This window comes from Saimiri boliviensis, chromosome 15, assembly GCF_048565385.1.
Source record: "Saimiri boliviensis isolate mSaiBol1 chromosome 15, mSaiBol1.pri, whole genome shotgun sequence".
In the NCBI taxonomy this organism is placed as follows: Eukaryota; Metazoa; Chordata; class Mammalia; order Primates; family Cebidae; genus Saimiri; species Saimiri boliviensis.
In genome coordinates, this window is record NC_133463.1 from 44,211,184 (window position 1) to 44,283,272 (window position 72,089).

At 38.6% G+C, this 72,089-nt stretch overlaps 1 protein-coding gene and 2 long non-coding RNA genes across 5 annotated transcripts; 1 reads left to right on the plus strand and 2 right to left on the minus strand.

Moving 5' to 3' along the window:
* Positions 1 to 8,243: 8,243 nt before the first annotated feature.
* Positions 8,244 to 28,671, minus strand: LOC104653239 (uncharacterized). Of its 3 annotated transcripts, none has more exons than XR_012514101.1 (4): positions 23,017 to 28,671; positions 19,469 to 22,220; positions 19,216 to 19,360; positions 8,244 to 15,953 (listed from the first exon to the last, which is right to left on the minus strand). It is a non-coding gene; the product is annotated as an uncharacterized LOC104653239 (long non-coding RNA). The 3 variants fall into 3 exon arrangements; XR_012514100.1 differs by having other exon boundaries at positions 8,244 to 14,313; positions 15,877 to 15,953; positions 19,469 to 28,671; XR_746469.3 differs by having other exon boundaries at positions 19,469 to 28,671.
* Positions 28,672 to 35,206: 6,535 nt separating this feature from the next.
* On the minus strand, positions 35,207 to 39,447 carry FABP5 (fatty acid binding protein 5). Its single transcript, XM_003940180.4, has 4 exons — positions 39,283 to 39,447; positions 36,447 to 36,619; positions 36,017 to 36,118; positions 35,207 to 35,473 (listed from the first exon to the last, which is right to left on the minus strand). Exons 1-4 carry the CDS (start codon positions 39,359 to 39,361, stop codon positions 35,420 to 35,422), a joined length of 408 nt encoding a protein of 135 aa, XP_003940229.1. The 5' UTR covers positions 39,362 to 39,447; the 3' UTR covers positions 35,207 to 35,419.
* LOC141581459 (uncharacterized) lies at positions 38,534 to 48,562 on the plus strand. Its single transcript, XR_012514102.1, has 3 exons — positions 38,534 to 38,625; positions 43,947 to 44,030; positions 47,206 to 48,562. It is a non-coding gene; the product is annotated as an uncharacterized LOC141581459 (long non-coding RNA).
* Positions 48,563 to 72,089: the final 23,527 nt, after the last annotated feature.

The window sequence follows — 72,089 nt, forward strand, 5'->3', positions numbered from 1 at the left end:
GTTGAATATTCACTAAAAACTACCTCAGGAAAATAGAATCATCAACAGAGATAAAAGAAAATATGCCAACCAGCAACTCTGGTACTGGGCTGACTGGCCAGATAAGAACAGGCTGACAGCACCTTCAGAAGGCCACAAAATTTGACCAAGAACATAGTGATTAACTGCTCACCTAAGACTAAGCACATTTCACAAGAATCTTTTCATGATCATCCTCCCAGTTTTCCTTAAAAACCCCTGATTGAGAGGGATTTTTCCTTAAAACCCCAATTTTCCTTAAAAACTCCCGATCTCCCCAAGTTGGAGAGCTGGTCTTTGAATGCTGCTAGCTCACTGCCTCCCCTGAGTTGCAGGCTTCTCGAATAAAGCTAACTTTCCTTTCACCAAAGCTTGTCCCTTGAGATTTTGGTTTTCAGGCAACAAGTGACCAGGACCTGAATTTGGTTACAATGCCACCTCTATGCTTGACCTCTTGAAATGCTGCAGCTGAGAGAACCAGCCCAGGTTGATGCCCTGGAGAAAGAGAGACCGGGTGGAGCAGAAAAGAGATCAACCAGCCCTTGGCCAACCCAATCATGAACAGAGGTCACATGAGCAACACTAACCTAGAGCAGCAGCAGAACTGCCCAGCTAAGCTCAGACCAAATGCTGACCCACAGAACTGAGAGGAAATAAAATGATTGTTGTTCAATGGGTGACTGATAGGGTATATAATATTAATGCTACTGGTTGCCATAGGGACTGGAAACCGTGACTGTAACACTAGTCCAGGTCCTGGCATATACCATGTGCTCAATAAATGTTAGATGTATTATTATTTTTCAACTAACTGTGTATTTTAGAAGTTGTGATGGGTTGAAAAATAAATGCGTTTAATTTAATTATAAAACCAATATATAGATGTTGGACTTAACAAGCTAGGATTAGAAATTAAAATTGAGAAAGAAAGCTGGGCGCAGTGGCTCAAGCCTGTAATCCCAGCACTTTGGGAGGCCAAGGCAGGTGGATCACAAGGTCAAGAGATCGAGACCATCCTGGTCAACATGGTGAAACCCCGTCTCTACTAAAAATACAAAAAATTAGCTGGGCATAGTGGCACATGTCTGTAATCCCAGCTACTCAGGAGGCTGAGGCAGGAGAATTGCCTGAACCCAGGAGGGGGAGGTTGCGGTGAGCCGAGATCACGCCATTGCACTTCAGCCTGGGTAACAAGAGCGAAACTCCGTCTCAAAAAAAAAAAAAAAAAAAAAAGAAAGAAAAGAAAGAAAAGAAACTTAACTGAGAAAAATGTGGCTCCTTTAAATTATCAAGTCCAGAGAGGCATTGGAATGTGATTCATGTCCCGCCCTTTTTTGAGCTAAGTAATCATTTCAAAGCTGCCTCCTATGTGGACTCTGAACAGAGTGTCACCACCCACAGCTGTCCATTAACCTAACAATGCCCCATGCTGGAAACCATAACTGACACCTTATAGCTCAATAAAGTATAGCCAATCACTAATCAATGTTATTTCTGTAAAGTCATGAGAATTTCTGGCAGACAGCTTTTGTAATTGCTCCCCTCTGGATTCATCCTTTTTTTTCTTTAAAAACTCAAGCCTGTCTTTTGTTCTCCAGAGCACCTCCTCGAGTTTCCTGGGCTGCAGTTGTCAACTCTGGCCCAAATAAACTCTCTATATTAATTTTACGTCAGTTTCCTACTTTAGGTTGATAAAGTTTACACGGAAGTCTTGGATTACCTATTAATAATTAGGTTCTTTATAGAAAAGCAATGAATTAAATGTTAGAGAAATGATTTGCCATCACCTTGTCCAGTCTTGATGGCAAATAATTCACTGAGGTCAAGCAATGCTTGATATTGTTTTTAGAGTTTCTCAGAAGAAAATATTCCAAGATTTTCCTTTGTGACCTTTTCCTCTATAAAGGGTGAGTTCTCCTTTATGCTTAGACAAACTCTCCACTAATGAAATTTATCTGGTTGTTTGTTTAACTGAAAGAGCGGAGCTCACTTCCACATTCTTATTTCTAGTGTGCAAACACTTGAGGTTATTTCTATGTTAATAATACAAAGACTCTGGTCATGTGAAGAAAGAGTTTAGAGGCATTTGTGGTGAGTTGGGACTTCCTACGGTGACTTATCTCAGGACAAGTCACTCTCAGGGACAACTCTGTGATGGAGGCAAATAAGATATCTTCTGTTCTGTTTGTCTGTTTGCTTTTTATCTTATGGTTAACCCTATTTTATATGTAAGAAAATTGACATTCAAAGAAATTGAATAATGTTTCTAAAATAACAGAGTATAGTATAAAGTTGGTGCTCTAATCCTCCACAGGATTGTAAAGTGGGTGTTCTATCAATTGAGTGACTATAAATTGAGTGTTCTCTTTACTATTGCATGTTAATCATGACATACTGAAAGCAGAGATATTCACTTAATTCATGCAATCTTTGTAGGGCAATATACCCTCATGGGGAAAAAATTATATCTAGGGGGGTGATCAAAAATGCAGATATTACAATGGTTTATTGGGCCATTGAACTTAAACAGAAGTACGAAATACCTGTGGTATTAAAACATCTTATGAGGAAAGAGTGACAAGGAAGAAACTGTCTAACATGGCTCTTGCATGGGACAAAAAATAGAACAATGAAAAGAAGATTGAAAAACTCTGACTGCATAGTTTTCTTTTCTGTTTTTAAATAAAAATCTGTGTGTCCGTGCCCTTCTCCCTTGAAGAGTCCTTATTCCATTTCTTAGAATTTCCATTTTTTTCCCAGATTAAGGAAAAGTAAGTGAGAATCAGTTATGTGAAGGACAAATGAAGTGACAGATTCCAGACTCTGACCTGGTGTGGAGAGAGAAGTTCTGGAAGAGTAACCCTGAGTGAGGTGCCAAGGAAGCCAAGACACTTTCTTTGGTCCCAGATATGTCAAGACTATTTCTCATATTGCAGCAGGTGCTTTGCCACCCACCCCCATTTCTTCTGTCTTTTCCCTACTATTCTTTCAGATAATTCCTTTGTTTTATTATAATACAAGGTATTAAATATCACTGACTTAAAACTCCCAGAAAAGGCTACTGGGCTCATTTAGAACCAAGCAGAATGTAACTCAATATTTGCATTTTTTTCTTCCTTTGTAAAATAATCCTGACAACTTCCTCTTTATTCAAAAGTCACAGATGGGTCTCAGAAGCCATGTGCTATGGTTTAAATATCCCTCCAAAACTCATGTTCAAATTTCCTTGCTATTGTGATGGTGTTAATAGGTGGGCTCTTTAAGAGGTGATTAGGTCATGAAGGCTCTTGTCCTCCAAAATAAATTAATGCCATTATTGTGGGAGTTGCTTAGTTATCAAGGGAATGGAAACCTGGCAAAAAGCTAAGTTCAGCCTCATTTTCTCTCTGTCTTGCATGCTCTCACCCTCTCATCACCATGTGATGGTTTCTGCCATGTTATAACACAGCAAGAAGGCACTCACCATATGTGGCCCCTCAATCTTCAACTTTCCAACCTCCAGAACCATGAACCAAACAAATCTCTTTTATTTATAAAATACCACCCAGTCTGTGGTATTCTGTTATAGGAGCAGAAAAAGCTAAGACTCCATGGGACTCTGGAAGGGATAGAGACATTCTCACACCTGTCAAGAGAGGAAAAGGAACCAATAGTGGTTGTAGCACACAGAAAACTTTTCTGTTGAGACACTGACTGGGAAGCAGCACAGGAAAAGCAGATGGCACAAGGTCCAAGTGGGAGTCGTGTGACCCAGAAATATTGCCCCACTGCCCAGGGCTCCAAATGTATGGGTAGACAGTGTGCGACCTCCAGGCTTGTTGGGAACTTAGTCTGCTTGCTGTCTAATGCAATATCTGATTTTCTGTTTCTGATTTAAATGCAAACATTCAAATATTTTATACTTAAAATTAAACAGCAATTTTCATTGAGGTTTTCAAAATTTGCAATTACCTATGAAATTTTGGACAGCCTGGGTCCCTGAAGGACTTCCCAGGCATTATCCTACCTATATTATGCCAGGGAGGAAGTGATGTAAATAAAGGCATCCGGGGTTGTGAACTCCTGTCCCCCAGGAAATCTGTGATCCATCAGATAAAACTCCAGCCACTGTGTTTAACTATTTTCTCTATGAAATAAAAATTAGGCTGTTTTTCAAGACATTAACAGGTAGAGTAACTTGCAGCTGTAAAAATATGGAACCAGCCCAAATGCTCATCAATTTGCTGTTTAAGTAAAAAATATTTGAATGTTTGCATTTAAATCAGAAATAGAGAATCAGATATTGCATATGATATATATATGATATAGTATGTATATTATATATACAGAATATATAGTATATAGTGTATATAGTATATATTATTTATAATACACTAATATAAAATATATATATTATATATATACATATATATGCAACTAATATAAATCATTTTAAATCCACTGTTAAGCAAAGAAGAAAGTAGGCATCATCTTGAAAATGCAAAAATGAAGCAGGGGCACAAATCCAGAGTTGAGCCTTTGCTGATATACACTGCCTAACTAATTTTAGTCTTTCTTATAAACTAACTATATTCCCTCCTTTAAGTAATGTGAGAGGACGTTCAGATATTCTATAGTTTTTGAATGAGCATGTATATATATATATATACATATGTATATATATATATATGCACACACATACACACACACACACACACACACACACACACTACAGCAGCACCGATACACTATATCATATATCTATCATATATATAGTATATATGGTATATATAGTACATATATAGTATGGTGGTGATTATTATTTAGTGGTGATTTCTGAGATTTTGGTGCATGCGTTACCCAAGCACTGTGCACTGTGACCAATGTGTAGTCTTTTATCCCTTGCCACACCCCACCCTTTCCGCCATGTCCCCAAAGTTCAATGCATCATTTTTACACCTTTGCATTCTCACAGCTTAGTTTCCTCATATGAATGAGAACAAACAATGATTTTTTTTCCATTCCTGAGTTATTTCATTTAGAATAATATTCTCCAATTCCATTGAGGTTGCTGCAAATGCCATTATTTCATTCCTTTTAGTATTCCATGGCATATACATACATACATTTTCTTTAACCACTTGCTGATTGATGAGCATTTGAGCTGGTTCCATATTTTTGCAGATGCAAGTTGTGCTGCTATAAACATCTATATACAAGTATATTTTTCTTATAATAATTTATTTTCCTCTGGGTAGATACTTGGTAGTGGGATTGCTGAATCAAATGGTAGAATGTACTTTTAGTTCTCTAAGGGATCGCCACACTGTCTTCCATAGTGGTTGTACTAGTTTACATTCCAACAAACAGTGTAAAAATGTTCCCTTTTCACTGGATCCATGCCAATATCTGTTTTTCTTTTTTAGTTATGACTATTCTTGCAGGAGTGAGGTAGTATCTAATTATGATTTCGATTTGCATTTCCCCAATAATCAGTGATGATGAGCATTTTTCCATATGCATGTTGGCCATTTGTTTATCTTCTTTTGAGAATTGTATATTCATGTCCTTGGCCCAATTTTGATGGATTTTGTTTTGTTTTGTTTTGTTTTGTTTTGTTTTGCTGATTTGTTTGAGTTCTTCATAGATTCTGGAATTAGTTCTTTGTCAGATGTATAGACTGTTAAGATTTTCTCCCAATCTGTGGGTTGTCTGCTAATTCTGCTGATAATCTCTTTCCCTGTACAGTTTTTAGTTTCATTTAGTCCCATCGATTTTTGCTGCTGTTGTATTTGCTTTTGAGTTCTTGGTCATGAAGTCTTCGCCTAAGCCAACATCTAAAAAGGCTTTCTGATGTTCTAGAATCTTTATATTTTCAGGTCTTAAAGTTTTACATCTTTGATAAGTTGATTTTTATATAAGGTAAGAGATGAGGACCTAGTTCCACTTTTCTATATGTGGCTTTCTTTTTTTTTTTTTTTTTTTTTTTTGAGGTGGAGTTTTGCCTGTTGCCCAGGCAGTAGTGCAGTGGTGCGATCTTGGATCACTGCAATCTCTGCTTCCTGAATTCAAGTAATTCTCCTGCCTCAGCTTCCCAAGTGGCTGGGACTACAGGTGAGCACCACCACACCCAGCTAAGTTTTTGGTATTTTTAGTAAAGATGTGGTTTCACCATGTTGGCCAGGATGGTCTTGTTCTCCTGACCTTGTGATCCACCGACCTCGGCCTCCCAAAGTGCTGGGATTACAGGGGTGAGCCACCGCGCCCGGCCTACATTTCTAATTGTGTCAGCACCATTGGTGGAACAGGGTGTCCTTTCCCCACTTTATGTTTTTGTTTGCTTTGTTTAAAATCAGTTGACTGTAAATATTTGGCTTTATTTCTGGATTCTCTATTCTGTTCCGTTGGTATATGTGTCTATTTTTATACCAGTTTCATGCTGTTTTGGTGGCTATAGTATAGTCAGGTAATGTGATGTCTCCAGATTTTTCCTTTTTGTTTAGTCTTGCTTTGACTATGCAATCTCTTTTTAGTTCCATATGGATTTTAGAATTCTTTTTCTAGTTCTGTGAAGAATGATGGTGGCATTTTGGTGGGAATTGCATTGAGTTTGTAGATGACTTTCGGCAGTGTGGTCACTTTCACAATATTGTTTCCACCCATCCATCACCAAGGCATGTGTTTTTATTTGTTTGTGTCATCTACGATGTCTTTCAGCAGTGTTTGTAGTTTTCCTTGTAGAGGTCTTTCACCTCCTTGGGTAGGTATATTCCTAGGTATTTTATTTTATTGTTTTGCAGCTATCATGAAGAGGGTTGAGTTATTGATTTGATTTTCAACTCAGTCGCTGTTGGTGCATAGCAGAGCTACTGATTTGTGTACATTAACTTTGTATCCTGAAACTTTGCCGAATTCATTTACCAGTTCCAGGAGTTTTTTGAATGAGGCTTTAGGGTTTTCTAAGTATGCAATCATATCATCAGCAAACAGTGAAAATTTGACTTCCTCTTTACCAATTTGAATGCCCTTTATTTCTTTCTCTTGCCTGATTCCTCTGGCTAGGACTTTCAGTACTATGCTGAATAGAAGTGGTGAAAGTGGGCATCCTTGTCTTGTTCCAGTTCTCAAGAGGAATGCCTTCAACTTTTCCCCATTTAGTATAATGTTGGCTGTATAAGTTTGTCATAGATAGCTTTTATTACACTGAGGTATGTCCCTTCTATGCTGATTTTGCTGAGGGTTTTAATCATAAAGTGATGCTGGATTTCGTCGAATGTTTTTCCTGCATCTATTGAGACGATCATGTGGTTTTTGTCTTTAATTCTCTTTATGTAAGGCATCACATTTATTGACTTGCATGTGTTAAACCATCCCTGCATCCCTAGTATGAAACCCACTTGATCATGGTGAGTTATCTTTTTGATATGCTGTTGGATTCAGTTCAGTAGTATTTTGTTGAAGATTTTTGCTTCTATGCTCATCAGGAATATTGGTCTGTAGTTTTCTTTTTTTGTTATGTCCTTTCCTGGTTTTGCTATTGCAGTGATATTGGCTCCATAGAATAATTTAGGGGAGGGTTCCCTCTTTTTCTATCATTTAGAATAGTTTCAGTAAGATTGGTACCAATTCTTCTTTAAATGTCTAATAGAATTCAGCTGTGAATCCATCTAGTCCTTAACTTTTTCTGTTGGTGGCAATTTTTTAAATTACTGCTTCAGTCTTGCTACTTGTTATTGGTCTGTTCATAGTCTCTGTTCTTCCTGGTTTAATCTAGGAGGGTTGAATAATTCCAGAAATCTATCTATCTCTAGGTTTTCTGGTTTACATGTGTAAAGGTGTTCATGGTAGCCTTGAATAATATTTTGAATATTTTGTATGTCCATAATATTGGTTCTAATATCTCTCATTTTGGTTCTAAATGAGCTTATTTGGATCTTCTCTCTTTGTTTCTTGGTTAATCTCACTAATGGTCTATCAATATTATTTAACTTTTAGAAGAATCAGCTTTTGTTTCATTTACATTTTGTATTTTTTTGTTTCAATTTCATTTAGTTCTGCTATGATTTTAGTTATTTCTTTTCTTCTGCTGGCTTTGGGTTTGGTTTGTATTTGTTTCTTCAATTCCATGAGATGTGATATTACATTGTCTTTTTGCACTCTTTCAGACTTCTTGATGCAGGCATTTAATGCTATGAACTTTCCTCTTTGCACCATTTTTGCTCTATCACAGAGGTTTTGCAGCTTGCGTCACTATTATTGTTCAAATAATTTTTTTAATTTCCATCTTGATTTCATTGTTGACCCAGTGATCATTAAGGAATAGGTTATTTAATTTCCATGTATCTGCATGATTTTGAGGGTTCCCTTTGGGGTTGATTTCCAGTTTTATTCCACTGTGGTCTGAGAGAGTACTTGATATAATTTTGATTTTCTTAAATTTACTGAGGCTGGTTTTGTAGCCTATCACATGCTCTATATTGGATAATGTTCCATGTGCTGATGAATAGAATGTGAATTCTGTAGTTGTTGGGTAGAATGTTCTGTAAATATCTGTTAAGTCCATTTGTTGTAGGGTATAGTTTAAGTCCATTGTCTCTTTGAAACTTTCTGTCTTGATGGCCAGTCTAGTGCTGTCAGTTGAGTATTAAAGACCCCCACTATTATTGTGTTGCTTTCTATCTCATTTCTTAGATCTAATAGTAATTGTTTTATAAATTTAGGAGCTTCAGTGTTACGTACATATATATTTAGAACTGTAATATTTTCCTATTGGACTAGTCCTTTTATCACTAATATAATGTCCCTTTTTGTCTTTTTTAACTGCTGTTGCTTTAAAGTTTGCTTTGTCTGATATAAGAATAGCTACCCCTGCTCACTTTTGGTGTTCATTTGCATGGAATATCTCTTTCCACCCCTTTATCTTAAGTTTATGTGAGTCCATATGTGTTAGGCGAGTCTCCTGGAGACAGCAGAAACTTGGTGGGTGAATTCTTATCCATTCTGCCATTCTGTATCTTTTAAGTGGAGCATTGAGGCCATTTACACTAGATGTTAGTATTGAGATGTGAGGTACTATTCTAGTCATTGTGCTATTTGTTGCTTGAATACCTTGGGTTTTTTTTTTTTTTTTCATTATGTTATTGTTACATAGGTCATGTGAGATGCATGCTTTAAGGATGTTCAATTTTGATGTATTTCAAGGATTTGTTGCAAGAGTTAGAGCTCTTTTTAGCAGTCTTGTAGTGCTGGCTTGGTAGTGGCAAAGTCTCTCAGCATTAGTTTGTCTGGAAAAGACTGTATTTTTCCTTCATTCATGAAGCTTAGTTTCACTGAACACAACTCTTGTCTGATCATCGTTTTGTTTAAGGAGGCTAGAAATAAGACCTCCATCCCTTCTAGCTTGTAGTATTTCTGCTGAGAAATTTGCTGTTAATCTGATAGGTTTTCCTTTATAGGTTTGCTGATGCTTTTGCCTCACAAATCTTAAGATTGTTTCCTTCATCTTGACTTTAGGTAACCTGATGACTATGTGCCTAGGTGATGATCTTTTTGTGATGAATTTCCTCAATGTTCTTTAAGCTTCTTATATTTGAATGTCTAGATCTCTGGCAAGGTCAAGGAAGTTTTCCTCAATTATTCCCTCAAATATGTTTTCCAAACTTTTAGAGTTATTCTTAGGTTTGGATGTTTAACATAGCCCTAAACTTCTTGGAGGCTTTGTTCATTTCTTAATCATCTTTATTCTTTGTCTTTGATGGATTGGGTTAATTCAAAAGCCTTGTCTTTGAGCTCTGAAGTTCTTTCTTACTCAGTTCTATTGCTGAGACTTTCCAGTGCATTTTGCTTTCCTCCGAGTGTGTGATTTCCAGACATTGTGATTGCTTTTTATTTATGCTATTTCACAGAATTTTCCTTTCATATTCTATATCATGTTTTTTATTTATTTAAGTTGGACTTCACCTTTTTCTGATGCCTTCTTGATTAGCTTAATAATCAGCTTTCTGAATTTTTTATGTTAATTCAGTGTTAATTCTTTATGTTAATCCAAGTTTCTCTTCAAAGAATCAGTATGTCAGTATGTTCAGTTCCCTTATTCTTTGTTATCCATTTTAAACTAACTTCCTAGTCCTCCTCATCTCTTTGCCCATAGTTTCAGTAAACAAGCTTCCTGTCAGTTGTTCACATCTGTTCCCATGGTTACCTGCACTTATTCCTTTCCCCGAAACTGCAGGTCCCCCTTGCACATCTCCTCCTAGCCCACATATTTAGAGTCCTTACTCATCCTGGTCACCTGCTCTGAGCTGAGTCACCCCAGTCACCTGCTCTGACCTGAATCACCTTTAGTCACCTGTTTCATAACCATCTTTCACATCAAAACTCCTCACCCCACCACTCTGGCTCATACCCGTGCTCTCTTTAAAATAGTCAATCAGAATTAGCTTAGGCCATATGGTCTAACCCTAGCCAATAGGGGAATGACACAGCAGTAGGGGCTACCTACGTCAGGGATAAGACCCACTTCCCCTCCCTTGTTCAGGTATGCTCTCGCCATTGCTCCATCTGCAAGACACACTGTTCTATAGAAGTTGACTTGCTGAGAAAATTTATGTTCAAGTGCTATTTCTTTTTCAACACCAAGAATTTATTTCTAACATTTATCTGGCAATTCAAAGATTTCATCTTGGTTTGGATCTGTTACTAGAGAGCTAGTATGATCTTTTGGGAGTTTTAAGGAATGTTGCTTTTTCATATTCCCAGAATTCTTTTCTGGTTCCTTCTCATTTGGATAGACTATTGCAGAGGGCAGATTTGGGATTCAGAGGCTCCTGTTAAGATTCTTTTGTCCTACAGAGTGCTCCCTTGAAGTGGTGTTCTCCCCCTTCTCCTGGGAATGGGGCTTCCTGGTAGCCAAACTGTAGTGATGGCTTTTGCCCTTCTGTGTCTAGCTACTCAGTGGAGCTACCAGGCTCTGGGCTGGTACTGGAGAGTGTCTGCAAAGAGTCCTGTGATGTGATCCATCTTCAAGTCTTTTGGCCATTCATACCAACACCTGCTCTGGTGGAGGTAGCAGGGGAATGAAGTGGACTCTGTGAGGGTCCTTGGTTGTGTTTTTGTTTAGCGTGTGGCTTTGTGTCAACTGGACTCCAGCCAGGAGGTGGTGCTTTCAAGAGCACATCAGCTGTGGTCCTATAGGGAGGATGCAAACTTGCCCTAGGGACACCTGGTTAAGTATTCAGGTTTCTCAGATGGTGGGCAGGGCCATAGAGCCCTCAAGACATTATGATTTTTGTCTTTGGCTACCAGGGAGGTAAAGAAAGACCACGAGGTGGGAGCAGGGATAGGCATGTCTGAACTCAGCCTCTTCTTGGGTGTGTCTTGCTGCAGCTGCTGTCGGGGTAGGGATGTAGTTCCCAGGCCAAAGGAGGAATAGTCTTAGAGGGATTATGGCTGCCTTTGCTAAGTCATTCAGGTCATGAGAGAAGTGGGACAAAGTCAGTAGTCACAGGCCTCACCACATTCCCACACAGCCCACTGTCCTAAAGGCTGATCTCACTCCCACTATGCCCCACAACAGCACCTAGTCTATTTCCAGGCACCCAGTGACCAGGGCTGAGAACTTCAACCAGACCATGAGCCTTCCTGTTGAGAAAGCAAGCAGACTCACAGTTTTTCAGCATCTCAGGGAGCCTGCAGCAGTGATCCAGTTCCTTCAAAGAAACTGTGGATTCTCTCAGCTTTCCTGGTACATTCCTGTGGTAGTTCTTGGAGCAAAAGTTCACAATGTGAGTCTCCACATGCTGCTCTGTCCATCTTAACGAGAATTGCAAGCTAGTCCTGCCTTCTATCTGCCTTCTTAATCTGTCCATCCTTAATTTTTTTCATGGCATTAAAATTTTCTTTGAGCCTAGGAATGGACATAAAATAACCTGGGAAAGGTACTTCATGAATCAAACCCAGAAATATGAGAAGAATTTAATTGGGTGATAAAGGAAGAGGATGGCATTCTAGCAGAAAAGAAGAGCAAGCACAAATTATATAAGTAAACAAAAGTGTGAAACATTTAGAGAATAGCAATTTCTTTATTTTTCTTTCTATATTTTAAATAATGAAAGAGAAGAGTAATCAGAAATCAGTTGAAGGAGCAGGTGGCAATCAGATCTTGACAAGCCTTGGACCAAAAAACATCCATGAAAATCTGGGTTCTCATTACCACATTCATTATATTATCTTTAGGACAGAAAGTACACGTATTTTTCTTGAATACTAGCTAGTATTTATAACATATGTATCTCTTCAACCTAATTGATGGAGTTAGGAATTGAGTTGGTTCAAAGTCACTAGCTTCCAAATTAACCTGAAATGGAAGGTGGTCAATGTCCTTTGGAGTCACTTGGTATAAAACTCTGCCTAGTAAGAAAGAGTTCTTTGAATGGGATGGTGACAAAGTAGTCAAAATGAATCATCTCTCTTGGGATATATAAGCAGAAAGTACTCACAGGGAAACAAATTGCTGAAGCTGTAGCTAGATCCAAAGTAGTATTAAAATATTATTATAATTCTCCATGAGATTTATGGAATACCTAATTATTGAAGTACCAGGATGTAAGGCAAATTTGTAACAATACTATGAAACAGTAGCCCAGGTTACTTTGTTTGATCTTGATTTTCCATTACCAGTGGTAATCTGGATGTACAACTTTCATGCAACCTTAGAAACAAACACACTCAGCCTTTTATGGCATAGTAAAGTGTCAGTATTTTATCTTGAATGTACTAGCTACACCTACCACCAGGTAACAAACCATACTATCAACTTCCAGCAACTATGACCACTGTATTTTTAGTCCAGGCATATTTGATGCTTAGTGAATAGCCTTGGACTCTATGACATTGAACAATTTTACATTAAGTAAAAGAAAATAAATGAGTTAGAGGAAATCAAGTAAAAAGACTGTTTTATAACACAATTGAAGGTAATATTTTTTTTAAAAAAATAGTTCCTCTGTTGACAGGACATTGAGAATTGTAACATTCTGTGGATAAACTTGGTAGAGGTTAGATCTTTAATATTGCAACTATGAATCTTTCTGTTTTCCAGAAAGTAGTCATAGAGGCAAAGGAATGTTGTTAAGATACTGCCAATAAGTAAAATAAAAATCAAATAGAAGGGTTGCATATTGCAAGACATGCAGTAGTTGATTTAACAAGCAAGTATCTTATGTCATTTTGGCAATCAAGATTTCTCAACCTGTTTTTCACAAGATGCTACTTGGTATTTTACAACAAAAGTTTCTGATCAACTATACTCAGAACATGCTAGTTTAAACACAGTTGATTCAGTTTCTTAATTTCAGGATTTTTCAGCCTACGATATGCTAAGTAGTATTATGAATGTCTAAGAAAATGTGTTAAGCATACAACCTTATCTCTCTAACTTATTTAACTTTGCCTTTTTTTTGGTGTAACATTTCAAACACCATTCGAAATCACCAGTTTATATAATTTCCATACGCTATAGTTATGAACAAAGACTTAGTTTTTAATGCAGTCTTTCAAATTTGTATAAGAAAATTTAGCCTTTGTCAATCATGCCTCAATAAAACCAGAAAAAAAATACAATAAAAATGTTTCTAATTATCTTTAAAAAACAAAAGGGAGAGAAAACTTCGCCAAAGGAATTATTCAGTATTATAATTAGGTGAAAATTTTTTTTTTTTTTTGAGACGGAGTTTTGCTCTTGTTACTCAGGCTGGAGTGCAATGGCACGATCTCGGCTCACCACAACCTCCGCCTCCTGGGTTCAAGCAATTCTCCTGCCTCAGCCTCCCGAGTAGCTGGGATTACAGGCACACGCCACCATGCCCAGCTAATTTTTGTATTTTTAGTAGAGACGGGGTTTCACCATGTTGACCAGGATGGTCTCGATCTCTTGACCTCGTGATCCACCCGTCTCGGTCTCCCGAAGTGCTGGGATTATAGGCGTGAGCCACCGCACCTGGCCTAGGTGAAAATTCTTACACAGAAGACATTCTCTGCACCTGGATTTATCAAGGAAAGTTCAGTCAGAATGAAGAAAAGTGCCTGATTTGGATCTTAAAGGGAAAGAAAATTTCACCAAAGGAATTATCTAGTATCATAATTAGGTAAAATTCTTATTCGAAAGGCATTCTCTGCACCTGGATTTATTGAGGAAACTTCAGTCAAAATGAAGATATGAGCCCTCTTAGGACCTTACAGGATCTGCATGATTCCATCCTCCCTTTGGGAATTGGATGAGCACCAGAGGACAGGGACTCCCAGGCCTTTTCATAGCTGCTGCTCCCAACAAATAAAGGATATAAACAAACAAAATTAAAATTAATTATTTTATGATATAGCTATTCTAAAAATACAATATTTGCACTGCTTTTACATCTAACTGAGTAAGCTAACTTCCTTTACATCATGGTGAGAACAATAATAATAATAATTTTTTTCACTTAGGAGATCAATTAACTATATCTTTTCATCAAATACGGTCAACTCCTTTTAAAAAAAAATTTAGTGAAAATGTGTGTGGATCTGACTGACTTTCAATACAAAGAAAAGCAAACAGGAAGTTATCCCATCATTCTGAATTAAAACGCAATCTGCAAAATCTGTTAAAAATTGTTTCTTATCATTGTGCCTAATTTTTTTAACATTAGCTCACCACTGAGGAGGCTTACTGAGCTAAGATTTTGCTTATAATATTAAGCACAGTCTAGGGAATATTATGATCTACATTTTCCTTAAAATTCTAGAGTAGATACATGAATCTATTCCAAAGTATATATATGAGTCTATCTCAATAGAAACATGACAGAGAAGATGCAAGATGCCTAGAAGTAAGGAGATGTGTGTCCGCGGTCTAATTTTGCTACCAACCTTGGACAAGGAAGAAACCACTCCAGGCATTATTTCCTTCACAAAAATGGAAAGGTTAGAATTGATCATTTTTAAGGATCCTTCTAACTCTAGCTCTAAAAATCCATGATTTGAAAATAACGTTTTTAATGTGTCAGCCCTTTCAGCTGAAATACAAATAAGTAGAATAACACTGGGTTCTGATGTCTCACATGTTTCCCTATTACAAAGTAACACAATGTAAGGGATTTTTCAAGGCACTCTTGTCACAGGAACAAAATCTGCAAGTTCAAAGCTACAGAGTTACAACAAAGATTTTCATTTTGTTTTTCCTTGATTTTATGACTTCTCCTACACTCTCTATTCTGAGTTGGAATCACATGTCAATGTGATCTAGTAACATGAGCCCAAGCAATACAAGATTTTATATGGAAAGTCAAGATATTCAGGGGCACATCTTAAAGCTTATTTTTACACCTTCAAGGCATTTGTGTGAATACTTACGACACCTAGTGGTGAAAAACTGGGAAATGGGATAGTCAAGGAAGAGGAAGTGGCAATGGTCTGAAGGAGGAAAGATTGTGGATAGGGAAAAACTGCTTTTTAGCATGAAACTTATCCATAAAGGTGTCTAGCTCTGTGAGCCCTTATTTAAGAAAAAACAATTCGAAGGAAACAGAATATTTAAGGCTTAAAATGATCCTTAAAAAGCCAAAGACTCTAAAGAATCTGGAAATATGCCATCTACAGTACCCATACCCAACCTCTCCACGGATGGAGAGGTGGGTTGGGGAAAGGGGTTGGTTTTGGGATAAAACTGTTCCACCTCAGATCATCAGGCATTAGGGCATTAGATTCTCATAAGGAGCACGTGACCTACATCCCTTGCATGCACAGTTCACAGTAGGGCTCCTATTCCTATGAGACTCTAATGTAGCCAATGATCTGATGTGAGACGGTGCTCAGCCAATAATGCTCAATTGCCCTCCTCACCTCCTGCTATGCGGCCGGGTTCCTAGCAGGCCACTGCCAGGCACTGGTCCACTGCCTGGGGTTGGGGAACTTCTGATCTACAGGGAAGGAAGAAGAACTTCATCCATGTATATTCTTTCCATTCAGAAGTAAGGAAAACAATCATTCAAGAACTTCTGTAATCTACCACAGCTCAATCCAAGTCTGCATGGATCCACATTGATTCTCAGAACAGCTGAGACAAGAGTACCATATCTTTTGCAATAACTTTTCATTTCCCACACACTAACATAATCTTAGAAAACATCTTCAGTAAAGACTGAGAATGTTTTCTGTAGTGATATTACAACAACTAGGAAGACACTGAAACTGAAGCATTAAGAAAATGCTTAATCTTTTGTAATCAAACAAATTTGCAGAATTTCCAAAGAGTTGTAGAACATTTAAAATAAAAACAGTAAGTTACCTCATCTCTTTGAAAACAGTGAGAATCAGAAAGCTACTAAAATGAAGAGAGAAGATACATATAGATCAAATGGAGTTGAAAATAAACTCTGTGTGTGTGTGTGTGTGTGTGTGTGTGTGTGTGTGTGTACAAAAATAATGGAGAGTAGTGATAAGCCATGTTAACAGGAAGAGTCCTGTTAATAAAATTCTTAGAACTGATTACAAGTGCTCATTCCTTTAGGTTCCTGCCTCAGCTGTTTGGCATTTCTCAATGAAGTCCATTCTAGAAATATTTTCATTGCAGGTCTATCGACTCTACTGTGTACTTCCCTCCAGTACTGAATATTCCATTATTGCTTAGACCATTCCTATCTGAAGTATACTCCAGAACTTCTGCAACTCTTATCAGCATTGCTCTTATAAGCTGTAGAGATGGTGGTAGATGGAGCTATCTAAGTTACCTCCCTTTGAAATGTAAAATAAAAATAAAATTCAAAGGCCCCCTCACCGGCCATCTGAATGGACTCTCTCCTTGTCCATGGCACCTGAAAGACTGGTTCTGGCCATGAAGAAAAAAGGGGTCGGAAATGCCTTTTTATGCCCTTCTTCCTTTTGAAATTCAGAGAAAGCTGGCCAGCATTTGACATCAACACAGATCTTAAGTCTGTTAAGAAATATTTACAGTCTATTTTCTCTGAAGTCTGCTATCTGGAGGCTTATCTGCATGGCAAAACTTTAGACCTCACAACTTCTTATCCTAACTGCAACATCCCTTTCTATTGATAATAACTCTTTCAATCAATTGCCAGTCAGAAAAATTTTTAATCTACTTACGACCTGGAAGCCCTCTGCCCTTCTATGAGTTGCCCTGACTTTCTGGACTGAACCAATATATATCTTAAGTATGTCTCATGTCTTCCTAAAATGTATAAAACCAAGCTACACCCTGACCACCTGGGGCACATGTTCTCAGGGTCTCCTGAAGGCTGTCACAGGCCCTGGTCACTCATATTTGGCTCAGAATAAATCTCTTCAAGTATTTTACAGAGTTTGAGCCTTTTCATAAAAAGCAAGTTCTGAACATTCTGGCATACATGCCTTGCCCAAGATAGATGATTCCATTAGTGTGTTAACATGGCCATTAATTTCCACAATTAAATTTGTTTGAAATTACTCAAAAATTATGTATTAATTTGGATTGCCTGTAATACCACTCTCCTTTCTTTTCTTTTTTTTTTTTTTTTTTTTTTTTTTGAGGAGTCTTGCTCTGTCACCCAGGCTGGAGTGCAGTGGCATGGTCTCAGCTCACTGCAACCTCCGCCTCCCAGGTTCAAGTGATTCTCCTGCCTCAGCCTCCTGAGTAGCTGACACTACAGGTGCGTGCCACCACACCTGGCCAAATTTTGCATTTTTAGTAGAGATGGAGTTTCACCATCTTAGCCAGGATGGTCTCAATCTCTTGACCTCCTGAGCCACCTGCCTTGGCCTCCCAAAGTGCTGGGATTACAGGCATGAGCCACTGTGCCTGGCCTCCCCTTCCTTATTATAAATAGCCAAATGCTGGGAGACTCCAGAATCCATTCGAGACACTGAGAATTGTCTGAGCATTGAACTGGCTCAGTGGATACATAACACATTATCTATAACTTTGAGGCTGAAAGAGTTTAAATTAGAGTTAGCTGCTGTGCAAATAGAAAAAGAAGAAGAGGAAAAGAAATCAAGTTATCCTCAAAAAAAAAAAAAAAAAGAAAAAAAAAGAAAAAAAGAAAAAGAAATCAAGTTCTCAGAATCCAAATGACTAGAAAAAAAGTTTTTAGGAACCAAGAAAGGCAAAAATATGTTTTACGCATTAAAGCTTTTTTTGAGATCTTTCATACAGCCAGTGGTGTTCTGGAATTCAAGAGAATGGGACCTAACAGAGGCTCTACCATAAACCATTTGTGTATCGTTGAGCAAGTCACACAAATTTTCTAGGTCTTCCTTTCTTCATCTTATAAAATGAAGATGTAGCCATACCAAAGAGCAAAATCATGTCCAACACGGATTTAGATGCAGGCTATTATCCAAAGCCAGTTAACACAGAAACAGAAAACTAAATACAGGATGTTCTCATTTATAAGTGGGAGCTAAACACTGGGTACACAGGAAACAAAGATAAGAGCATCAAACATGGGATTCCAAGACAGGGGAAGGAAGGAGGTGGCAAGATTGAAAAATTATCTATCTGGCACAATGTTCAGCACTTGGGCGATGGGATCATTAGAAGCCCAAACCTCAGCATCAGGCAGTATATCTATGTAATAAACCTGCACATGTACCCTCTGAATATAAAATAATGCCTTTAAAAAGCAAAGTATTATATAACTGTAAAGGTATAATAATAAAGTAAAACTGAAATTTCCATTAATTAAGAATTAAATACTTTTTTATTAAAAATAAAATAAAATGAAGATAGTTTATTAGATATCTGAGGTCCCCTTGAGCTTCAGAATTTGATTTTAATAGTTTATTGTATCTACTTTTTCTTGTTTTACTTTCCGTACTAATTATGCTTCTCCAGTTCTGAGTTCTATACCTTTTGAGATTTGAACAAGAGAATAAGAAAATAAATATGGTATCTGTTTTCTCACTGCTATGGAACACAGAAAATAGGAAAATATACCAGAGAATTAGTAAAGAAAGTTAAAGAAAAAAAAATCATGAACTTGATTTAGGCAGTGACATATAACATTAGTTTTATGTGATATGTACAATAATTATTTCATTACATATTTAAACATTATTGGTTTAAAAGTTAAGATTAATAATTTTCTATTTCAAAGGCTGTAGAGAGTAGGCTTAAGGAGTCAAGAATTCGCAAAATTGAAAATTGTTTTTAAAAAATTCTACACATTTCAGGAAAGAGTAAAATACCTGAAACAGGACTGAACCCTCTATAAGGTTCCTTGCAGTCCTGAAAAATCTAAGATCTTCTATTTATATCTTCCAGACTTCTTTAAAAAATGACTCTTCCAAGTCCCTCCACTCTGGGCTTGGGGTTTATTTGATTCCAAGACTCCTGTTTGGCAATGGTGAGAAAGAAGAGAGTAGATGAATAAAGATGGGGAAGGTGAAGAGATTTAGAACCAAAGATGATTTTCAATGTTTTTACCATCCTTGAATTTACCTGGTGAGGATCATGAAGTATCAGGAGCCTAGAAAGAGAAAGAAATAAGAAACAGGAGTGTAAGCAAACTAGTGTTACCAGGTACATGCAGGGAAAAAAAAAATCGATGCTTTATTTTTTTGCTTGCTTTTAGAAGAAATGCCGGGTTTTGCATTTCTAGCCACTCATTCACTCAAGAATCCCTTACCTGGTACTTAAGTGCGATCTGCAAGTGGGTGGTGTGAGTTTGTGTATTTACAGCAGCACCTTTCGGGAAGTGCTAAGGAAAATCCTGTGATTGAGAAGTTTCTTCTACGGTACTTGAGGAGCACAGATTGTTTTGGATTCCAGTTATTTAACTTATAAATTAAACTGTGAGAGCATACATACCTTGCACACAATTCAGAAAATACCTGCTACTGTATGCCAGTGGACATTTCAACGTAAGAATGTTAAATAAAATAAAAAAGCTCTGGGGCCGAATCTTGTAGTGTTTTTTTCCCAATTAATAAATTACCTATCGAACGACATTGAAAATCCACATGCTTATCTAACATTTCAAAGCAATTTCTTAAGTAATAAAAATGTTTTTAAAGAGAATGAAAAGATTAATTCTGCAGGGGGAACATAGGATATACAGCAGTTAAAGAACCATGATCTTCCCTTTTTAATTCAATTATTTACTACATTAGCCTGCCTTTGTTGAAACTTGTTTCAGGGCCTAGTTTGATATACTTGACTAGCAGAGAATCATGGAGATTTTAAAAATCTGAACCACATGCATCACCTGTGTCCTATACTGTAATGTATAAATTCTGTTCAGAATGATTCTTGTGTTTGTTTAGATAACATCTCTGTTTCCATGTCGGTCTAATACATTGTAAACTTACTGAGGGCAGGAACCATGTCCAACCTAACTAGAGTTGCCTGAAATAAATATCAGTCTAGAACAATACTTTTATGCAAAGCAAACCCATCCCTCCCCACCGCACCCTGTCTCCCTCATCATCTTCTCAGCCAGTAAGAAATTGCCTCTGCCTGACTCTGTGCTGAACTACATGCTCATGTTAACCTCCCATAACCACCAAACCAATCATGTATCATGACCCTGAACAAACTGGGCCCTTTGTTGTATTTGTAATGAATCTCCCCTTCTAGAGATGCTATTAGCAAAACAGTCTTCCAGGAACTTGCCTGATATTGGTTCCACCTTCTCTGAGGCTGCTTTTCCACAAAGCAGTACTGCTGATGGATAGGCCCTTCTGCTTGTCACAGAAGCAGTCCGTTTAGAATACATTCTTGTCTTTGAGAATTTTGGCAGCAGGTACTCCACTGTTGAGCACTTACTTTTAGAAAATGCAGTGACACCAGCCGGGCATGGTGGTTCATGCCTGTAATCTGAGCACACTGAAAAGCTGAGGTAGGCAGATCACGAGGTCAGGAGATGGAGACCATCCTGGCTTACATGGTGAAACCCTGTCTCTACTAAAAATATAAAAAAATTAGCCGGGCATGGTGGCAGGTGCCTGTAGTCCCAGCTACTTGGGAGGCTGAGGCAGGAGAATAGCTTGAACCCAGGAGGCAGAGGTTGCAGTGAGCCAAGATCACGCCACTGCACTCCAGCCTGGGTAACAGCGTGAGACTCCATCTCAAAAAAAAAAAGAAAAAGAAAATGCACTGACTCCCAGATTAAATTAGGTAGAGTGTATGAATTCCCACCCCTATTGTGAGTGATATTTTTATTGGTAAATGTTTATTAGTTTCCTGGGGGAATAGAGTTCATTGTAAAGGATAGGGTATAAACATGTATCCTTATCCACTAAAATAATTCCCGTATACGTACTCATGAGGGGCAGAATAATTTCAAACATCACATAGCAACCATTGAACTCTTGCTCTGCCTTATCATTGAGTGACCTACATCTCTCCTCAGTGCCATTAGCAGCACTTAGCTGCTCAGTTCTTGATCCCCATTTGTACTTAGACTTTAGAGTCTCTTTAAATTGAATAAAACAACATAGCCTGAACTTTGGTTATCTCTAAGAGCAAAAGACTGAAAACAATCCACATGACTATTAATTAAGCCTTTCCCAGGTAAATCTGCAATTTTTTAAAACAAAGCAGCACCACATGTTCTGAGAAGGACCTACCCTAGATGAGTTGTTAAACTAATACAGCAAGGTACAGAGTTGCATATATAATTATGCCTGCATTTACAGAGAATATTGCTAGAAAGATAAATAAGAAAAAGGTTACCATGATTGCCTCTAAAAAGGAGACTTGAGTGGCTGGGCACAGGAGTAGCAGGAAGGCTGACAATTTTACTATACAACTTTCTGTATTTTGTAATATAACATTGAAGTTATTTACAGAATCAAAATGATTTATTAATTTTTTAATAAATAAACCAGAATGAGTATTGGAATTAGACAAACTTGGATTAGTGTCCTGACTAGGGTTGCCAGATATAAGATGCGGGACATCCTGTATTTTTTATTTTATTTTTATTGCCGGATAAAATGCAGGAGCTCTGTATTTTTATTTGCTCAATACAGCAAACCTAGGTCCTGACCTCATCATTTACTTTGTAACCCTAAACAAGGGAGTCAGGTCAGATTCCGCTGAAACAGAAGAAAGGCAAGGAAGCCACGTAAGGAGGAGATCGCAGACTCAACCCGTCTCGTGAGTGAACTTGAGTGTGAGTTCAGCCTCAGAGTCGTCCCATCTTCAGCAAAACAGCTGGGTTTCATATTCCCACACTGCAGCAGGCAGCCTTGGCAAAGAAAGGAGAAGAACACAAACTCTCAGTCCCCTTCAGCCTTCTGCATGGGTAGGAAAAACAGCTCTCGTAGTCCAAGGACAGATTTCCCACGAGGAGCCTTAGCTGCTGGCAGCTGAAAGTACACCGAAGTGCGGTGGGGATAAAAGAATCTATAAAAACATATTCAAAGGGATAAGCAGGTCACTGGGAGTCATGGTGAGCAGGGTCATGCCTGTTCCTGCCTCTGGTTCCTGAGCCTGTATATCGCTCCCATTGGATTCCCATTTGTACTTAGACTCTGGAGTCTCTATAAATTGAATAAAAACATAGCCTGAATTTTGGTTATCTGTAAGAGCAAAAGACTGAAAAAAGAACACTGTTTTTTTTTTTTTTTTTTTTTTTTTTTTTTTTTTTGAGATGGAATCTTGCTCTGTTGCCCAGGCTGACATGGAGTGGCATGATCTTGGCTCACTGCAACCTCCATCTCCCAAGTTCAAGCGATTCCCCTGCCTCTGAAGTAGCTGGGACTACAGGTGCCCACCACCATGCCAGGCTAATTTTTTTTCTTTTTTTGGGGGGGGTGGATTTTTAGTAGAGATGGGGTTGCACCTTGTTGGCCAGGCTGACTTAGAGCTCCTGACCTCAAATGATCCACCCACCTCAGCTTTCTCCCAAAGTGCTGGGATTACAGGCGTGAGCCAGCCTGCCTGGCCACCATGACTATTAATTAAGCCTTTGCCAACTAAATCTGCAATTTTTAAAAGCAAAGCAGCACCATACGTAATAGCTCCTATTTCATGCTACTTACCACATCCTGAAGTACAGTACCCCAATCTTGGCTTTGCCTTCAATAGACTGTTACATGCTTCATTAGGCTAGGATCTTCTTAATGTGGTGGCTTGTGGTAGGAATGGCAACTTTCCTCATCATGGACTCTTTGCCACATTTCATTCGCCATAGAATGGGTCTCAAGGTGATGTTATATCAGCAGATGAGACACTCTGTGGGCCCTCAGACAGCAGTGTTGGCTGGAGACCTACATAAGAAGGGAAAGCTCCTTTGCAGAATATGTCATTCTGATCAAGTTGAATTGAGCCCTGGATTCCTTTGAGGAAGGACTGGAGGGATCCCTGCTACATACACTTCCTGTGGTGTGTTGCAGAGAGTTCTGTCTACCTATTGCTACAGAACAAATCACCCCAAAACATGGCTTAAACAACAGTCATTTTATTATGTCCCAAGATTTTGGAGGGTCAGGAATTTCCAGGGCTCAGCAGAGCTGTTCTGACTGTACCCCAGAAGCAGAGCCAGAGGCCAGAATTTTCATGCAAGTGATTTGTTAAAGGAAGTGTTAGGGAAAGATCTGTAAAGGCATGAGAGAGGGGAAGTAGGAATGGGAAGAGGAGGAAACTGAGGCAGGATATGATCTCAGATGAAGTTCTGCAGAGGGCGGACTTTAGCCTGATCCGGGGGGCCACTCTGGAGGGTGAGTTATATCTCAGAGCTGTCCTCATCTGATGCGAGGAACCTGAGTTCTCACACTCCTACACTCGACAGCCATTGGTTGTTTGCCACCCTGGGCCTCGGGTTGCAATTGGAGGGTAAACTCCAAGGCATACCTGACTCTCTACGTGTGAAGCTCCAGAGCTCCCTTCAAATTGCTGTTCAGTCTCTGTTTTTGCTTTGTAAAACGGAAATAATATTTGTATCTGCCTCATATTTTGGCTTTTATTATTATATTTAACTGGCACATAATTATACATATTTATGAGGTACAGTCTATTATTTTGATATTTGTATGCAGTGTGAATTATGAAATCAGGGTAATTGACATACGAAAATTGAAAATCTTCTCTTCTAGCTATTTGAAAATATATAATAAATTATTAATTATAGTCACTCTACAGGCCATAGAACACCAGAACTATCCTCCTATCTAGCTCTAATTTTGTATCCATTAACTAACATTTCCCTAATCCTGCTTCCCACGACCCTACCTGGCCTCTAATAACCACTATTCTAACTCTATGCTTCTAAGAGTTCAACCTTTTTAGCTCTGAAATATGAGTGATGACATGTGTTATTTGTCTCTCTGTTGCCTGCCTTATTTCACTTAATATAGTGTCCTCCAAACTCATCCATGTTGAGGGATGTATATATCTATTCAGTAATTTATCCAGTTTCAATTGGAATTTTTTTGGTGTTGAGTTTGTATGTATCTCATCTTTTAGAATTTAACGGAATTATTCATGTAAAGTTTTTACCTCACTATCTGGTACTACTGTAAGAACAGTATTTCAAATCCTTATTTGGAGCAGAAATTATTCAAAATATACTATTGGTTTTATGTGCAATATTTTCTCTAAATTCAGCTCAACAAATGCTTTATCATAGGCAGGTAACTCTCTTTAGTTACAAAAAGCAAACATGAGTATCAGGAACAATGGCTAAATATACCAAAACATGGTGTTGAACACCATAAATATGTATAATTCTGTCATTTAAAACGAAGAAAAAATGTAAAGAAAATATGAATTATTTTCATGTTTAATACATTTCCAGGCATTCAGAACACTACAAGATACATAGGCCTCCAAAAAATATTTCCTGAATTGATGTATTAATGAATGTTGTTCTTAATTGCAAAAAAAGATGGATAATTATAAATCTACAATCCAATCTCTTATCCACCAATCCAAAAACACACAAAGCTCCAAGAACTGATTTGTTTTTCCTTTTTTTTTTTTTTTTTTTTTTTGAGACAGAGTTTCGCTCTTGTTACCCAGGCTGGAGTGCAATGGCACGATCTCGGCTCACCGCGACCTCCGCCTCCTGGCTTCAGGCAATTCTCCTGCCTCAGCCTCCTGAGTAGCTGGGATTACAGGCACGCGCCACCATGCCCAGCTAATTTTTTGTGTTTTCTAGTAGAGATGGGGTTTCACCATGTTGACCAGGATGGTCTCAATCTCTTGACCTCGTGATCCATCCGCCTCGGCCTCCCAAAGTGCTGGGATTAGAGGCGTGAGCCATCGCGCCCGGCCTGTTTTTCTTTTATAATTCAGTTGGTGGTAAAACCTCATGGGATTTGAACTCATTTGGCAGCACAGCCTAAAGTGAACTGATGGGCTAGCTATGTACAGTCTTTCTTCACCTCACTTAGTGTGAGTAGTCACACGTTTCACTACAGATGTATTAATATGTTTGATTAAATGACATTGTCCCAGGCCTGTCTAGCAAAATTATATAATGTATGGATTAATATGTGGATATAATACAGGCACTATATTAATGTTCTAAAATGCAAAACTAATTCTGAATTCCAAATTGTACCTGGCTCAAGGGATTGGGAGATGAGTGTCTGCCCTTTACTGTGGCTCTATCTGGCCCTAAACCCTCTGTTGACTTCCCACTAGACTTGGATGAAATCTCTACTCTTTCCCTGACTCAAGGGCCCTGCAAAACACAACCAATATCTACCATTTCCAGTCCAGTCCTTCCCTTTCTCAGGTGTTCTGCCTGGCTCCACATCAAGGTATGTCCACCTCCAGCCATTTGCACTTGTCAATCATGCTAGAGATGCTTTTCCTTGTTCCTCCTCCCCTAGAGGCTCCTTTTCTGCCTTCAGGTTTCAACTTAAATTTCTTCCCCCAAGAGAGGCCTTCCCTAACCTACCCACTATTGGTTCCTGCTATTAGTCTTTATCAGGCACCCTGTTTAGTCCAGGGTGCAATTAAATTCATCTATTATTATTATGTCAATTTTTGTTTATTGTTTGTCTCTCCCTCTAGACTCTAAGCTCTATGAAGGCAAGAGCTTTTACTTTATTCAGTTATGTAGACCCAGCCCTTAGCACTCTATAACTGGCACATTGTAGGAGCTCCACTGTCGGGGACTGGTCCGGGACAGTACATCTGCCGGGGGTCTCTTGACCCGCAAGAGGGTCCCAATGCCTGGAAGAGAGCATGTGCTTGAAGAAATAAAGAGAGACAGAGAAAGCAGGGGTCTGGAGGGCTGAATAGGCCGTGCCTAAACAGCGAATTTTATTTTTCAAAGGCCAGGAATAAATACACTTTCTTTGCTCTGGTTTACGTCATTGCAAGAGGAAATGCAAATCTATACCTTACATGGCCTATAAAATAGAGAAGTCAGAGACACAATCAGTGGTTGCAAGAGGAAATGCAAATCTATACCTCACATGGCCTATACAATAGAGAAGTCAGATACACAATCAGTGGCTGTAAAAAGTAACAGAATTTCCTGTGATCACAAAGCTTGTTTACATCCAGACATTATTCCTCATGGTTGCAGGTATTTCTGGTTTGATCTTGTTTTAGAACTGAGATGTGAAAAGGTTTTCTGGTTTTGCTCATCAGAATATCTTTTAACCAGATTCTCCTTTGTCTGCTCCTGACTCAACTTATCTTAACTCCCCCATTCAGGAGTCTCTGAGTCAGGATCAAAGCCATCCCATGTGGTGGCATTTGCTTTGCAAATATCCCCACAGTTAAACCATAATCTAAGGTACAAGGTAGTCATGCAAGTAAAGAAAAGGTTAAAGCTATACTTAAAGAAAGAGTCATAAAGATTAAAAGCAGAAACTGGTTGCTGGTAGGGAGTCACTCGGTCTAGCAGCACCGCATAGTTTTAGCCCAAACGATATCGTGGTTGATATTAGAAACCGACCATCCATCTTTCAGTTCCTTTTTCTCGATAGCTCGACTGCCTCCAGTAGGAAACTGTGTTTGGGATCAAACTCACCATATAGTGAGACCCACGCCTTTTGGGGTCTCACACGGGAATGTTCCCCACACTCTACATACATTTGCTGAATTGAATGAATGAATCAATCAATCAAGACATCCATCTCAGACATGCTGGCCTTGGGGTAGGATTTAAAGAAACTTATCAGCTAACTGATCAACAATAATACAATAAAAGACAACTGACTTATTATATGTGATATATAAGTTGTATATCAATTTGTTCTGAGAATAAATAAAGGGTTTGTCTTAAGTCCTAAAAGAATCACTGGAGGTATACAGGCTCTGGGTTAATGAAAAAAGAGACATGATAGAGATAATGCAACTCTCCTCTTGGTAAATTAATGACAGCTTTATAAAATTATCTCTTGAACTTATTGCCCTCATTCACCTTATGTTGCCTCATTCTGGTGTGGTGCCTTATTTCTTATATGTGTCTTTATGCTCTATATACATGGAATTCAAACAGCACCACTTCCCCATCAACTGTCCAAACATAGAAAATTGACAAGGATTTCAATTTTCTGGGATTCTGGAATGACTGCCTATTTCCAGAATAAAACATTTCAGTTCTCATAAATCCTTCCTTCAGCATGAAGTAAATAATCTTCACAGAAAATCAGAAAGTTCTGAGATAACCTCAACTCTGTCATGGTGATTTCTGCAATGTTTCTGGGTGTGGTATGCGTCTGGCAAAATGATACACTCTATAAGTCAGCCTCCAGAACTGGCCATTTTCCAAAAATCTGCCACTTCCAGAAAGGGTGGCATTTCCCCCCCATGTTTCTGCCCTGTATAACTAAGGGAGGAAGCTGAGTTTAGTGGTTAGTGCAATAGACTGAGTCAGCAAGTTTAGTTTCTATATTTAGTGATATGATTTGCTGAAAACCTTTGTCAAACCAACGCTGTCTAAACGATGAAAGGAGTCTTTGTTCTCTTATACTTAACTTTTCCAAGCTTCTGTTTGAATACTATCTTCATTGATACTGTCCTGAAACTCTGAAACATCTCTCTGGGATTTTTCTTCCTTGTATTATTTTAGAGAATCAATAAACCAAGCAGTAACAAAGCAAGAAACAAACTAAGCCAAATACCAGGCCCTCAGTGGCCTACACACACAGGTACATGCACAGGTATAGCACAGGTTATACATGACCTGGCAGGGCCATGCACTCAGGTGGGAACAAGAATGAAGGCCTCTGGAGTTGTGCCCAAACAAGCACCAGGGCCTTGCGTGAAGTTCAGCAATGAGAAAGAGCAAAACTCCATTATGGTAAAAACAATAGATTCGACCTTTAACTTCTCCTTTAGAATTAACTTTGGAACAAATATCTCTCCTTCCCCAACTTTCAGATATTTAATGTAAAAAGGGGGAAAAAATGTGTTCTCTGTTAAAGTGCATGTTGGGGGCAAAATATTTGGTGAGGTAAAATTTCTCTCACCCAGGTGCCTACTACATTCTGCAACTTTGTGAAGCCAGCTTTGTCTGCAGCCAGGCATTACTTGGCTTACATCACATCACAGGCTGAGTGTGTAGGGGATCTAATCACAGGGTAAATATTTTAATAATATTTTAAATAATTCTATTCCATCAATGGAAAAGAATGTTTATCAAACCACTGTTAATAACTCCAAGGCTTTTTCAAAAGCTTAAACATTTATCAAGAGGAAATTAATAAAATAAATAATAGAGTTGAAGTAAAGTTAAATTTTATGCAGTTAAAAAAAGACATGAATCTATACTTAAATCAATTTTAAAAGACAATGGCAAGAGAATACTGTGTTATATAATTCCATGTATAAAATGTTTTTGGTGTTTATGCATATAAATGTATGAAGAATTATTTGAATGCATCATAACAAAATATTAATATCAAGTTTCTATAAAATTGAGACTTCCAAGGATTTTTTTCTTTTTTATGCTTTTCTGAAACATTTTCTAATATAAATTTATTATTAAAAATACAAACAAAGCTATTGGCATTTAAATGTTTTTGCATTTTTGTTATAGAGAGATAAGCAAATAAATAAAAAATTAAATATCACCTCAAACCCAAGAGATAGACACTGTTAATGTTCTTCTATATTTAATTACACATATGTGCCCATTAGTGCACAAATTGTACAATATGTGCATAATATTTTATATCCAGATTTTTCACTTTACAGTGAATTACAAGCCTTTTTTCCAAGCTATTATTTATCTTTTTGTGGTTTTAATTCCAGTTAGTATTTTATTGTATGGATATATCATGATTATTTAACCAGTCTTATATTTCTAGTAAGTTATACACTTGTCAATCATCTGCTAACGTAAAAGCACTTGGAGGAAAATCTTTACAACACAATTTTCAACATTCAGAGAACTTTCTCTAACACAGTAGAGGATGCAGTCAGCCCATCTACCATCAGACAAACGCCCAATTGTTTCATATGCTGCCAAAAGCCCAGCTCAGCCTCTCAGCCACGTCTCCTAGATCTGTAATTAATACTCCAGGGTAAAACTCGCCTATCAGTTGTGCTTGCTTCTCTGGATTCCCAGAAATAAGCCACATAATTCCTCATAATTTTGTCAGTTCATTGTCACTTTAAGGCAATTTAAAAAACTATTTTGTTCAACATTTTCAGTGTCTTCGGTAAGTAATTCCAAATATCAGTATCTCATCGCAAAAGTGAAAATAGAACATCTTTTTTAAAACAGTCATCTGTCACTTCCTCCTTGACACCCTCTGTAGTTTCGCTGGGTCCTTAGATAAACCCAGATCCCTCACTAGCAGCTACAAGGTCTTAAATACTTTGCTTCTCACCTAAATCTCAGACCACATCTTGCTCCACGTTGCTTCTTACAAGGAGCTTTTGTCACTCTGCGGTTCTGTCGTTCCCCACCTCAGGGCTTCTGCAGTGGCTGGTCCCTCTGCCTAGACCACCATCGCTGCAGATGTTCACTTGCCTACCTTCTCTCGTTACTCAGGTCTCAGTTCAAAAATCACTACCTTCTCGAAGACGCTTTCCCTGACCATCCCATATAAAGTATTATGTTGGTGCAAACATAATTGCAGTTTTTACAATTAAAAACTGCAAAAAACTGCATTTACTTTTGCACCAACATAACAGATTCTGCCCCACCTGCTCCTTATCACTCTACTTGGTTTTATATTTTTCTAGCTGCACTTATCACTCTGCCATTTGTTTGAATTATGTATGTTTAACCATGCTATGGTTTGACTGTGTCCCCCAAAGTTCATGTGTTGGAAATGTAATTCCTAATGCAACACTGATGGGAGGTGGGGTCTAATAAGAGGTAATTAGGTCACAGTGGCTCTGCCTTCATGAATGGATTGATGTCATTATCTCTGGAATGGGTGGTTATCACAAGAGTGGGCTTGTTGTAAAAGTGACTTCAGCCCCCTCTTGCTCTCTTACTCTCTCTTGTCTTTCCACCCTCCACTTTGGGATGATGCATCAAGAAGGCCCTCACCAGATCCAGGTCCCTCAATTTTTGACTTCCCAGCTTTAAGAACTGTAAGAGATACATTTCTGTTCTTTATAAATTACCCAGTCTTAGGTATTCTGTCGCAGCAGTACAGGACAGACTAAGACACATCATCTCACACTAGAAAGTCACTTCCATCAGAAAGAATCTTTGCCCTACTCTATCTTGTTCACCATGCCATGTGTTGCCAGCACCTTTAAAAAAACGGCCCCTTAAGAATTATTCTCTTTTCAGACATTTTCTAAGTGTGCAGTATGGGAGAAGTCGGTATGATGGAAGGAGGCATTGGGAGGAAGAAAGAGACTGAATCCTAAGCAAATGTTAACATATGATCTGGTGGCAGAGCCTGGCAGACCAGATATCGTAAGACTCCAGTTATTTTCCAGTTGCTGTGTGACCAGCTGCAAGTCATACCACTTTGCCTTTCACAACATTTCAAAATATGTGTCACCCAGCTTTCCAAACCAGTTCACCAGCTTCATCAGCCCTTCCTACCAGCCCACATGACCCACCAAACAGCAGTGAATTCTAAGAGGGTACTATTAGAAAAGGAGAAGAGTGAAGTCATGAAACCCAGGAAAGCACTATAATTATTCTCATGAACTCAAAAGTGAATTTAAAATGGAACGGCATTCAGAATCATTGGTTTATAAGCAGCAAGAATTGAGTAATAGTCTAAGTTGACTTGGCAGCATTGAAATCTAGGTGCCAAAAAGATGGTTCTCAACCTTTTCATGGTCATAGCACAATTTCAAATACCAGAATTTTGAGGAAACAGTTGAAGAGACTGAGACTCAAGAAATCATTGATTATGCTAGCAATAGATGCATCATAATCACTACTACCATAGTAGCAATTCACTACAACCATTCATCTTCAGGCACGTGGACTTCACTTGTAGAGAACAGTTGATGCCCTCTTTGAGCTCAAGGACTTAATCCAAAAGTTGTCATCTTTCTCCTGTGTCTTTTTCTTTAGCGAGGGGTTGACTTGTGTTAAACATCTTTCTTATAGCAAATCAGATTAATCTGTACCGTGTTGCACAAACACCTCAGGTCCAGTTCTGCTCAACAGATATTGCCTGTTAGCAGAGTGTTGGGCTGCAGCAAAATAAATTGTATACACTGATCAAAACTTACCCCAGTAGTAGTGCACTTTTTTTTTTTTTTTGCCTATTTTTTGGTAGGCCGGAGTGTCATTACATACCAGTTTGGAAGCAAGGCTGGATTCCTTACTTCCTATTTCAAACATCCTTATCCCACAGTCATCAAGCACACCACTTCTGGGGTAAGAGACCTGATTAAAGTTGAATGACTTGTATAAAGGTAAGAATATGGTTTTAATCAATAAAGTTGATGGAAGCAATTATCATAACAGGTCTTAAATAATATAAAAATGTGTAAAATAGATGTCAAGAATCCATTAATTTATTAAAAATTTGTTCATGTAACAAATATTTATGGAGCATCTTTTGTATGTCAAGTTCTCCCTGAATTGTGTGCTAGGGAGACAGAGAATGCAGTTAGAAACAAAGTCCCTTCTTCGTAAGACTTACTTCCTATTGGGGAGACAGATAATAGCCAAAAAATTAAGAAATAAAACAATTAAATGGATCGTCAGAATTGATGTTACAGGTGAGGACTATGAGGAAAAATAAAGCCGCTTAGGGGAACTGGGACTGTTGGGGAGGAGTGGCAGCTCTGATACATCATGTGGTCTGGGAATGATTCACTGCTAGGGCGACCTTGAAGGAAGAGAGTCTAAGGAAGGGAGAAAGTGTGGGCTGCAGCCTGCGTGGGGAAGAGTGCTTCAGGCTGAGGAAACAGGTGCAAAAGCCCTGAGGCAAGAGCACATTTGCATCAACATTGGCAGAGGTCTGAGGAAATGTTTGAGCGGACAGCTGCAGGAGATGAAATCAGGATGGGGCGCTGGGAAGGTGGAAGGCACAGGCAAATCAGATAGAAACTCTGCCAAGGATTTTAGCTTCTACTCCTAGTGAAATGAGAGGCCAGTGGAGGGTTCTCAACAGAGGAATGACATGTTCTAACCTGTGTTTTAAATGATAGCTTTGGGAGGATAAAGATGCAAAACGGCCCAGAAGGGGAGAGATGATGGTGATACCTGAATGAGGTAGTATCTGTGAAAGAGGGAGAAACAATTCAATTCTAAACACATTCTGATGGCAAAACAAATAATTTGCTAACGGATTGGATATAAGATGGGAAAGAAAGAATCAAAGATTAGACATTTAGCCTGAACATTGGAAAAGTGACATTCCCATGAATTGAGAGGGAGAATACCGCAAGAGGAACACGTTTGAGATTTTAAAACGTAAGAATTTCAATTTTGGAAACATCCCATGCTGTCCAAATTAATAGTCATTAACTACATGTGAGTACTTAAATTTATATTTTAGTTAATAAAAATTAAATTAAAATTCAGTTCCTCAGTTGCACTCACACATTTCAAGTGCTCAATACTCACTTATGGCTGGTGGCTCCCTTAGTGGAGAGCGCAGATATTAAAGAGCATTTCCATGTCACATAAGTTATATTGGGCAGTGCTTGTGGGACATTAAGCCCTTCCTGTATTATGGGTCCTGTGCTAAGCATTTCACATGCATTACCAAATTTAATATTTAAAACAACTCTATGATTCAGGTAATGTATCTTTTTACAAAGAGGGTAACTAGTCTTCAGCAAAGTTCAATAACTTACCCTAAGTCATACAATTAATAGAGTCAGAATTGGATCCCAGGACTGTCTGCCTGCACACCCCAAGTACTTAAATTGTCACACTACATTTTAGAAAGACTAAACTAGTTTGAAATGAGACATGCATTCATAGGGTATTGTCTAGTAGGTTACTGGCAACAAAACATTGAAGCATAAATCGGATCTGATAGATCTGTAATAAAAGTGAACCTCCCTGAGGTCCTGTGTGTTGTAGAACTAAAAATAATGCATTCCAGCATGCCATTAGTTAAGAGGCAATAGAAATTAATCTTCAATGGCACTGGTTTTAGGTCTTTTGATGATAGGTTAATCCCTAAAGAATTGCTTAGCAGAAGGAAGAGCTTTAATGACAATAGATACCATGAGGTTGAGATACACTTGTTCTACCCAGTGGTTCTTAACTAGGTATGGAGCCATGCCCTTAAATGACACCTGGAAATGGACTAAGTGTTTAGGGTAGACTGGTGGGTGCCATGGACATTTTATGGCCATGATCTTAGGATGGGATGCTAAAGGTCCTATGATGCTTGCCACAGCCCAATCCAAATGTCAATAGCTCCCCCATGTAAGGAACATGAGCTCAATGTCCCTCAGGTGATATTCCAGCCCATAATCTGAAACAGTATAGGTATGAGAACATGGCAGCTAACATGGCACAGATTGTAGAATCAGCTAAACTTGTGCTCCAATCTGCTCTCTGACTTGCAGTAGTTGCATGGCTTAGGACATTACCTAAACTCTGGGCCTTAGTTTCTTGATCTACACAACGTGGAAAAACCATAGTGAATGTACATCATCTAGGATGGCTCTGAGAATTAACAAAACACTTTAAAGTGTGTGGCCCAGTGTTTGGTTCCAGGAGAATGTCAATAAATGTACATGATTATGAGAAGCAGAAAATGTGGATGAAAGAAGAACCCTACATACTGAAATAAGCAAGATTGAAATTCACATAGAAAGGAAGTCCCAAACAACATTGTCCATTAAAAAATATCACACAAAAATGAAAATACATGCAATTTTTACATTTTCCCTAGCTGCATTAACAAAGTAAATGAGCAATATTAACTACTAATCTGTATTTATTTTAATATGCAATCAATACCAAAAAGTCATTAATAAGGCATTTTACTTTTTGTACCAAGCCTTTGAAATTCCATATAGACATATCAATTCAGACTAGCCACACTTCAAAGGTTCAACAGCCATATGTGACTCATGGCTACATATTGGACAGCACAGGACTAGAGTATCAGTGAGTTGAACACTTCCACTGACTGCTAGCTACAGGTAAGTCTTAAGAAAAAATGCTTACCAGTTAGCATTTCTGCACATAGAGCGTGGTTTCAGAAGTCTCAATAAGCTGCAAAGAGGCAGTGTTGTAGAATGACTGAACACATTGAGCAGACTTGATGAGATATAGGTCATCAATACAACTCTTAACTACCTCCTGTCCTTGAACTAGTTAGCTAATCAAAAACCTGTTTTCTTGTTTGCAGAATGGACATAATCATACCAGCTCTTTGACAGTTGCCCTAAAGATCATTTATGCAAAGCTTTAGCTCAGGGCCAACAGCCTCCTTCTTCAAATGTGAACTATGGATATTTGTGTTGAGGATAGAGAAATAGAACAGAGATTCACTAGAATCCTAGTTATTCCATACATAGCATATTATCTATATTTATATATAAAAACACAAAAAGTATTTTAATAAATGGTGGTTAATTAAACCTTTACTCTAATTTGAATCATAAAGATTATATAATAGCTACCTTTTAATGAGAATGGTCTCTGCCAGAAATTCAAGATTCTTGAGTTCGTACAAAGTTCAAACAGTATACAGCAAGCTTAAATGATTGATATAGTATTTCCTGTAAGAGTAGCTATCTATATAAATTGCTAGTGTCATCTCAATATAGCATCCTCAAGACTACCCCAGCATTTACTCAATAATTATTAAAACTCATCACTAATTTCCTGTAAGGTTTAAAGAATGCGTACAACATGTATTAGCATAAACACATTTATTTATTAACCAATGGGATGATCCTAATTAATCCAACACACTTTGAAGTAGCTCCATGGAAAATGTTTGTGATAAAGATAACTGAACACAGTAATGAGAAAAAAGAAAGAAAGAAAGAATAGTATGAAGATTTGCTCATTGAACTGAGCTTGTTCATTCTCATAGTCAATTCCTGTCCAAAGTGATGATAGAATTTTTATTCTACTTTTTCATAGATCCGAGTACAGGTGACATTGTTCATGATACAGTCCTAGGCGAAGGAAAGATATTAAAAAGTTAGGTTAGTCTTACATTCCAGAGCAGTGGTGGTATTAAAACATTAGAATCAGAGTCCTATGAAATCATGTAATCTACTTCATAGATGGAGATTCAGGATTGATGGGTTTGAGAGGTGTTAGAAGCTGTTGTTTTGCTAATAACATGCATGTTTTACTGAAAACTAACATATTGAATATATCTTTATTCTTTTGGTCATGGCAAATATTCCTTATTTTAAAGATATAGAAAAATGTGTGCCTAAGAGAGCAGTTTGGTGGCTTGCCAGGATTTCACTGTGGTGTGGCAGCAAAGCAAGAACTCCTCCCTCCCCCGCTCCAGCCAAATCCTCTATGTCATGTCACTTCTCTGTCCCCACTAGGGCTTTCTTAATAATCAGTGTTCTAGTATTTAACTTGTTATTTTGCCTTATTTTCTTCCCAAACTTAGTTCTGTTAATGATCAATGACATAAAACAGTTACATGAACTATGAATGCACACAAGAAGCCGACTAAGACACAACTGCGTAACACTTACCACCACTAATTTCCCATCTTTCAATTTTCTTGTGATTGTGCTTTCCTTCCCATCCCACTCCTGATGCTGAACCAAGGCACCATCTGTAAAGTTGCAGACAGTCTGCAAAAATGAAGTAAACTTTTTAATTTTCCAAGTACAAGAGTTTCTGTGACTCATAACCTCTTTAATCAACATTTTTTTTTTTCACCTTCTGCTTTCTGAGCCTACGTCATTAACCTGTATTGATTTTACTCACAACAGTTTGTGGTTTTCAATCTAGTAGCTAATAAAAGATGCTAATTCTATGAAGTTGATACTTTTACTAATTTGATAAAACTCAATTCATAAAATAACTTTTTCATTAAGTTCTTGCCTATAAACAGTAAAAATGTTAATATAGCCTATCATTCTAGAAGCTTCTGTGATTTTATAACATGTCACGACTGACCTGAGTTTTTCTGCCATCAGCTGTGGTTTCTTCAAATTTCTCTCCCAGGATACAAGAAAACTGTGTTGTTTTCAACGTGCTCTCAGTTTTTATGGTGAGGTTTTTGCCATCACAAGTGATGATACAGTCTGGCTTGGCCATTGCGCCCATTTTTCTCAAAGCTATTCCCACTCCTGTAGAATGTTAAGTCATGTTAAATAATGGGAAGACATCATTTACATGATAAAAGCAGTAATTCCATTGCAATCACTTTGTACAGCATATTTTCACTTATTTGCTTATTGATAACTATTGTAAACACATATCCCATGCTATGAGCCAGCACTTTACATAGATTAAATTCAGGTAAGCCTTATAACAGCCCTAAGAGGCAGATGTTATTGTCCCCATTTTATTGATAAGAAAGTGAGGCACTGAAGTAACTTAACCTGAGACTGCTCAACTAGGAAGTGACAGAGCTGGGAACCAAGAGCACTGACACCCTGGCTCCAAATCTGACCTCTTGGCCACCATGCTATGCCGGTTTTCAGAAAGTTAGCAAAGAAATGCAGACTTCCAAAATTTATTTACTCAAAGCAGTTGATAGAAGGTGGAGATAAAGCATTCAAAACTGCAAATTCAGGAGTTTGCTCAGTCTTTTTCTTTTTACTGGATTCTGCCAACCATTACATTCTATGACTCCAGCACATAGTCTGTCTGGCATATCAATGCTCTCAATAAATATTTGATTAATAGACTACACAAAATAGAAATTGATTCTGAGATATTCAATAGCACAATCTTTTAAAAGTCAGCAGCATAATCATGATGCTAACAAATGGAAAACAAAATCTTACCCTTGAATATAAAAAATATTTCATGGCTGTATAAGTCAATATAGTAATTGATTTATGCGTTTACAAAATATCATATTAAATTATATATTAATTTATGATCTATCTATTTCCCCTGAGAGTTAACATGTATAAGGAGACTTAGATCCAGGCCAAATCACTGTTTCATAAGTAAGGAGACTACAACCTATGCAGCATGATTGTCTTGATGAAGAACACTCAGCCAGGCTTTAAAATTCCCCTTGGAACCTTCTCTTTTGCCAGCTCAGGGCTGGTGCCTTATGCTGTTAATTGAGTCATTATATACTTTCACTTTGGACAAATAAATGGCTCTGCTCTTTTTACATGGTGACTGCTCCCTAATGAACTGAGTCTTGACAACCTTCAAGACTCCAGAATCCTAGAAACAAGCCCTTCAAACCTAAACATAACTTGCTTTCTACTGGCAGAGAAAAGTGTTCTCTGGCCTTAAACTTGTGCACATACCCATACACTGTATTTATTGGACAGGTGCAGTAAATCACTTTTTCCAGAGTCATCTTGATGTAGGTTTACAAGGAAAAAGAAAAATACTGCCTTCTTACTTTGCTGATAGTATCGTAAATACACTCATATTCATCATAAACCAGCCTTAACACCACATTGTCTTGGATGAAGGGTACTGAAGGAGTGATTCTGAAGTGCCACAGCGACTGGTTATCAATAGAAGGTCACAGTAGTTATTTCACCAGCGAGCAACCAGGTTCACATTTGTCGATACCGGCTTCTGAAGCACCGTCCTAAGTCCCAGCCGTCCCTTAGCGCTGGCAGCTCCCTTCCACAGAGGATCCAGGCTATGCTAACTCCATCTCACTTCCTAGAGGCCTGTGACAAAGGTCCATTTTTGTTTGCAATCTATCCAATGTCTCAACCAGCACGCAATCTCTGTCAGTGGCATAGAAAAGTGCAGTAATTTATAATGAAGCACTGTTTTGAGTGAGAGAAATGAATCTCCCTACTGAGATTCCTTCTCCCAGGGAACGCTTCAAGAAGTCATCTGCCTTCTGCAGGGCCACACCCATCTTGCAGGCAGTTAGCTCCAGGAAGGCTAGGTAGTTACTGTTACAGTTTTCCAGCAAAGCCCCACTGCCTCCTTGTCCCTCACCCTCAAGAGGCAGAGGTCAGGCTGGCAACACAAGGCCACCCCCAGGCACAGTCGGCCTCATTCCGCTCCTCCCACAGGCCACCCGCCCACTGCGACGCCCCGGCCCGGCAGTGCCAGCAGCAGGTCGGCACCGCCAGCGCCACGCCTCTCGGGGGGCCCCGGTGTTCCACGGGGTGTCAACCCAAAGGGTTCGGTTCAACTGGTGAGAGCGAGCAGAGGAGTTGGGGGAGATGGGGCGGACAGAGCTGAAGCTGTAGAGCCGCTCAGAGGCACTAAGGGATTTCTGTGGGAAACCGCGCGCTAGCATCCATGCAGCACCCATGAAGAAAAGGGAGGGGGACCTGCACGCCCTAGAGAAACAAAAGATACGACAGGGTGGGAGAGGGGAGTGGGTGCTGCCAAGATGGAGTAAACGGGAGAGACAGGATGGTGGCAGGAAGGGGAAGGATGCGTGAAGGGGGGGAAGGGGAAACAGAAGGTCGCCTGGAGGGGGTTGAAAAAAGTGCAGCGTGGGGTGACAGGGGCGCGCGCTAAAGGACAGGAGGCAATGCGGAGTGGTTGCCGTCTGGGCGAGGGGAAAGCAGCAGAAGAGAGGTGGGTGGAGCACGAGGTGGACCGTCTCCGGAATCTCGCGGCCCGCGGGCGGGCGGGAGGCGCGCACGCTCCCGGCTCCTCGCCGCCTGCCCGCGTGGTGCTGCGCGCGCTGCACCCAAGGGCGGCGTGGTGGGGAAGATAGGAGGGGTTGGGGGTAGGTCGCCGAGCATCTCCTGCCCCGGAATCCTGACATGCTGACGGGGACCTAGGGACAGACGGCCACACACACGCCACGTTGCAGGCGCTGCCGGGCCAGGCGCCTCACCTAGTTCCTTCATGTATTCATCAAAGCCTTTGCTGTCCACCAGGCGCCATCTTCCTTCCAGCTGCTGAACTGTGGCCATGGTGGGCGCGGGCTGGCGGGCGAAGCTAGCAGAGCGGGGTCGGCGCGGGTAGCGTGCAGTGCGGCTCCCGGCGCCGGCAGCTGCTTTATCAGGGCTGCCGGCGCAGGCGGCGCCACGCGGCCAGTGGGAGGCGGGCCTCGCCCGGCCCCCGCCCCGCCCCCCGCGGGCCCCCCGGGCCTCCCCCGGGTCTGGAGGTGCGAACCTGCTGCTCTCGCCAGGGGACGTCAAGGCCTCGCTGGCGCCTCCTGCAAGCAGGGGCTCGCCCGGCGCGCCCCACGACTCTTGGACGCCGGCGCCTGCAGGTTTCGGCGCCTCGGCAGGCCCAGGAAGCCAGAGGGGGCACCTGGAGGCCCGGCTCCGCCTCTCCTGCGCCCCTCGGTTTGACAGCCTATCCACCGCCGTTTTTCCTTTCAGAATACCCAGACCAATCGATTAGCCCTCGCCGGGCTGGGACTACAGGAAGTGATTGATGGCTGTTGGGTTTATTGATTGATTAACTACGGTGCCTCCCTGACCTACTCCTTGTCAGCGGGCAAACCCACATTCCCCACCCTCCCGAGAGAACCCGCTCTCCCCATCCGCTGATCTCCCTGGCCTAATAGTGGGCATATCCCTGAGTTGAGCTAGAGGATTTTATGAGAAGGTGCCTGCTGGGATGGGGGATGTCTCGGGAAGTGCGGTTTCTAAACTAAAAGTCTGTAGGAAGTGTCAACTTCAGTGATTGTCATTGCCATTCAATAATGTTTTATTAGTTTATATTCCCTTCGTAATGCACCCTTATCGGTTTCTTCTCAGACGCCAGTGGATTTTCTCTTTCTCTTGAACTATAGTAATACCCTACACATGTGCGTAGAACATAATACGTTTCAAAGTGTACTTTTGACAATTTATTACTTGGTGCTTCCAAATAAATTGGTCCCAGTTGGAGGTGAGCTGGACTGTGATGAGGAAGTTGCTACACAGGCTGGCCGTTTTGATTGAGATAATGTGCATTTACTGAGTAGCTACTAAGTGCTAGTTGTGGTTCCTGGGCACTTTATAGATATTGACCTCCACTAAATTTTTGCTACGGGTGTTACCCCAATTTCTCAAAAGATAAAATAGGGCAAAGAAAGTTCTCACAGTGGTAGAACCAGAATCCCCATTCAGGTCCGACTCACTGAAGACCTTATGAAATCGGACCACACCTGACTGCCTCGGGCTCAGGGTAGCTGTGATGGAGCTCTGACTAGAAACCACAGTTACCTGTCCCTGCCCTAAGTTTAGGATCACCCCAGTCTTCCTTGTGGTACCATTTTAACAATCAGTTGTTTTCCCAGTAAGGGTCTGCATGTTCCGCTCAAAGTAATCCATTTTCAGAGAACTGAATCTTCTCTAAGTACACAGCCAGATGATCAAAAAAGGAAAAAATTAATCACTGAGGTTGGAGAATATGTTTATTTAAATCTAGTGTCTCCCTTAAATTGTATAACTAGTTTTTTGACCCTCACTCCTTCTGGCTTGCCTTGCTACAGACATGCTTTGCATATCCAGCTTCTAGCCACATCTTCCCTAAGAAAATTTCATTTGGAATCAGTTCCAAAGGAAAATCTTAAGAGATAGAGTATGGATCTGCATGTTGTCAGTTGTCTGCAGCAGCAAAAATTCCCAGATGAGAATAAAGTCAGGGAGTCTTGCAGCTTAAGGCACACCCTAAATATTAAATTCTACTGCTCAGAAAACGTTCGTGTTCAGAGGGAAGTTGAGTGCATCATTTGCTCAGTGATGGAAAACCCTGGCTCCCAAGCACTTAAGGCAGCTCCTAGGGAGGGAGCTCTTGTGTGTTTGAACTTGAGCTCATGTGTCATTTCAACATGTTTTATCCATTTCTGTATAGAATATAGTAATAATAGTCAGGATGTAGCACTCTGATACTAATTTTTAAATTATCATAATCAAACATGTTACAGAAATATTAAAAAGAGAATGGCACTGGAGTACTCAATACTTAGGTACTTAAGAAACAGCCTTTAACCTCAGAGCCTTACCTAAAACTTAGATTGTTTTTTTTTTTTTTAACACAGTCTTCCAGGTGGTGAGTGGAAATAATCCTTTTGTGTTAAAAGGCACGGACAAAACAAAGATAATATGGCCAAAATAATAACTGTTACTGTGACTTGCGGAACAAAGAAGGGCATGGGGATTGCTGTGCTCTTCAGAGAAACACATTTAATGTTTTGTTTTCAGATGCCTCATCTGATGAGTATACAGATGTATGATTGGAGGAGATTATTCCTAATGCCCCTTAAGCTCTACTACTCAGATTCTCTTTCCTTCTCAAGAATAATGGTAATAGATTTTAGGCTCTGAAAAAGCAGTAAGTACTCCCTTCACCTGCAAAGTAAAAGCCTACTTACCTTGCACCCATTATGAGGCATAAAACCAAAAATGTTGTGAAAACAAATTTCATTGAAGTCTCATGTAACTTTAAGGGGATGGTTGAGTATTTTCTTGTTGGAAAGAAGGAGGAGAATGATCACTTGATCGTGATTAATTGCGATATAGGAAACAAGAAACAACAGTTTTATCCTAACCTGTCCTTACAAACATTAGTAACTGTGCTGGTCATTATTTTTAGTAACACATAGGTAATACAGGTGTTATATCATGTCTTCCCTCATATTGGAAGATAATAACACATTCTTCATGACTGAAGAATCAAGAATTACTAGCAACTCATCCAGTGGCTTAGAAAACTACCTTTTTAAAGACAGATGCAATTTTACTTAATATCTCTGAATCTTAGTTTTATCATCTATGAAGTTAAGGAGATGAGCATTAAAACTAAATGACTTTTTGGGGTCCCTTTCAGTTTATGAAGTACTCCTGCAGTAGTAGTTGATGGCCTTGAAAAGATATACTCAAAATTACTCTATTTCCACCTAGTGGTGAAAACGTAGTATTTCTCTGAGGCGTTACTTGATAAATGTGAGTAGTTTGTCAGCTTCTCATTCTGTAATCACACACAGCTTTGGAGTGTATTGTGTCATTTTTATGTAAAGACAACTTCCCCGTTAAAGTTTATGTACATACCTGCGCCTTCCACAAAGTTGATTATTGTATATTAAGCCTTCCTAAGGGCAGTAAGTGTTGGTGGCTTAGCAACAGGCAGTTGGCAAAGAAAGAAGCACACCATTAAATTACTACAGAGAATACTCAAAGTAATCCATTTTCAGAGAACTGAGTCTTCTCTAAGTACACAGCCAGATGATCAAAAAAGGAAAAAATTAATCACTGAGGTTGGAGAATATGTTTATTTAAACCTAGTATCTCCCTTAAATTTTATAACTAGTTTTTTGACCCTCACTCCTTCTGGCTTGCCTTGCTATAGACATGCTTTGCATATCCAGCTTCTAGCCACATCTTCCCTAAGAAAGTTTCATTTGGAATCAGTTCCAAAGGAAAATCTTAAGGGATAGAGTATGGATCTGCATGTTGTCAGTTGTCTGTAGCAGCAAAAATTCCTAGATGAGAATAAAGTCAGGGAGTCTTGCAGCTTAAGGCACACCCTAAATATTAAATTCTAAATCCTTCAATACATCCAGCCAAAACAAGAAATTGAAAATAGCTGCTGTCCATCAATGGGAGTTTTCTTTTTCTTTTCTTTTCTTTTCTTTTTTTTTCTTTTTGATTTGGTTTTCATAATAAGATAGTTTTTAATTAAAGCACTTGTAAAGATGGAGTTATATTTTGAACTTTCTCCTTTTACTTAAAGTAGTTAGATTCTTACACAACATGACTGCCATGGCTAACCATTAAAAATTTTCAGTTGCTTAAATGATTCATCATAAACTTGTGCTTGCTGAGTTAACTGGACTAGAGGATAGCTGGAGAGAAAATGAGGCATTGCAAAATTTACAGTAATAAAAGGTGAATGGTTTCAAAATAAGGCAGAGGACATAATGGCTCTCTTTATAATAGAAGCTTTTTTATAATAATAAAAGCAATCCATTTCCCTTGCTTATATAGAACTTCCTACTTTCCAGACGTGTATTTTTGTATATTACATTTGTCATTAGCTCATGGCAACAGATATACATAGTTTGGGCTAACACTTTTATACCTCATATGGGCAGTATTCAAAGGTTTAAAAGCACAACTCTAAAGGGCACAGCTTGAAATGGAGCAGCCATTTCAATAGCTAGCCACCCCAATAAACACAAAATCTTAGTAAAAACACTATGTTTACCAGGCAATACAACTTCAAAATAAATTCCTTAGCAATCCCAACCTCTTCAAGCCCACTTCTAATCACATTACTACTCCTAAGCCTCCTTATTTACAAAGTCTTAGGCTGTCCAAGCCCAAACACACAGACACATTCATAATGAGCATCTCTAAAAACCTCCAAATGATATGTTCCCACTGAAAGAGATCAAATTCTTTTCTTGTAGATTACCTTTTCTATTTTTCATTCCTACCTCCATGAAATATTCCATAATTTACTGTTTTTTTCCCTAGATTCTCACATCATTTGATCCTTTTCTTTTTTGATATTCATCTGTAAGAATGAATGGTTTTTCCGATAAGTTCGTGTCCTTTATAGGGAGATGGATGAACCTGGAAACCATCATACTCAGCAAACTGACACAAGAACAGAAAATCAAACACCGCATGTTCTCACTCATAGGTGAGTATTGAACAATGAAAACACATGGACACAGGGAAGGGAGCATCACATACTGAGGTCTGTTGGGGGGAAATAAGGGAGGGACAGTGGGGGGTGGGGAGTTGGGGAGAGATAGCATGGGGAGAAATGCCAGATATAGGTGATGGGGAGGAAGGCAGCAAATCACAATGCCATGTGTGTACCTATGCAACAATCTTGCATTTTCTTCACATGTACCCCAAAAGCTAAAATGTAATTTTAAAAAAAGAATGGTTTTTCAAGTCAAATCTAAAAAACCATGGATTTGCTTGCTTCTCAGTGAGTCAGGCCCATTGCTTCCATTTTTCTGGATTAGCTTTGAGGAAAATCATCAGCATTTAATAAGCTGCCTAAATCCAACTGAAGGTGCTTTCTTGATCCTGTCTCTGGTCCTCCTACTTTGGTGGTGGGAAGAGCTACCCTGTAACCCCCCAGGGTCATACACAGAGCTATAACACTAGCATAGGGCTGATTCCATGCACTTCTCTGAAGGACCCAGGCAGCAGGATGGGTACATTTTGTTCACCCACCCATAGACACCATAGGACACTTTTTGTTCACCTGTTCACTTCTGCATTGACCAAACTTAAAGATATAAATTCAACAGTATGTAGGGGAAGATATATTTAATTCTCCCATGCATTACCTCTGCCATCTTGCCCACCATATGCCTGAATTCCTTCTTTCTACTGCAATGGTTTCTCCTCTAAGTAATCCACTATTAATTACAAGAAACCAATTTAAATTTCCAGTAAACCATATTCTGTTTTCTACATTGGCTAAATATTGTAATTTTTTTTTAGAGAGAAAGAAAAAAAGAATAATAATAAAAAAAAGAAAAAAGAAGAGGGAGAAAGAGGAAGAGGAAGAGGGAGAGAGAATGGGGGTATTGCTTTATTGCCCAGGCTAGAATGCAGTCTAAATATGGGTATTCCTATAATTGTGCTTAATAATGGAGACATGAAAAAAATGAGGGAAGAAAATAACAAACAAGGAGCCAACCAATATTTCATTTAAACTTGTAAGTTGATATGATGTGGTACTGATAAGAGTGTATATTTTGTGTATTTAAAGTGGAGAGTTCTATAAATGTTAATTAAGTTTGCTTGTTCCAGATCTGAATTCAAGTCCTGGATAATGTTGTTAATTTTCTATCTCATTGATCTGTCTAATATTAATGTTGAAGTCTCCCGCTATTATTGTGTGGGAGTCTAAGTCTCTTTATAAGTCTTGTATATCTGGGTATTCCTGTATTGGGTGCATATATATTTAGGATCTTTAGCTCTTCTTGTTGTTGCATTGATCCTTTTATTATTATATAATGTCTTTCTTTGTTTCCTTTGATCTTTGTTGCTTTAAAGACTGTTTTATCAGAGGAAAAATTTGTAACTTCTGCTTTTGGTTTATTTATTTATTTTTGCTCTCCGTTTGGTTGGTAAATCTTTCTCCATCCCTTTGTTTTGAGTCTTTGCGTATCCTTGCATGTGAGATGGGTCTGGATGCAGCATACCGATGGATTTTAGGCCCAATAGTTGATGTAAATTCTTCATTATATTGATGCTCTTTACTTTTTGGTATTTTTTTTTTTAGAAAGGCTGATACTGTTTGTTCCTTTCTATGTGTAGTGGTTCTTTCAGAAGCTCTTGTAAAGCCGGCCTGGTGGTGATGAAATCTCTGAGTACTTGCTTGTTCACAAAAAAAATTTATTTTTTTCTTCACTTATGAAGCTTAGTTTGGCTGGATGTGAAATTCTTGGTTGAAAGTTCTTTTCTTTAAAGATGTTGAATATTGGCCCCCACTCTCTTCTGGCTTGTAGGGTTTCTGCTGAGAGATCTGCTGTAAGTCTGATAGGCTTCCCTTTGTGGGTAACCTGACCTTTCTCACTGGCTGCCCTTAGTATTTTTTCCTTCATTTCAACCCTGGTGAATCTGATGGTTATGTGCCTTGGGGTTGCTCTTCTTGAGGAATATCTTTGTGGTGTTTTCTGTATTACCTGGAGTTGAATATTGTCCTGCCTTACTAGGTTGGGAAAATTTTCCTGAATAATATCCTGAAGCGTATTTTCCAGCTTGGATTCATTCTCTTCGTCACGTTCAGGTACACCTATCAAGCGTAGATTAGGTCTTTTCACATAGTCCCATATGTCTTGTAGACTTTGCTCGTTCCTTTTTATCCTTTTTTCTCTAATCTTGTCTTCTCATTTTATTTCATTAAGTTTGTCTTCGACCTCTGATATCCTTTCTTCTGCTTGATCAATTCGGCTGTTAAAACTTGGGCATACTTCACGAAGTTCTCGTATTGTGTTTTTCAGCTCCATCAGTTCACTTATATTCCTCTCTAAATTGTGTATTCTTGTTAACATTTCATCAAACCTTTTTTTCAAAATTCTTAGTTTCTTTGGATTGGGTTAGAACAAGTTTTTTAATTCACAGAAGTTTCTTATTATCCACCTTTTGAAGCCTGCTTCTGTAATTGGGACACACTCGTTCTCCATCAAGCCTTGTTCTCTTGCTGATGAGGAACTGCAATCCCCTGCTGAGGGAGAGGCGTTCTGATCTTGTGTATTCTCAGCCTTTTTTGGCTGTTTTCTTCCCTTCATTGTAGATTTATCTATCTGTGGTCTTTATAATTACCGTCCTTGTAATTGGGTTTCTGAGTGAACGTCCAACTTATTGATTCTCAGCGCCAAAATCTGAGCAACCCACTGCGCCAACTAAATCAGCAGTGTTAAGATTGATGGTGCTTTTCTGACTCTGCACCAAGAACCGAAGCTCCGAGGCGCCGGCAAAACCACCTCGCAGGTCACAAGAGTCACGCTGGTGACCTGTGGGGCTCCTCCGCTGGGAGTCTCCTGGTGCGTAAGCAACAAGAATTCATCTGAAAGTGTGGCGTCCTCTCGTTCTCTGCGCTTTCACTGGGAGCTACAATCTCGAGCTGCTAGTGATCAGCCATCTTGGATCTCTCTCCCCTACATTGGCTAAATATTGTAATTTTATGCAGGAACTGGGAGGCTAAGGAGTTGTTATCATTGAGAAAGGCAACTGTGATCTTACTTCCGGTCTATTTTGAAAGGTGGGATAAAAACTCTTTGTGCCACAAATGTCAAATCTTGTCTCCTATCTTACGATCTTGAAATAAACAGTTAATTTTTACTCAGACATCCTACTGAACTGCCAAATACTGAGCACCAAGCTGGATTTCCCTGTCAACACTCAAGACTAGAAAGAGGAGATCCCAAAACTACCATGGCCTCAGGATTCTAAATGTGGGTCTGAAATCCCTATTTCTTACTTTGAATTAAAAGCTTGCCTAAGATACAAACATCTATTATCCTAGATTGGATATTTTTCTTTATATATCAACCAATTCAATTTCACACTTTTATTGACTTAGTCAATAAATCAGTAAAATTGACTTCAAAAATTGAAATGACTTTTTAATTCTCCTGTTCTCTTCCCACCCTGCCCTTTCTTCTTCACACTCTATATCAGGTTTACCCTGCTGAAAGAGGAATAAGCCTGACTCATCTTTGAAACACTTGCTTTATCTCATAATTTCCAAACACTGGGCCTAATGTATATGTGCCTGGATCTGAAGACAACAAAATGCCTAGAGGATCTGCTCTGTGGGTGGGACATGGCAGCTAGAGCTGTGGAGATCAGGCTTGAATTCCAGGGGATGGTACTATCATGATTCTGATGAGTTCTTCTGATCTGGATTTGGATCCTGGCAAGAGAAAGTGGACAGAATTCAGCCATCAAGAAGAGGGAACAAGATCTAGGCTGATGGCCAAATCCTAAAATAACACAAAAATAATCATGTGCCCTGTAGCCTTACCTACTGCTCTCTGTCCAACACATCAGATAGCATTAATTCTAGCTTCACCATCAGAGCAGAAATGGAGCTGCTAATAATCTTTTTGCCCTGGTAGGTTATCAGAACTAAACACACTATTTTTTGCAAAGTGCAAGATAGGATGATCATATACTGGTTTGATTGTGGAAAGTCAGGGCAATGCTTGTTGTCCTAGTATGATTCTGAACAATGCCCTCCTTCCTTCCAACCATTTCAAATAGGATAAAGAGTCGTGATATTTAATTCTCACGTATCAGGCAGCTCCAAAGTCTAAATTTCAACATGGTACTGCAGTATCATCTATTGTAGGACCTGAAGGTGGCTTACAGGAGAAAAAAAATGTGGTAGGGCCACGTTCAGCCTTTCCCTACTCAGGTATCATACAAATATGTCATGCAGGGACAGCTTCACTTGCTCACAGAAGAATGGCCAGCAGAGCTGTTCACACCAGACAGATTCCTTTGTCTCAAATCAGCCCATATTTTTAGAACTCCTAATAATTATGTGGATAGAATCTAGTTCTTACCTTCAAGAAGTTTGCTATCTATGTCTCTACAAGCTAAAGAACTACATCTGTTGTGGGTTTTTTTTTTTAATTTAACAAACACTTATCAAAAATTGATTCTGTTTTAGTTCATCACATATTGAAAATTTTTGAAAATTAAAGGTCTTTGAAATATCAGAAAAACAGAAGCCCTCATGTTCCCCATATTTCATTCATTTTTTTCTTAAATAAAAAATTATTTTACTTAATAAACAAATAAAAAGTTTTCAGGTCACCACTGGTTAATTTAAAGTCTACATTTGTTGTTTTCCATTTATACAATAAAGTTTTTATTTTGTTCTTTTTAATTTTCATTTTATTGACAAATAATAATTGTACATATTTATGGGGTATAATGTGATGTCATGATATAGGTATAAAAATAAAATACTTAGAAGTACATTTAACCAAAGATATAAAAAAAAATCTGTATACTGAAAATAATAAAACATTGATAAAAGAAATTTAAAATAGCTAATAAATGGAAAGATATCAAAACAGCAAGCAAATAAATGGAAAGATATCCTGTATTCTTGCATTGGAAGAACTAATATTGTTAAAATGTCCATATCACCCAAAGTGATCTACAGATTCAATGCAATTCCTATCAAAATTCCAATGTTGTTCTTCACAGAAATGGAAAAAACAATTCTAAAATTCATATAGAACCACAAAGGACCCCAATTGGCCAAGAATAACAAATAGCAAAAGGAACAAAGCTGGAGGCATCACATTACCTGATTTCAAAATGTACTACAAAGCTATAGTAATTAAAAGAGCATGGTACTGGCATAAAAAGAGACACATCAACCAATGGGATAGAATAGAGAACCCAGGGAAAAATCCAAACATTTACAGACAATTTAATTTTTTACAAAGTTTCCAGGAACACACAATGAGGAAAGAACAGTCTCTTTAATAAATGGTATTGAGGAAACTGGATATGAACATGCATAAGAATGAAATTAGGCCCTTAACTGTTACCATCTAAAAAAAATCACCTCAAAATGGATTAAATACTTAAATGTAAAACATGAAACTACTAGGATAAAACATAGAGGGAAAGCTCCATGACATTGGTCAAGGCGATTGTTTTATCATATAATATTCAGTGAGTTTGAAAAAAAAAAAAAAAAAAAGCCAATCTTTAAAAAACAAAACAAAACAGGTCACCTCTTTGCAGAAACCAGGTGACTGTATCAAATAGACATATCTTGTTTAAAATTAATGTGCCAAATGCCAAAAAGTTAACTGAGGTAAACTTTACTCAAATAAAAAGATCTTGTCTGAAAAATACTGGGTTAGAGATCATGAAGCAACTCATGTCACTATTTAGCGCTGTATTGGCTTTAGAGTTGGTTTATTGCTATGAACCTGGGAGTAAATGGACACCATGCTGTGCCTGAGGTTGTGATACATACTGAGATATACACTTGCATAATAAAATTTGCCAGCGTACAAGTCAAAACTGGAATTATCTACCACCCAGCTAGTTCAGTAAGGACCAGAAAATCCTGCTGTGTTCCCTTTCTTAGAATTTCTGAGAATTGAGAGAAGAGTCTCAGAAGCAAAGCTGAATGATTTCTGCTACACATCCTCTGATGCCATTGTCTTTCAATAGAAACTGTATGTGGTTCCTGGGGAGAAGAATATGGTTCTATATGACAAGTTTTACTGTATTTGTTGCATGTTATAAAATATTATCACTTCTGCAGCTATATTATCAGGACATCATATAAGTATCAAGACAGAATAGGACCAGCTTCTATAAACAGGAAAGAATGCCATTTACTTGTGTTCCTTTGAAAGTATTTAGCCTATGAAAGTTATTTTATGTTACGTACTATGTGGAGAAAAAAGCTTTTTTCTCAAATTAAATATCTTTACATTTTATTGCATTTTTGCATTTGGGTTGACATAATCATTTCTCAGGTATATGCACAGAAACAAAATTTTGACCCCAATATGGAACAGCAAATCAAAACTGCCTCATACTCCATTGGAAAGTATGTGGTGATATAAGTCATAACTAGAAACAAAATTAAAATTGCGTTAAGAGTTCAACAGGCCGAGGCGGGTGGATCACGAGGTCGAGAGATAGAGACCATCCTGGTCAACATGGTGAAACCCCATCTCTACTAAAAGTACAAAAAATTAGCTGGGCATGGTGGCACGTGCCTGTAATCCCAGCTACTCAGGAGGCTGAGGCAGGAGAATTGCCTGAACCCAGGAAGCGGAGGTTGCGGTGCGGTGAGCCGAGATCGCGCCATTGCACTCCAGCCTGGGTAACAAGAGCGAAAACTCCGTCTCAAAAAAAGAATAATAAATAAGAGAGTTCAACAAACCATTTATTTGTCATTTTCCAATAAAAGTGAACAGTGACAGTAAATCTTGTACACACACACAAAATGTATCAGGTTTCCTTTTGCTTCCTGCTTTACTGAGCAGGTGGCAGCAACCTCTGGTTTTGCAAGGCAAGGCTCTATTTCTTTAGCACACTGATTTTTCACAATCCAAAACTCAGTGCTCTGAGAGAAACTAATCTGAGTCACTAATCCACATGAACTAGTAAAACTTGATCTTTGCTGCACACACCCAAAACACATAGTTTTTAATTGCATATTGTCAGTAATTCTTTGTCAGACATGATCTCAGAACAATGAGTTGTCACTTGAGCAGACACATTAATAATTCTTCAAAGTCATATAGTTTCATTACTGAAAACAGATTAGTGGCTTGGAATTAGAACTAAAGGAGAATCAAAATTCTCGAGTTTAGTGGAATTCTAGATGTCTTCTAATTCAGCTAAAACTCAGTCAAGATTCCTTTGACAAAAGACTTTCAGAGTAAGTAAAAATAGAATTGCAAATTATAGGTTTATCAAGAATACCAAATGTATTCCATAATTATTTAAGTATTTTTAAAAATACGTTGTGAGAAGAAAAGATGAAAATGAAAAAGCAGGAGAAGGGGATTAACCTAAAAATTAAATCTTTTCCATTCATATTTGGCCTATGAAATAATAGTTAATAATTGACAGTTAATACTAGTATATGTATTATAAATGGATATAAAAATTAAGTCTTTTCAATTCATATTTGGTCTATGAAAATAATAGTTAATAATTGATAGTTAAAACAGTACTAGCGTATGGATTATAAATAGATATGGGAAATCTAACACTGCAAGTAATTGTGCCATTCCTTGGCCTCCCTGCTTGTTTCTCAGGAAAACCATATGTCATAATAATTATATGTCATATACATACACAAACACACATCATTTGCTCACTATTTAAACTGTAGCAGAGCCTTTTTGGTCTCTTTGAAAATCTTCAAAAATATATATCCTTTTTAAAGATTAAAAAAATAGCTATTATCTTTGTGCCTCCATGCCCCTTTGTCTTCACTTGAATTGAAAAAAAAATCTTAGAATATTTTTTTAAGAATCAAATTAGGGGGATGGAGGCAGCAAACCACATTGTGCAAACCATGTGTGTACCTACGCAACAATCCTGCATGATCTGCACATGTACCCCAGAACCTAAAGTACAATAAAAATAAATAAATAAATAAATAAAAATAAAAATAAAAGAATCAAATTAGACACAGCATCTTTTGTCTCTATTATACTCTAGGCCCTAACGTGTTAAAATGGACGGGCAAAGAAATATTAGCATTATTCATAAAACAATAATTTTATTAAATAGCTGCTCTAAATGCATAAAAAGAAAAAGCAGTAACCTAGGATATTGAAAACGCTTGTTCTAGACTTTGCTACAAAATACCTGTTTAAACTAAATTTTTGTTTTCTTATCTGTAAAATGAGAAGAACAGAAGAAATTAAAATTTCCTGTGAGGAGTTTTTTGAATATGGACCCCATTATCAAACAAATTAGGGAAATTGGGCATACCATGATTTCCATTGGGTATTTCCAGCTTGTATGAGCATGCTAAAGATGCCAGGAAATCCTGAACTTAAGAAATTCGTAGGCTGGGCACATTGGCTCACACCTGTAATCCCAGCACTTTGGAAGGCCGAGACAGATGGATTGCCTGAGTTCAGGAGTTTGAAACCAGTCTGGGCAACATGGTAAAACCCTGTCTCTACTAAAAATACAAAAATTAGCCAGGCATGGTGGTGGGCGCCTATAATCCCACTAATTTGGAAGCTGAGACAGGAGAAATCACTTGAACCTGGCAAGTGGAGGTTGCAGTGAGCCAGGATTGTATCACTGCACTCCAGCCTGGGAGACAAAGAAAGAAAAAAAAAAAGAAAAAAGAAATTCATTTAACTTTTTAACATCAGCATTTCTACAAATGGATTGAGTACAAAACCTGACTTGTTTGCTGCTACCCTTTTAGCAGCACTTAGAATGCTCTGAAGAATACTCTGGGAAATTCCGATGATAACTTTCAGTCTCCAAAGTATTTGATTCTATCACCAAAACACTGTTCTGTGGGAATGAAGAAGTATAGTACATAACTAGTAACAGCCTCAAAGAACATACATATTAGTTGTTCATGGAGGACATCTATGTATGAAAACTTACCCCCAATAAAAGTCTTCTAGACATGTTCTATTGAAGTTCAAAAGGTGAATGCAGACCATAGGTGCAGTATTTACAGAAAGCTTTGTGTATGTGACCCGAGAGGCAAAGTAGATGGCCCTTTATCAATTAAGCCAGACCTTAAGTTTAAACAAGTTACCGACGGGTTGAGGGTTTGGGTCTCAGAAACACGACATTGTCCTAAATTCCTACAGCTTTAAGAAAAACCACACCTTTGCTAAACTCCTTAACAATGGGAGGAACCAGGCAAATTGTCAGAACCTGCTTAACTCTGATTTACATCCCAGACCACTACAACTTTAAACAGAGGGCACACCTTACCTTCTTTCTGGATGAGCAACTGCAGATCTCAAGCCAGTTTCAACCAGCTTAATAGATGGTGCACAAAGTGTCTTTGTGTCCTTTTGTTCACCTTATGAGGAAAAGAGCAATTCTACCCTATTTAAAATGCTAAAATCCCCCTCCGAAGTGAACATGGGAGGTATGTTGCATATATTTTTACCTCTTGCTTATGCACTCAACTCCTCTCAGAGATACGGATAGCTTTTCCCTAAACCTGCAGAAGCATAAGAGACTTGGAGTTTAAAGGCAGGGACTATTGAAAAGGGAAAAAAGAAGAGGTACATTAAGATGTTTTTCTTCATGTTTCATCTTGGTACAACCTATTACCCATTGGAATCAAGATATAACCTGACCATAGGGCCAGAAGACACTTATTCAGGGCCTGATTTTTGTAGGGCAGAGTCTGTATCCTGATGCACCTATGTTCGTCTGACTGTACTGCATGATACAGGCCCTGTGAGGTCATGAAATTCAACCTGCCTTTTCCCTCTTCGAAGAGAGAGCACCTTTGGTCCACAGCAGAGACTGACTCCTGACTCTTTCTGGTTTGCAAACTGGTACTGTCAATAATGCTCTCCTCTCTACTATGTAGCCATCCTGGTGGTCTTTTGAATGAGAGGTTGAATATTGGACTGAGTTAGTTCACTTCTGAAATCTTCACCCTGAGTTTTGAGTAATGGGGAACAAAATTGACGCGGGGAGGAAGGAAGAAATTAGGTTACTTAGACACCTGAACTTTTCTGTTGATGACAAGAAGAGAAAGGTGACCAGTGGATAGGAACCGGAATCAAATGCATCTTCTTTCAAGCAGTTATAAATACAGAGAGTTTTTCTTTTTCTTCTAGAGATGCATCAGGATACAACCTCTGCCCCAGTAGAGATCAGGCCATAAGCATCCCCTGGCCTTGTGGCCAGGTTATATCTTAATTCCGGTGGACAACATGTTATACCAGAATGAAACATGAAGAACAACAACCTAACGTACCTCCTCTCTATTCCCTTTTCAGTAGTCCTTTCCTTTACAATCCAAGTCTCTTATGCTCTCCTTGGGGCCATGGGAACCTGAAAGACTAATTCATTCTAATGTATGAAGTGGTTTAATTCATATTTGACCATCTGGAGGGTATTTGCCCTTTAAAAGGAGAAGGAGCAATGCTTAAACTGAAGGGTAAATCTCTAACGATGGCACTTCAGACAGTAGCACTCACCCATGTACATGACATTGCTGGGCAGGTGACAGAAGCCATTTGTGGAGGCAAAGAGAAAGTAGTCAGAAGACAGAGCAAAAACTGATTTTCGAAGAGAGTAAAAAGGCGAGGAAGTACAGCAAAGTCATTAGGTACTTCAGTAGGTGGTCTTGGTATTGTATCAAATTGTTTTTCCAAAGCCAAGTATTCTATTTCTCAAGAAGCCGTTAGGCACCATTTTTCCGCATAGATGCATTAAACATACCTACTGTATATACTCACATGTGGGAAGTATAGTAGATGATTTCTTTCAGAGATGTGAATAATAATTTCACAGCACATTTATTTAACAACCTAAAAAGAAAACAACATTGATGAAAACAACTAAAAAACTTTATTGTGTATTTTAATTATTTGTAATTAACATAAGAATAAAATATAATGGTTAAAATTTAAAATATATGCCATTGACTGTTTTCAGACTCATATTCCTGGGCAAATCTTGCAATACAATTTTTATTACTGCTTCTGAGCTCCCTTCTGCCAGCAGGATCTTGCTGAAGGAGGAGTTACAAGCAGAGAAATAAAAGTTCTCTGAGTCAAGAAAACTGTAAGGGAGAAATCCTCAGTGATGAGGTTAGGAAGTTCTCAGAAGAGTCTGCAATAACATCTTTTAGAAAAACATCCCTTTTTTTTTTTTTTTTTTTTTTTTTTTTTTTTTTTTTTTGAGATGGAGTCTCACTCTGTCTCCAGGCTGGAGTGCAGTGGCGTGATCTTGGCTCACCACAAACTCCGCCTCCGGGGTTCAAGCTATTCTCCTGCCTCAGCCCTGCAGGTAGCTGGGACTACAGACACATACCACCATACCGGCTAGTTTTTATATTTTTAGTAGAGACAGGGTTTCACTATGTTGACCAGGCTGGTCTCGAACTCCTGACCTTGTGATCCACCTGCCTCAGCCTCCCGAAGTGCTGAGATTACAGGCGTGAGCCATCACGCCTAGGTAAAAAACATAGCTTTAAAAATTCACTAGGTGCACACAAAAAAAAATCATTTATATTTAAATTTATTATGCTGATACAAGTAAATTTCAGATAAAACTATTCCAGTCAAATAAGACTTTTTCCACCGTTTATTGTTTCTCTTTTCCCATAGAAGAGTAGACAAAGGTAGTCTAATGCAGCCAGAAAAATAGTAGAGAGGCCTCCACCTTCCCCAGTGGAGAGTATCCCACCTGTGCAGAAGCTTATAGAGGAGAGGAAACGGCTTTCTGCTTGCACAGTGAGAAGGCTCACTCTTCAAATTCACGAGTGACACATGCATTGATCTATGCCTGTGAAATGGATAAGAGCAGTCCCATTATCTCATTCTCCCTCCTTCTTCCTTAAACACATTCTTGCTTTTCTTCTTTTTTTCCACCCACAGGGGATTTCTGTCATTTCTTTTTTAAAAATTGCCAGTGTTGTTTGCAAATGTATCATATTAATCAACTAAGTCAACTGATGTCACCAAAAGCAAATGGCAAGAAGACAGCATCAATAGACTTGAACATGCAAACTCCATTTTTAGGTTATTGAGGGTTTTTTTATTATGATTATGACCAACTACTTAATGACTACAGCACCGTCATCATCAAGCACATGACAGTACATGACTCAGAAGGCTGAAGAAAAGGTAATTAAGAGTATTGATGATCTATTAGGAATTAGTGACCATTCATGTAATTAAAAAAAAAAGACAACCAAGAGTTTGAGAATGGATTTATAGTCAAAGAAATTTTGGATCCTAGAAATATCTTGGAGATTAAGCCTCTGTTAAATCCTCTTTTTATTATTCAGAGATTACATTGTATTTTCCTCTTCACCTACTTAAGTTTCCTGAAGCAAGGAGTGGACATTCTCTTTGAAAGCTACAAGTTTAACTTGCTTGTTCAGTTTCTCCTTAATGTCAGCAAGAAAAACAATTATATATGTATGTGTACACATATGTATGTAAAGGGTAAGAGAGAGCAAATAAACTCAAGAATCTTAGTCTCTGTTTCTCCACACCATCTTCACATCCTCACTGAACTTTCCAAAGATGGATTACAAATCTATTTCATTTTGCATACTTATTTCTGGATTGTCCTTGGTGTTCAGAATTATCTAAGGGAAACTGTCATCTCTCACAGATCTTCTCTTAACTAAGTAAAAAGCAGGTAACATTTGCAAGAACTTCTAAGAGTATTAGAATTCAAAAGAAATGTTATAAAAGGTTTTGACCTACTTAAAAGAAATCGGTCAGGTGTTCAGGCACCTGTTGTCAGTTCCACTAATGCTACCTTCTAGGGTGGCATTGTAAAAGTTCTGGTGTCTTCAGAACTTCATACGAACACTATGATAGGCAGATGCCTTAGGAAGACCCTAGTGTTAATTTTTGCTGTGATCACAGCAGTGTGTCTCGATGTGCCTCCACCCTCTTGCATGGTTTACTTTGATATTGCTGCTTTCACCCCGATGAATCAACAGCAATACTAAGGTGATTTGAGAGTGGTTACTAGCACATGAGATCATCCGCTGGTGCCCTGCCACATGTGATTAAACTGCCTCTGTTCGAAGAATGGTCCAGAAAACACTTCTAGCTAGTGTGCTAACACTTGCATCTAGGAGGTAGCTCACAATGACACAGTCCAGAGCAATCGCTGAGTCATCCTGGGTGCAATATTTAGCATCTCTATGTTGCACAACGACAGATGTGATGCCTCTTTCTGGCTCCCAACCTTGTTAATAACTTGTATTAAAACTCAGGACTAAAAGAGTAGGAGCCATCCTGGCCAACGTGGTGAAACCCTGTCTCTAAGAAAAACACAAAAAGAATTAGCCGGGCGTGGTGGTGCGTGCCTGTAGTCCCAGCTACTCCAGAGGCTGAGGCAGAAGAATTGCTTGAAACCAGAAAACGGAAGTTGCAGTGAGCCGGGATTGCACCACTGCACTCCAGCCTGGCGACACATCGACACTCTGTCTCAAAAAAAACAAAAAAGAGTACGAACAATTCCTACTCACCATGCCTGGCTGGTAAGAAAGTATGTTGATAAACCACTTTGTAACTCTGTTTGGTAGTATCTATTAAAGTTGAACATTTACACCAAGAGTCATGTACAAAAATGTTCATGGTAGGGTTCTTTGTAAAATCCCAAAATGGAAATATAGTCAAGAAACATCATCATTGCTTAACAACAGGGATAGAGTCAGAAATTCGTTGTTAGGTGATTTCCTCACTGTGCAAACATCATTGAGAGTACTTACACAAACCTAGATGGTATAGCCTACTACACACCGAGGGTATGTGGCATGGCCTATTGCTTCTAGGCTACAAATCTATACAACACATTGCTGATCTAAATACTATAGGCAATTGAAACACAATGGTAAGTATTTGTGTAGCCAAGCATATCTAAACATAGAAAAGGCACAGTAAAAACGTGGAGTTATGGGCTTACAGGACTGCTGTCAAATATGTGGCCTGTGATTGACCAACACTGTTATGTGGTACATGGGTGTAGCTCAGATGTTCATCAACAGTAGAGTGGGGTTTTTAGTGTGACATATTCATTCAACAGAATAATGAAGGCAATGAAAATGAAAGAACTATGACTGCAACCACTCAACGATAAAAATGTTGAGTGAAGGAATCTACACACAAAAATTAAAACCTGAAGATCCTATTTGTTAAAAAATCAAAAATAGATAAAACTAATCTGTGGTAGTGGGAGTCAAGCTAATGGTTTCTTCTGGGAAGAAGGGAAAGAGGAATGATTGGGAAGAGGCTGAGGGGGCTTCAGAGTGCTGGCAAAGTTTTCTATTTGGAAGATGACTAAATGGGGAGATTCCCATTGTGATATTTCATCAAGCTGTACATGTCGGATTTGTGCATTCTTCTCTGTCTAGTGTTATGCTTTCATTAGAAATGTTTATTTTTTAAAAGGAAAATAGGATGATGAGTGAAGAACTGTGAATCATCTTAAGAGTCTCAGGAAAAAGTAGAAAATGGTTCAAAAAAATTCTACCTGTGTTATTAATCCTAGCTTGTAAGAGAATCCTCTTAAATTATTTTAATTAGGTAAAAGGAACATAATTTAGCAGATTTTACTTTGTTGATTGTCACTTTTTTTTTTTTTTTTTTTTGAGACAGAGTTTCACTCTTGTTGCCCAGGCTGGAGTGCAACGGTGTGATCTCGGCTAACCACAATCTCTAACTCCCTTGTTCAAGCAATTCTCCTGCCTCAGCCTCCCAAGTAGCTGGGATTAGAGGCATGCGCCATCACACCCATCTAATTTTTTGTATTTTTAGTAAAGACGGGATTTCTCCATGTTGGTCAGGCTGGTCTCAAACTCCCGACCTCAGATGATCCGCCTGCTTCGGCCTCCCAAAGTGCTGGGATTGCAAGCGTGAGCCACCATGCCCAGTGATTTTCACCTTTCAGCTGAGTCTAGCTAGAGTTGGCTGAGCTCAGCAATTAAGAAAGTGAATTTTGAGGGGGCCACGTAATTCCTGTTGACCTCCCACTTTACAAGGTTACACTGACAACCGGGAGGTGATATGTAACTGAGAAAACAACCTGAATGCTCCTTTAGGAGGCACATGGAAGGGTGGAATAAGTGTGGAATTTGAAGCCGGAAGGAACTGAGCTGAAATTTTAGCTCTGCCACACATGAGTTGTATGATCTTGAGCAAGTCACTTTCTGTTTCTTCACCTTAAAGGGGGATCATAATGCCCATGTTAACGGGGACAATAATACATATATATGTATGCATGCATGTATATATGCATATCAGCACCACATAATATTCAGTGAATGGTAATTATTATTATGAATAGAATTACCTAACTTATGTGTTAACAATGTAAATAAACTGAACAAACATAAAATGCTAATTTTTAAAAATCTGCACGTAATTTTATTATATTTTATTATTCGATTTGTGAATAAACATTTGCAACATACTCATTTCAAACTTGTGAACATACCATGATGTTATCCTAATTCGTACTAATGTAAAAATGTGGCACCATAATTTTATAAAATTCCCAGGAGCGACAGATTCATTTTTTTAAACTTTTATTTTAAGTTCAAGGATAAACGCACAGGTTTGTTATATAGGTAAATACGTGACATGGGGGTTTGTTGTGCAGATTATTTCCTCACCCAGGTATTAAGTCTAGTCCCCATTAGTTATTTTTCCTGATCTGCTCTCTCTAAACCTCTACCCTCTGATAGGCCCCAGTGTGTGTTGTTCCCCTCTATGCGTCGCTGTGTTCTCATTATTTAGCTCCCACTTATAAGTGAAAACATGCAGTATTTGGTTCTCTGTTCCTCTGTTAGTTTGCTAAATATAATGACCTCCAGTGCCATCCATGTTTTTGCAAAGGACATGATCTTGCTCTTTTTTGTGGCTTCATGGTATTCCATGGTATATATGTACCACATTTTCTTTATCCAGTCTGTTATTGATGGGCATTTAGGTTGATTCCATGTCTTTGTTCTTGTAAATAATGCTGCAATAAACATATACATACATGTGTCTTTATAATAGAATGATTTATATTCCTTGGGGTATATACCCAGTAATGGGCTTGCTGAGTCAAATGGAAGCTACCATGCCATCTTCCACAATGGTTGAACTGGTTTACAATCCTACCAAGAGTATATAAGTGTTCTTTTTCTCTACAACCTCGCCAGCATCTGCTTTTTTGCGGGGGGTGGGTTTTTTTTACATTTTAGTAATAGCCATTCTGACTGGTGTGAAATGGTATCTCATTGTGATTTTGCTTTGCATTTCTCTAATAATCAGTGATATTGGGCTTTTTTCCATATGAATTTTTGGCTGCATGTATGTCTTCTTTTGAGAAGTGTCTGTTCATGTCCTTTGTCCACTTTTTAATGGAGTTGTTTCTTTCTTGTAAATTTAAGTTCCTTATAGATGCAGGATATTAGGATGTATAGTTTGCAAAATTTTCTCCCATTCTACAGGTTGTCATTTCACTCTGTTTATAATTTCCTTTGCTATGCAGAAGCTCTTTAGTTTAATTAGTTACCGTCTGTCAATTCTTGCTTTTGTCACAATTGCTTTTGGCATCATAGTGAAATCTTTGCTTATGCTGATGTCCTGAATGATATTACCTAGGTTGTCTTCGGGGCTTATATAGTTTGGGGTTTTACATTTAAGTCTTTAATCCATCTTGAATTAATTTTTGTATACTGTGCAAGGAAGGGGTCCAGTTTCAATCTTCTGAAAGTGTGGGTTTTCTTTATTCCTCCAAGAACTTTATTACATGTTCAAATGTTCTAAAACTACAGCCTTATAGCCCCAGCAAATAACTGGTCTACCTCGAAATGTTTGAAGCTGGCAGTTTCTGTGGCCCCAGATACTTTTTACAGCATCTGAGCTAACCATTATGCCATTACAACCTTAAGGCTTTCCTGGAACCACAGTATAAATAATGTCCCTCATAAAAGGACTTCAGGCCCCTTCAATAACTTTTGTTTTTATCATAGAATGTCTCTAGGAAAAGGTAAAGTGGAGAAAAGAATCTGGGGTATGAGCTCTAGAAGAGGAAAAAAAAAAAAAAAAGAAAGAAAGCATGATTGCTCACATAAACAGGGACAAGGGAAGAAAATATATAATTCCTGCATAGTCACAGAATCCATTTTAAGGAACACTTAGAACAGGAATTTCATGCATGATGTGTGAGAGATAGAGCTTGGGCATCAACTGTATGACCACCAGTATTTAGCTTGAGTATTAATATCCTAAAGCCTTAGTTTGTTATCTATAAAATGGATATAATTAGAGCTATTAAATTATCTTTAAAAATAATTTAATTTTTTAATTAAAAAATATTTTAGTACTCTCTCTGATTTCTGAAACCGTTTATAGGAGTTGGAAAGTTGAGGAATTAATATAAAACACTTTCCCTTTCATAAGTCCAAAGCACACTCAAAGTAATGTCGGTTGTCTTACGGGCTTTGAATTCCGTTCAGATCTTTACAAATTGAAGAGACTTCAAGACTGTTCTCTGGTCCAGTAGCCAGAAGGGCAAATAATTATTGTCTCCATATTACCTGTCTCTGAAACTTTCTCCAAAAATTCTTTTGAGCTCAAAGTATTGACACTGATGTAATTTAATTAAGCATGTGTGAAATTCCAGTGTTCCAGAACCTGAAATTGACATAATTAAAGTGAAATGCAGAATATGCACTTCTGATACCATTTTTTATTGTTACACTTCATCACTCCTGCTTAATATCAAATCACAGGAGGTAGTTTTCATCTGTTAATTGCATTTACATGCCCTTCATCATTGGCGTCAAAGCAATTAAATTTCAGAAAAAAATTATTTAAGCAAGGAGTAAGATCCAAAATAATAAAGTTCACTAAAGTTGTTTTCACTCAGTGATGTCTCTAATAGATAAATTACCATTCAGAGTTTCATTCTACTCTAGCCATTTCTCTCGAAAATATTCTCCAATTGAAAACTAAAGGTTCTAGAGAGACATTTTTATTTTTAGAATATTTGTGAAAATCCAGAAAAAAGAAAGCTGCTTATTTCTAATACTGTGTTATAGAAATTATTATTCTTTTGGTAGAACATATGTTATTAACAAACACTAAAAATAAAATCAATAATTTGTCAATTTTTATCTTTCATCCACGGTGTTTTGCAAATCACATAATATTCTTGGCAGTTTTATGCATTAAGTATTCACGATAGAGTTCTTAAAACCTAAGAATCTGACTTCTGGCCAGTAAAAAAACTTCCCCATGATATTTGTGAATATTAGGTCAAATCATATGAAATTGACATTTTTGTAGGTTCAAAGTGGTCAAGTCTGAGAAATTTCATGTAATGCAACCAAATGTCTAAAGAGTTTTAAATATAAGTATCTTGGTGTGCCTAGAAATAGCACTGGCTTCTTTCTTCATTAACTTGATGTGAATACATAATTTTGGAATTATCTTCTGGTCAAGGTCTCATCTGTTTGCCATTCTCTATTTTTTCCCCATCCACTTAACCCTTTGAGTGGATAGCTTCTATTCCAGTAACCCAAAAGAAACTCTTCCCCAAATTACTGATGTTCATTCAATAAATAGGACACTTTGATCACTGTCTTCTTTAAAATTGTTCCTTCCTGGTTTCCACATTACTATGTTACTTGTTTCTTGATTTATCTCTCTAAATTTTTCTCATCTTCTTTTTGCCACTGAAATGAGGGCATTCTATTTGTCTCCGTCTTCTACTATTTTTCTTGCCCAGTAGACATACTGTCACCACAATCTCCTTCACACTTAGTAAATGAGCTCCCTTTCTGCTCCCTGGCCACCAGAGCATGCATATACAACTGCACTCTTGTTACTGTAACCATCCTCTCTCCTTTCTGTTTACTTTTTTAAAAAGCATCTTTCTTCCTCTACCATTATCACCTCCTTTTACTACCACGTGTCTTCCACCTATCCCAGAAACCCTGCTCCATTAGATCATCACTTCTCCTACACCCTCACCCCTTCCTATAGTTTCTGCCCCCTCAGTATACAAACTTGCTTCTCCCATGACATAAAGAAAAAATGATTCTATGTCATCTTCTAGTTACAGTCCTGTCTTTTTGCATTTATAACCAAGTTTAAATATTTTAATTATTTATTATCTTCATCTTAAAACTTTTGTGACCTTTTGTTGTAAGTTGGGCACACACAGAAACAGGCTCTGATAAGAATTTGATGGGAGTGGTTTATTTAGGGGATAATCTTTGCTAGGGGAAAGAGAAGTGAGTCAAGGTAGGAAAAAAGTCAATACAGAATGTGTTTATTTTTAGGTTACCATTGTGGGAAAATGGGATTTGATTCTCATTTGGCACCTTTGGGAAACTGTAGAACATATCTTAAGAGTGTTTTTGTCCTTGGGATAGGACATACTGGGGTACTTACCAATCAACTCACATCTTAAATCATTGCAGGCTGCTCCTGCAAGCATTAACCCTCTGGCAAGTATTAACTGTCTGGCCAGTTCCAGGACAAGGCTGGGCTCTTGCTGATGACAAAGCCCTTGTAGAAAGTAGGAAGCCATCAACAGGTTTGGAAATAGTGAATGCCAAAGAAATGTGGGAGGGGCACCAACTATGTCTGCTACACCCATTGTAATCAGCTTCCTGTTTTCAGCACTTTGGTTTTCTGGTGGAGAGCCAGAGCTCTTGCAGTTGCCACACTTAATGAAATCTCTTTTGTCCTCACCATCCTTGACCTTTCTCTATGCAACATTTGGCTCCCTTGATATCTCTCTTCCTTGGCTTCTCTTTCTTGTTGGTTCTACCTCTGTAACAATTTTGCTTTTTTTCCCAACTTCTTATTTCCATGTGCTGATGCTTTGCAAGGCTCTGCTTTGGCTTTCTCATTCTATACACAATTCCTGAGACATCCCTTCCAATTTTATGACCCCTCCAACCACCAGCATGATGATGACTTCTAAATCCATATTTCTAGCCTGGACTCCTCTCTTGTAGTGACAGCTTTATATCAGATTGCATTCCATGTTCCCATTTCCTGTGGTGCTAGAACATCTCAACCACAATGTCACAGAGGTACTCAAACAGCATTCACAAAACAAGAGTATGTTCTGTCTTTAACACATGTTCTACCTCCTATATTCCCTCTAACAAAAACAAAATGGATCATCAGCTAACCAATAAATCTGGAAGTCATTTCAGCCTTTTTTTTTCCTTTTTTTTTTTTTTTTTTTTTTTTTTTTGTGATAGAGTCTCACTCTGCTGCCCAGGCTGGAGTGCAGTGGCGTGATTTCAGCTTACTGCAACCTCTGTTTCCTGGGTTCAAACAATTCTCCTGCCTCAACCTCCTAAGTAGCTGAGATTACAGGTGCCCACCACCATGCCTGGCTAATTTTTATATTTTAGTAGAGACAGGGTTTCACCATGTTAGTCAGGCTAGTCTCGAACTCCTGACTTCAAATGATCCACCCACCCCCACCTCCCAAAGTGCCAGGATTACAGGCATGAGCCACAGTGCCCGGCCTCATTTCAGCCTTTGTAATTTTCCTCATTTTTCACATCTAACTAGCGACCAAGCCCTGTCAATTGTACCTGCTTAACACTCTCCAGTTTGTTCACACCTGCTCTTTCTTGTTACACCATTTCAGTTTCATCACTCGGCCTCTAATCTCACCTTATCCCTCAGTAAACCTTCACCCTACTGTCAGAATTGTGTTTCAGAAACATGAATCTGACCAAATGCTTACTGGAAAAGTCCAAATTCTTTCCCATAACATGAAAAGTCTCCATGAGCTGGCCCTCATTTGTATCTCCAGCCTTAGACCCACCATTTCCTCTCCCCACCTACTCTACACTCTAGCCACTGTAATTTCCAAATTGTTTTATAAAGTTCCAAATTTCTATAGATTTAACTAAAACTTACATATAACACATAGAGTGCCATGTACTCTAAGAAATTTACAAATATTATATTATTTAATCCTCATAACCACCCTATGTATGTATTATTATTGTTATCCTCATTTTATAGATGAAACAAAGGCCCAAAGAGGTTAAGTGATTCAACCAACATTACATACCTTGTAAGTACAGAGCCAGGATTCAAATCCAGGCACTCTGGCTCCAGAGTTGTTACTCTTGACCACCCTACTACAGCAAACTGGATTTATTAATGTCATTTCTCTCTGTCTGGAAAATCCTCATCTTCCCCACACTTGCAGGGGGTCTTTCTCTTTCTTGGTCTTCATTTCTTTGGTAGTCTTGACCTCTCTCTCTCCTTTGAACCCCTCTATAGTATAAATACACATGCGTTTTATTTCCATATGTGTCTGCCTTTAGTATACACTCCTGATGGTCACTACCTTATTGGTTTCTATAGTTTTCTCTGATCCTAAATGCTGGATGTTCTGAAGCTTAAGCCTTTGATCTCCCTTTCTATCTACACTGACTCTCTTGGTGAGATCACCAATAGATCATTGGTTTTGGCTGCAAACATCATCTCTACAGGATAACTCTTACATTTGGAGCTCCTACTCAGAATCCTCTCCTGAACTCCAGACTCACATAAAACAGGCTTCTCTAACTTCACTGTATTGTCTAGTAAGTATTACACAATTAACATGTTTAAAACTACTCCCAATCCTTAATTCTCACTAACTCCATCTCAGCCTTCTTCATCTCAGCCAGGATAACACCATTCTTGAAATTACTCAGGGTAAAGAATGTTGGAATCATCTTTCATTCTTCTTTTTTCTCTCATGCTCTACAATCAATCCACAAGTTACATTGACTCTACTTTCAACATATACCCGAATACAACCAATGCTCTTCACCTCACTACTATTAACCTGGTCCCAACCATCATCATTTCTGGTCTAGATTAGCTGGATTAGCCTCTCAACTGCTTCTGCTCTTTCCCTTTTAATTATCATTTCCAACAGAAGCCTAGGTGATACTAATAGAACTTAAGTCAGGTCATATCATACCTCCATGAAAATCATCTCAACAGCCTCAAATGCCTACAGGACCTGGCCTCTGCTACCTCTGACATCACATCCTTCTACTCTACCTCTGCTGCAGAAACACCTGCCTTCTAAACATTCATTCTTCCAATGCTTTAGACTTGTTCCCACCCTTGTGCCTTTGCACTTAGTATTCATACTGCTGCTTGCTGCTCTGCCTGGAACATCGGTTTCCCTGCTACCTTTGCTTCTTTATCTGCTCTGATCTTTGTTCAAATGTCACATTCTCAGTGAGGTCTTCCCTAACTATGTCATTTATAATTGAAAGTACTTAACTCTAACATTTTCTATTCCACTTTCTAGCTTCCCTTTTCTACATATCACCATCTAATAGCATATATTTACGTACTAATTTTATTTTCTGTCTACTCTCACTAGGATCTAAGTTTCATTTAAGTTCCCTGCTCCATTCCCAGCACCAAGCAACTTCTACTGTATAAGTACTCAACCGATGTTGGCACTTATTATCCTCAGCCTGCAGCCCAGTGCCTAGAACCCTCCTTTGATAAATGCTTGTTGAATGGATCAGCAAATTTGTAATTGAATATATTATCTTTTAAATCATCTATCTAAACTGTCCTAAGATCTCTATAAAAATGACTCCAATCTCTATTTCCATTCTAAACCTCTCATTCAAGACTTAAAGTTGCAATGCCAACAGCCTCTTGTTTAGCTCAACGTAGGTGGTGTTCTAGCACTTCCAGTTCAGTCTAAAATGAAATTCATCTTCTCCAAACTCAATTGGCTTGCTTCCCAACCTCAATTTGCTTTCTGATTCTTTTATTAATGTTCACGATATCATCATCTGTCTTTCATGAGTCATTTTTGTTTCACTGAGCTCTATATCCAATTATCAAACCCTAAGATTCTACCTATGTGATGTTTCTCTAGTTTGCTTTTTTCCCTCATTCATGCTGACAATGCCTATATTAGACTTCAACTACCTTTTTTAATCTGCCAATTCAATCAGTCATTCAGTTCTCCATCCATCTCTTCCTGCATCTGAAAACATTACTGAGTCCCCACTGCCCTGGGTACTTTGCCTAGTATTGTGTAAAGTGTGCCAGGAAATGTTTTTTCTTTTTTTGATCAGAAGAATTGTCACTTGGTAGGCCAAATTGATACAGTATGTTCTGTTTCAATCCTTTAACTATATTATTAACATTAGCTTGTGTGACTGGAAAAGCAAAGCCAAGTCCTGAATCCATGCCAGTCAAAACCCATTTAAATCTTCCTGGTGCTAATGGCAGCAGTCTAATATAATCTACTTGCCATCTGTGTGCTGGTTCTTTACCTCTGGGAATATGTTTCATTGCATTTTGTAAGCATTGCCTCTTCTGCTGACAAATTGGACAATTACGGTTAATGGATTGTATTCCTTCTGGTGCTACCAGTAAGGGACATCATTCAGCTCAGCATTACATGGCTTGCTTCCTCCTATCATATCATGTCCCCAAATAGCCACTTCTAGGAAATGCACTGGAGCATCTACCTGTTGGTAGACAGTTCTCTCAGATCCTGGTAATGGATTGTTCTGTCTTATTAAATTTATTCTCATAATTATGTTAACACCTCCTCTCTCAAAAACCTTACATTTAATGAGAAAATAATCTGTGCTTTCATAATCTCTGGTAGCTTCAACCTCATTTGAACATGTCTGGAAATATTGATTGCTTACAGGTGACAAATCTAATTGCTTACAAGTGACAGTCATTTTAAACCCATAGCTGTTTTGGCATTGGAAGGGACTATATCAAACATGGACAGTAGAAACTATAAATCCAAATGATAACATTTTACTCAAGGATGAGTCAAGAAGTCATTGCTTCATTATTCAGCCAATGCAAAAACACCCCTATCCTGAAGGATTAATATTATAACACTAGCTCCCTCTGTTGCTCATTTCAGAAATGACATGGCATTCAGAGCTATTTTGTGCAGCCTTGAAAATAGACGTCCCCAAAAGTAAAATATTAAACTATATTAAATCAATGGAGGCACACTTGAAATTTTATGTCTTTAAAATCATCACACTGCAGATAAAAGGGAAAAATAAATAATACCTTCCCCTTGGTATTTAGTGGCAGTTTCATACAGTGTCTCCTTCCCTTTTTGCTTATTATGATCAACCAATATATATTGTGTTTAGGAGAATCGTTGATAATGGAATGTAACATGAACATATAATTTCAGGCTCTCCAAAGACAGTGGTTGTCAAGTTTCAGCTTGCATAAGGACAATGTGGACAAGTGGCTCTCAAGCTTTGCCATGCATCAGAATTACCTGGAGGTCTCCATAAGGATCCCATCCACAGAGTTTCTCAACAAGTAGATCTGTTTTGGAGCTGAGAGAGTACATGCCTTGTACTCTGGGACCTCTATTCTAGTAGAACATCTGTTCTGGAGCATTACAACTCAAATCTGATCTGCAAGACAGCAGATCAGCTTCACCTGGGAGTCTATAAACACACAGAATCTCAGGCCTATTCCAGATTTACTGAATCAGAACCACTGGTTTAAAATCATTCCCAGGTGATTTGTATCCACAATAAAGCTTGAGAGGCATTTGCTTAGAGCAGGGGTGGCAAACTCTTTGGTAAAAGGCCAGACAGTAAATAGTTTAAGTTTTACAGGCTGTACCATCTCTGTCACAAATACTCAACTCTGCCATTGCAGTTCAAAAACAGCCATAGACCGATTGTGAGTGTGTTCCAATAAAACTTTACTTACACAAACAGAGAGTGGGCCATTTTTCCTCCTCTGGTTATAGTTTATTGACCTCTGGCTTAGACCGTATGTGTCTACGTATATTGTTATTTTGCTGCATTTTAACCTTGCTTCACCTCCCTTAGTCACTCCTTCAGCAGTTCTGGGGTTGAACCTATCCTTTGTATTTTAAAAAAAAAAATTTTATTGCATTTTAGGTTTGGGGGTACATGTGAAGGACATGTAAGATTGTTGCATAGGTACAAACATGGCAGTGTGATTTGCTGCCTTCCTCCCCATCACCTGTATCTGGCATTTCTCCCCATGCTATCCATCCCCAATTCCCCACCCACCACTGTCCCTCCCCTATTTCCACCCCCACAGACCCCAGTGTGTGATGCTCCCCTCCCTGTGTCCATGTGTTCTCATTGTTCAACACCCGCCTATAAGTGAGAACATGCGGTGTTTGATTTTCTGTTCTTGTGTCAGTTTGCTGAGAATGATGGTTTCCAGGTTCATCCATGTCCTTACAAAGGACATGAACTCATCCTGGAAAAGTTTGATTCAAGTGGTCAGCAAGCCACACTTTGAGAAACAATTTAAGCCATTGTTTTGCTTGGCAATATCCAATCATTTTTATTATTTATATTTTTCTGTCATATGACTCATAAAAAGAAAAAATTAAGATCTTTGATCTATTCTTTTCGGTAACACGCTCCATGTTCTTTCAAATGTTTTCCACTCTTGCTTTGGGCTGATACTAGTGTTTGTGTTTTTCCTCAACAGAAATTGAGTGCCACAATGCAACTTGGCTTCTATAAAGAAAAAGGACAAACTGCATACACATTTAAACCGAAAACTAATTACAGAAGAAAATTAGAAGCAATGAGAACCGCAAATCCTTCTTCTTTATTGCTTCTCTAATTTTTTCAAATCAAAACTCAACTGCTCTAACGAAACTATTCAGGGAATAGTTTTATGATTAAAACGAAAGAAAAGTGTTGTGCATTTACTCTCAGTCCTACATGAAACAGACAGAGTCAAAGAGGGAAAACAGAGGCAGCTGTGAAATGAATCTTTTCTTATTCTCTAAATGACGAGTTGTTCCTTTTGTAAAAGTAAGATTTGAATTAACCTTTTCATCCCAATCTCCCAGTGCCTTTCACCAACTCTCTTTTCCCGCAAAGGCACTAATTCTAAAACAAGTGAATGAATTTTCCTGCTGCCATTCCTTTAATTTACCTTTAAAAAGTTGTGAGAAACAATATATGGAAAGAAATTTAATTGTTAGTGAACAGAGATGAAAATTATAAATGTTACATTTTTAACATATTGTTTAAAAATGAGCTCTGTACATCCAGCTTCATCTTGGATGCTTTGTTCACCTGGATATGCTCAATGACCAGAGAATCTACATCTAAAACGTTACAGAGAGTAAGTTCAGCATTACTGCCTGCATTTTTAAGCATGTCCAGCAAAAATACAGCACTTTCTGGGAGGCCAGTGACCCTGTGTCCAGCCCCATTGTTTGGTCTGGGCGTACCTACCAACTCTACCATTGTAAAGTCGAAATGGGACACACTGTTTCTGTGAAGTGACATCTTCCAGATACCTTGTGGCTTTTCATATATGCATACTCTTAATGACCTGGGCGGTTTCATGCATGTTCTTAAAGTGAACACAAAGATTTGAACCTCTCAATTTGCATGATTTTGTGGAGTTTTCTGGGTCAAGTGAATAGAAAACTGTTCTCACAGATCCTCAGGGTGCTTAGGGAAATAGCCATTTGTTGTTTTTAAATCATTCTAAATAAATACTATTTTGCAGCCAATTCTGTATTTGTAATTTTTATCATTTTTTCATAAAGACCTCCCAAATATACATTTCAAGCTCACAAAATCTGGACCTGTCCCTGGTAGGGGAGATATGAAGGATCAAGAGAAAGATTAAACGTAGCCAGGCAGGGTACCTCACGCCTGTAAGCCCAGCACTTTGGGAGGCTGAGTTAGAAATATTGCTTAAAACCAGAAGTTAAGACCAACCTGGTCAACATAACAAGACCCTATCTCTACAAAAATAAAATTAAAATTAAATTTCATTAAAAAGAGAAATATTCAAGAGAAAGATCAAGATCAAGAGGGACCTCCCTGCTGAGTAGAGTCTCACATGCCAGACCTCCTCTTCCCACTTGAGGACCAAGCTTCCCTGGCCTGCTTTCTTCCATATTTACCACATATTATTCATGCTGTCAAAGCAATAGCTGCTTGCTAGAATACTGCATTGAGTGTGAGGTATAATGTACAACAGGATTATAGCAAGCTACAGGTAAAAGGTAAGCACAATGATCAGTGTCAAAAAAAGAGAGTGGTTAGTGATGTGAGAAGATAATTGCCTCTTGAATATACCAAAGAGTTTGGGCAGGGCACAGCAGCATAATGCTAAATCTGATGGTTAATACTGAGTGTCAACTTGATTGGATTGAAGGATGCAATATTGATTCTGGGGTGTCTGTGAGGGTGTTGTCAAAAGAGATTAAGTGGGCTGGAGAAGACAGATCCTTTCTTAATTAGGTGGGCACCATCTAATCAGCTGCCAGTGAATATAAAGCAGGCAGAAAAATGTGAAGAGGCATGACTGGCCTAGCCTCCCAGCCTACATCTTTCTCCCATGCTGGATGCTTCCTGCCCTCAAACATCAGACTCCAAGTTCTTCAGTTTTGAGACTTGAATTGGCTCCCCTTTTTCCTCAAGCTACAGACAGCCTATTGTGGGACCTTGTGATTGTGTAAGTTAATAAACTGCCCTCTCTATATCTATCATGTTAGTTCTGTCCCTCTAGAGAACCCTAAGACAGATTTTGGTACCAGGAGTGGTCCTAGAGAAAGGGAATATTAAGGATGGAATTCTTTCTTTGGTTTTGGGGTTTCTGGAATTGGCTGCTTAATGTGATTAGACCTAAAAATGCTAAGGACTCTACTTCTAATACTATGGAGAACACTGATAATCCTCGGTGGAAACTGTTTAGAGTTATACTTTTGACAATATGTGGAGAACCAAGGAACACAATGAAATTGATTGGTTGTTCCTAAATTCAGTGGACGAAATGATGAAAGAAAATGACAAACTCAGGGATTCCGTCTCCTGGCTGCAGAAGCAGATACTGAGCCTCAAATCTGCTAAGATTGCCCTGAGTGAGAGTCTTATCTCCTGTAGAGAAGGAGCTGAAACACAGACACAAGCCCTTATCATGCGAGGGGCTGACCTGCAACAAAAGATGCA

Coding starts and splice junctions, on each gene's coding strand:
- FABP5 (XM_003940180.4), bottom strand. CDS start 39,361: ATGGCCACAGTTCAGCAGCTGGAAGGAAGATGGCGCCTGGTGGACAGC. Junction 36,620..39,282: donor TGAATACATGAAGGAACTAG/GTGAGGCGCCTG, acceptor AACATTCTACAG/GAGTGGGAATAGCTTTGAGA. Junction 36,119..36,446: donor CTGATGGCAGAAAAACTCAG/GTCAGTCGTGAC, acceptor TCATTTTTGCAG/ACTGTCTGCAACTTTACAGA.